At 51.3% G+C, this 72089-nt stretch overlaps 1 protein-coding gene across 1 annotated transcript; it reads right to left on the reverse strand.

Moving 5' to 3' along the window:
• Nucleotides 1–24181: 24181 nt before the first annotated feature.
• On the reverse strand, nt 24182–49513 carry INHA (inhibin subunit alpha). The gene is made up of 2 exons (XM_086958436.1): nt 49201–49513; nt 24182–26571 (listed from the first exon to the last, which is right to left on the reverse strand). The coding sequence occupies exons 1-2, from the start codon at nt 49481–49483 to the stop codon at nt 25817–25819; spliced, it is 1038 nt and encodes a 345-aa protein (XP_086814562.1). The 5' UTR covers nt 49484–49513; the 3' UTR covers nt 24182–25816.
• Between the last annotated feature and the right edge of the window lie 22576 nt (nt 49514–72089).

Raw genomic sequence — 72089 nt, forward strand, 5'->3', positions numbered from 1 at the left:
TTAATAAAATTATTTGTTTCCCTGTGCTTTACTTAGATGTAATAAATGTTATAAAATGTAAAGTGCAACGAGGATCTAACATCATGTTTATTTGTAATATTAGGATATGGCTAAGTGCTTTGCAGTCCTCCTGCATAGAGGCTTGTCCGTGATCTGAGTGGTGTTGCAGAGTTTGGAGTGTTACATTGTGTGTGAGGTCACAGGAGCAGATGTGTGGTGGTGCTTTGCTCCATGTCATGCCTCATTTGTTGTTGACTCGTGTTATACCTGGCACCATTGGCGTGGGTCTCCATTCCATTTTTTGCTGTTGTCTTTTATGTTTGTGCTAGTTCTAGATGCTTTTGGGCACTGTGCCACTGCTGTTCAGTGCCACAGTGCAAGTGCTCCCTATTGTAAATTGATGTGTGGATTAGTGACTCCATGATTGGCTTGATTGTTTACTTGTCAGACCCTAGTTCGGTGCACTTTGTGTGCCCAGGGCTTGTAATCCAATGCTGCTGGTGGGCTTTCAGCACTGATTGAGCCACCCTCCGGAGCAGCCTTGCAAAATGTGTCTAAGGTCTGCCATTGCAGAGCCTGTGGGCAGTCTGGTACTGCCATGTTGACTGGACAAGTGCACCCACTTGCCAGTCCCAAAACCTTCCCTTTTATACATATTAGTCACCCCTAAGGTAGGCCCAAGGGCAGGGTGCATTGTAGGTAAAAGGTAGGACATGCCCTGATGAGTGTGGTATGTCCAAATAGTGAATTACAGCCATTTTTGTTTTTCACTATTGCAAGACTACCTATTCCCCATAGGCCAGAATGGGCAGTTAGATTATTACATTTTATAGTCCTAACTGACTCAGGGAACAAGGCAGAATTTCGAGTTTAGTATGCCTGAACTCAGAATGATGAAAATATATCTTTTAGTGAAGTTGGTTTTAATATTCTGTGTTTGAAAATACCACTTTTAGAAAGTAGGTATTTTCTTGCCTAACTATCCAAGCCTGTCTCTGCTAGGTTGTGTGTTCCTTGTCTGGAGTTTGAGTGACAGGGGCTGGGTGAGTCCAGGAGACAGGGGGAGTCCAGGAGACAGGGTGAGTCAGCACAGGGCTGAATAGAGAGATCTGCATGCAGATGGGCGGGAGATGTTGCACCTAGGACCTGAATAGGGCTTGTCCTTCTCTCCACAATGCTGGCTCCACCTTCTGTGATGTGTCTGATGTCCCTGGCCTACACACTGAAAGGAAAGCAGAAGTCTTGTCAACAAAGTGCTCCAGGACTGACAAGAACTGGTTTGGACTAGGCAAAGGCCTCTCTGCCTTCAGAGAACATAGAGAAAAGTAGTATACATATTGGGACCCAGACCCAAGAACTTTAGATCACTTCTGGGAATCAAGACGAACCTGTGCTGAGGAAAAGAACCAGGAAGCAAAAGGAGGAGACTACCCCTGTGCTGTGTGTTTGGGGGCTGGCCTGCAGTGGTTGCTTCATTGTCAAAGTGAGGAAAAAAGGACTGAGTGGGCTATCTATCAACTTGAAGAAGAATCTCCAAAGGCTTGAACTAGAGCTTGCCTCCTGCCTTAAGTCTCAGGGGTACACGACTTCACCAACCAGCTCCCCCCTGAATTCCCTTATTGGGAATTGAAGTGCCTGCTGTTGTGCTGGGCCTTCTGAGAGACTGCGAGTCGCTGGGAGCTGGAAGCGCGACCCAACAATAAGAAGCGTGTCGCCACCGCCGCAGCCGCTGTCAATGCATCACCAAGGATGTGAACAGCTGTCATCATTGCATCGCCGAAGCGCGGCGCATCGCCAGAAAACGGGAAGCTGCCACAGAGGACATTGTCGCATCACTGGAGAAGCGCATTGCAGGGCCTGTTGCGGCTCCAAAGATCATCGAGTTGCCACACGGACGTCGGGCGTGTACGCATCACACCATCGTTGTCGCATCGCAACTGAGACGCCATTTTGTCGCATCGCACCCGAGAAGTGTATAGCATCGAGGTGCCATCTTGTCGCATTGCACCGGAGAGCAGTAAGAAATCGACGCATCAACTCCCCACACAGTAATAAAGTGAGCATCAACTCTCCTGCGCAGCAGTAAGGTCCAACGCATCCACTCCCCTGCGTGTACGGAACCGACGCATCAACTACCCTGTGACCCTTTTGTTTTCCTTGCGTTACGCATTTAAAGTACATTGAGAGTAAAGTGTCGCATTTACAACCTGAGAGAACTGAGCTATTTTATAACCTTTTAGAGACAATTTTTTAGTACAGTACTGTGGATTTTTGTCATTTGGTCTTGTGTTAAGTCTATATAAAAATACCTATTTTTATATTACAGCCTGTGTGGTGTCCATTTGTAGTTTTGTCACTGTATTACTGGATGTGTTCACAAATGCTTTACACACTGCCTCTGAGATAAGCCTGCCTGCTCGTGCCAAGCTACCAAGGGGGTGAGCAGGGGTTATTTGAGGAGTGTACCCTGACTCGACGCAAGGGTCGTTATTTGTCACAGGTACCTACCTATGCCATCTAGAGACCCCGAAATCTAGCAACTCGAGATCTGTGCTGCATGTACCACTGTTGTTTCTAGGCCTTAGGTGTGTGCCTCCATAGATTTTGTGATGTGCGTCTGGCGCCTGTGTAACATGCTCTAAGGTTATAACCTGTACTGGGCCATGAGTCGCTGTTATATCTTGAGGTAGATATGATGCATTTTCTCCTTTGTCCTCTGATACCTGCTGCTCTGCCCGTGTGTGTGTGTGTGTGTGTGATGTCATAGAGTTAGAATGTTTATGTATGCTTCGGAAATCAGTTGGAGTGAGCGTGATGACATTGAGTTAGAATGTTTTTGTATGCTTTGGAGATCAGTTGGGGTGAGCGTGATGTCATAGAGTTCGAATGTTTATGTATGCTTTGGAGATCAGTTGAGATGAGCGTGATGTCATAGAGTTAGAATGTTTATGTATGCTTGAGAGATCAAATGGGGTGAGCGTGATGTCATTGTGGTAGAATGTTTATGTATGCTTGAGAGATCAGTTGGAATGAGCTGGCTGAGCAGCAGGAGGCTGCTCCTGGTGGGGCATGGATGTTACATCTATCAATCAATCAATCAATCAATCAATCAAATTTGTAGAGCCCGCTACTCACCCGTTAGGGTCTCATGGTGCTGGGAGGAAGGGGAGTCGCTACTGTTCGAACAGCCAGGTCTTGAGTTGTTTCCTGAAGGAGAGATGGTCCTGGGTCAGCCGTAGGAGGGTAGGGGGTGAGTTCCATGTCTTGGGCACCAGGTAGGAGAAGGATCTTCCTCCAGCGGTGGCTTTGCAAATTTGTGGCACGGCAGCGAGAGCGAGGATGGCGGATCGGAGCTGGCGGGTGGGTGTGTAGAATGTGAGGCGGCTGTTGAGATATTTGGAGCCCATGTCGTGTCGAGCCTTGTGTGCGTGGGTGAGGAGTCTGAACGTGATCCTCTTGCTGACGGGGAGCCAGTGCAGGTCTTTCAGATGGACAGAGATGTGGCTGTGACAGGGGATGCGAATAAACAAAGTAGAATCCACTCAGAGTGGCGGTGATCCCTAAAGTGATGGGGAACACACAGCGTTGTTTAAATGCCCATCACACACCAACAGGCCCCTTGGTGTCATGCTTCATCATCGGGGCCTTCGCACCCCTCTACGGGATGCGGCGTGCTACGACTCGCGACTACGCAGGAGCACTAAATAGTGAACTATGTGAGGGGGTGTGTTACTAAGGAGTGAGTGAGGTGAGGTGAAAAAGTGAATAGTTAAAAAATACCTGGCACGTAGGTGAAAAATAATTTTATTAAATCCCCGGCTGGTATTATTAAAAGAAGTGCAAGATGGGGTTGTAGGAATACGTATTAGGGTATTACAACCACTACAAAGGTGTCAACATGTTTCGGAGCGCGAGGGCTCCTTCTTCAGGACAAGGATAAGCACATACCCTCCCCTTACTCACATGTAAATGTAAAAGTGTAAAAAATGTTTACAACAATGTGTAATATACCTAACAGTGTTATATATGTAGGTAGATGTAGTTGCGCCCAATTGGCGTTAGATGAAAACCTGTGGAAAGAAAGCACAATAAACACACTGGTCTACAGTGCACAAACCAAGGGAGAAGAAAAATGCTTCTCTTAGTACAACAAGGTAAACCCAAAATTAAGGGTCAGAGAACCCTGTAAAGAAAAATGAAAAAATACATGTTTTTTTACTACACCAGCTGTTCATTTTGACAGCGCTACCTGACTGCTGGGTATATTAGTCCTATTACAGTGCCCCTGCACCTAATATGCGTGTTTACATCTCCAGTGCCACCGTTTCGCGCATGCTCGTTTGCATTCCCTCTCGCGCATGCGCATTCACCACTGCGGCGAAGGTCACGCTCTTTACTAGTGCCATTGCTTCGCGCATGCGCGGTTGTATCTTCTTCCGCGCATGCGCATTCACTATTGTGGCGCAGACAGAGGTACGCATGCGCGATGTGTAACGCGAGCCGATCGCGCAGCTCCGGATTCCCTGGCATAACAGACTCCGTATTTGGGCACTCCCCGGGCCTCATTATTCAATCTACCTCGACTAATTACCTGTCGGGAGAGTATAAATGAGTTACTGACGCGACCAACGCTCACTTCATCGGAGCCGCGTTGAGGGAAGGCAGGCACCTAGCCATTGCAGTAACCGTGAGTTGGGTCATGACAAAGAGCATTATTCTGGTGCTTTAGGATGTTGGTGCCTATAACAAACTGAATCCCATATATCAATGTCTTTTAGGTTACTTTACTGAGCAGTAAGGAAGGATCCCCCAATAACACGCATAGGCTCATGAGGTTTTGAATTTGAGAACTATAAGTAAGCATTACATTACCTGCTTTTTCTCCCTCTCTCTTTCCATCTGAGTAGAGAGTATTTCAACATTATCAATGTATGTCTGTATGTGCTGTGTTTGTCCATATATATATATATATTTTTATTTTTCTTTACAGGGTTCTCTGACCCCTAATTTTGGGTTTACCTTGTTGTACTAAGAGAAGCATTTTTCTTCTCCCTTGGTTTGTGCACTGTAGACCAGTGTGTTTATTGTGCTTTCTTTCCACAGGTTTTCATCTAACGCCAATTGGGCGCAACTACATCTACCTACATATATAACACTGTTAGGTATATTACACATTGTTGTAAACATTTTTTACACTTTTACATTTACATGTGAGTAAGGGGAGGGTATGTGCTTATCCTTGTCCTGAAGAAGGAGCCCTCGCGCTCCGAAACATGTTGACACCTTTGTAGTGGTTGTAATACCCTAATACGTATTCCTACAACCCCATCTTGCACTTCTTTTAATAATACCAGCCGGGGATTTAATAAAATTATTTTTCACCTACGTGCCAGGTATTTTTTAACTATTCACTTTTTCACCTCACCTCACTCACTCCTTAGTAACACACCCCCTCACATAGTTCACTATTTAGTGCTCCTGCGTAGTCGCGAGTCGTAGCACGCCGCATCCCGTAGAGGGGTGCGAAGGCCCTGATGATGAAGCATGACACCAAGGGGCCTGTTGGTGTGTGAGGGGCATTTAAACAACACTGTGTGTTCCCCATCACTTTAGGGATCACCGCCACTCTGAGTGGATTCTACTTTGTTTATTCGCATGACCAGGGAGACTGAATCCACTGACTCTCTCTCTCCCCCCTTTGTTTGAAACCTTGTGACAGGGGATGTCCAGGATGAGTCGTGCAGGAGCGTTCTGTATGCGCTGGAGTCTTTTCTGGAGTTTGGCTGTGGTTCCAGCGAAGTGGGTGTTCCCGTAGTCCAGTCGGCTGGTGACGAGGGCCTGGGTGAACGTCTTCCTGGAGTCGGTGCGGATCCACCGGAAGATCTTTCAGAGCATGCGCAGGGTGTTGAAACAGGATGACGAGACGGCATTGACTTGCTTGGTCATCATGAGGGATGAGTCCAGGATGAAGCCCAGGTTGCGTGCATGGTCCGTGGACTTGGGGGGCGGTGCCCAGCGCAGAGGGCCACCAGGAGTCATCCCAGGCAGAGGGGGATGGTCCCAGGATGAGGACTTCCGTCTTGTCTGAGTTCAGTTTCAGGCGGCTGAGCTTTATCAATTCCGCGACGTCTTTCATTCCTTCCTGGAGGCTGGCTCTGGCGGTGGCGGGGTCGTTGGTGAGGGAGAGGATCAGCTGGGTGTCATCAGCGTAGGAGATGATGTTAAGGTTGTGTTGGCGTGCGATGGCTGCGAGAGGGCTCATGTAGACGTTGAAGAGGGTGGGGCTAAGTGAGGATCCTTGAGGAATGCCGCAGATGACTTCGGTGGCCGCGGATCGGAAGGGGGAGGCAGACTCTCTGGATTCTTCCGGCGAAGATCGAGATGATCCATTCCAATGCCGTTCCTTGGATTCCGGTGTTGCTTAGGTGCCGTATCAGGGTGCGGTGGCATACGGTGTTGAAGGCTGCTGAGAGGTCCAGGAGGATGAGGGCAGCTGTATCCCCGTTGTCGAGCAGGGACCTGATGTCGTTGGTAGCAGCGATGAGGGTGGTTTCGGTGCTGTGGTTTGCTCGGAAGCCGGACTGCGAGGGGTCAAGGGATCCGTTAGTCTCGAGGAAGGCGGAGAGTTGTTTGTTGACGGTCTTCTCGATGACTTTAGCAGGAAAAGGGATGAGCGAGATGGGGCGGATGTTCTTGAGGTCCGTGGGGTCCGCGGTGGGTTTCTTCAGGAGGCGCTGAGCTCGGCATGTGTCCAGCTCTCCGGGAAGGTGGCGGATACAAAGGAGCTGTTAATGATGTCCCGGAGTTGGGGTGCAATGATGGAGTCGGCTTTGTTGAAGATGTGGTGTGGACAGGGGTCGGTTGGGAAGCCGAAGTGGATGGTGTTCATCATGCGGGTGGTGTCTTCGGTGCTGACTGGGGTCCAGGTGCAGAGGGTGGTGGTGGGGGGCACTGGTTCGGTGGTAGGGTGCGTGGTCTGTTCGCCGAAGCTGTTGTGTATGTCGGCGATCTTGCGGTGAAAGAACGAGGTGAGTGAGTCGCAGAGGTCTTGCGAGGGTGTCATGTCGTTGTTGCAGGCGCTGGGGTTGGAGAGCTCTTTAACAATCCTGAAGAGTTCCTTGCTGTTGTGGGTGTTGTTGTCCAGTCGTTCTTTGAATGTTGTCCTTTTGGTGGTGCAGATCAGCTGGTGGTGTTTGCTGGTGGCGTACTTGAGGGCTGTCATGTTTTCTGCTGACTGGTAGCTGCGCCAGGCTTTCTCGAGGGTGCGGCAGGTTTTCTTGGAGTTTTTGAGGTCGTTGGTGAACTACGAGGTTTTCTTGCTGCCAGGTCTGCTGGGAGTGGTGCAAGGTCATTGGCGCAGTTGGTGAGCCACTGTGTGAGGTTGCGGGCTGCTTCGTTGGGGTCCGTCATGTTGGTGGGAGGGTTCTGGCTGAGGAAGGTGGTGAGTTGGTGGGTGGTGATCTTGCTCCAGCTTCTGCGGGGGAGCCTGTTGCGGGAGGTGTAGGGTTGTGGTTCTCCTGAAGTTGAAGTGGACGCAGCTGTGATCGGTCCAGTGTAGTCTGGTGGAGTGGCTGAAGGAGATCCGCTTGCTGGAGGAGAAGATGGGGTCGAGCGTGTGGCCGGTGTAGTGGGTGGCGGTGTTCACCAGTTGCTTGAGTCCGAGGTTGGTGAGGTTGTCAAGCAGGGCGGCGGTATTGTTGTCATTGTTGTTCTCCAGGTGGAAGTTGAGGTCCCCTAGGAGGATGTAGTCAGAGGAGGTGAGGGCGTGCGGGATGACAAAGTCTGCGATGGCTTCGCTGAATTGTGTGCGTGGTCCCGGGGGTCTGTAGATGAGAGTGCCTCTGAGGGTGGTCTTAGGGTCGATGTGTATCTAGAAGTGAAGGTGCTCGGCGGCGGTGAGGGTGTCGTCGGAGTTGGTTGTGATGCGGTTGGTGTTTCTGTGGACGATGGCGATGCCTCCTCTGGTTTGGTTGATGCGGTCCCTCCGGGTGATCTTGTAGCCATCCGGGATGGCTATGGCGATGTCAGGGGCTGAGGAGGCGTTCATCCAGGTTTCTGTGAGGAAGGCGACGTCTGGTGATGTTGTGTCGTGGAGGTTCCAGAGTTCGACGGCGTGCCTGTGGACGGAGCGGGTGTTGAGCAGGATGCACTTGAGGTGATCGTTGCTGACGCTTGGCTTGGCGGGTGCGGTGCAGGTTCAGAGGCAGGTAAATTTGCAGGCTTGACAGGTGAAGGGTGCGTGGGTGCATTTCGGGGTGGCTCGGTGGCAGGCAGGGTTCCGGCCGGCGTTGAGTGCGTGGAGGGTGAAGGCGTCGTAAGTCCTTTGGGTAGGCTGGCATCGTCGAGGGCCAGGGGTCCTGGCGCTGGGCACGGTCCAGGCGCGGACAGGCGTAGACGGGCTTGCCTTTGCCGTACCTTTGGCACGCCAGCGGCACGCCCGCTGCGCGTGTCTGCTGCGCTTCTGCGCTGCTTCCTCCATAAGAGGCTAAGTGGGAGGGAGGAGCAGCTGGGAGGCGGGAGCGGGGCGGCCAATGGAGGAGGGAAGGGAAGGGATTACAGAAGGAAAAATGGGTGGGGGAGCAGCGGCGGGGAGCGTGGGGCGGGGGCGCTGGGTCAAGGGGCGCAAGGGGAGGTCAAAAACCACAAAAATACAAAATATACAATACAGCGACGGAAACACAATTACAACAGCACAATTACGATCACTACAATACCAGTCCCAGGGTCAGGGGCACACCAGCGGCGGGCTCCAGGCAGCAGAAGGGGTTCACGGAGGCACAGGGGGAGCTGTGCGGTATGTGGGGTGACCAGAGGTCAGGTCACAGCCACTGCTGCGTGGCTTCCTCCATAGGAGGACAAGTGGGAGGGAGGAGCAGCTGGGAGGCGGTAGCGGGCGGCCAATGGGCGAGGGAAGGGATTACAGAAGGAAAAATGGACGGGGGAGCAGCGCCGGGGAGCGTGGGGCGGGGGGATCAAGGGGCGCAAGGGGAAGCCAGAAACCACAAAAATACAAAATATAAAATACAGCAACAGAAACACAATTACAGCAGCACAATTGCGATCTACATCACATCCATAACCTGTAAATAAGACTATTATCTCCTATTAGAACATTGGAATGTGGAGCACTCCATTGAATGTTGTTTTTGTTCACAGCTATTGTGAGCTCGTGGGAATCAGAGAGGCCTTTTTTTTATTTGTTAGAACATTCTGCCCTCTAGTGGTGTTCGAATAGCCTTTTAGCCCTTCGTTGCTATACCGGCCATTAAAGTCTCATTCCCTTTTATTGATTGAACTGCTGTTATATCTTGAGTACTTATCAATGCATCCGCCACCAGTTTGTATCCTGGTGGCAAGAGTATTTAGGTACAGTCGAGGGTGATTAACCCATATGTCTGTCAAATAGTAGAAGCTTGAGGTCCTTTTTGAAGGTGATTAGGCAGGTTGTTAAGCAAAGGGAGGGAGGTAAGGAGTGCCAGATTCTTGTGGCAGTGCCTGAGAATGACTGGCTCGTGTACCATTCTTGACTGAAGGTGGGTGTTCCAGGAGCAGGCATTGGGCATTTCTAGTTCCCCTGTTTGCTCCAGAGAAGTTCCGTTTCTAATTGAGATAGGAGTGTGAAGAGGAGTGCATCGCTCTGTGGGTATGCAGGTGCTTTTGAATTGGGCCGAGCTTCAATCGGAAGCCATTGGAGGGTTAGCACTGCCGGGGAAACATGGTCTGAATTCTTGAGGCCTAACATGAAGCACGCTGCTGCATGTAGTGTTGCTCTCAGTGGGCCAAAATGAACTTTGGGAATGCCTGAAAGAAGGGCAATTCCGCAGTCTAGTCTGAAAGGACAAGAGACTGCACCACTGTCTTGAATTCTTGTTCCAAGATCAGTTGTCTGACGCTCCGCAGCTGCATGAGTTGGTGTCGTGCACTTTTGGGCATGGCTGTGATGTGGCTGTGTAGGTTTAAATGATTGTCAAGGGTGATACCAAGGGATCTAACACTCTGGACTGTGGCAGGCAGCCATCCAGGGAAGGAAAGTTGGCCATCCATTCCTGGACTGGGGTTTTTGCTTTCGGACGTGAGAGCAAGATACATTCTGCTTTAGTTGGGTTGAGTTTTAGATGGTGGTTAGACATCCAATTTTGAATGTTTTGCAGTGTGGTTGAAAGGAGGGCAAGGTCTTCAGCGGAAGAGATTTTTATGTATATTTGAGTGTCGTCAGCGTAGAGGTGGAAGAGAAGCCCTGTGTTTCTGAGAATCACACACAGAAGTTCTAGGTAGACGTTAAAGAGGATTAGGGAGAAGATCAGGGCTTGAGGGACCCCTCGATGTATGCTGACCTGTCTCGAAATCGAGTTACCCATTTTTACAATTTGGGAGTGGTGAGGTAGGTCAGAGGAGAACCAATTAAGGACTGTGCCTCCACATAAATAAATAAAATCCATATTTGTAAAGCACAAGCATATATAACCCCTTACCGTTTCAAGGTGTTGGGGGTTGTTGGGGAGACAAGGGAGCTATTGCCCTGAGTCACATGATGCTGAGCTGAGCTGCCACTGGTGCCGGGGATCGAACCACGAGCCCGGCGCTCTGGAGTCATCTGCTCTGGCCACTGCGCCATACCTCTCCCATGTGGCTATACCTCTCCCATGTGTTGTTCAAGAATGTGACAGAGGTCCAGATGGTTGTCAGTGTCGAATGCAGCAGATAAATCCCGGAGGACCAGGAGGCAGGAGTTCCTGGAGTCGAGGACTGTAAGGGAGTCATCAACCGCCGGTATTCCATCACATGAAGAGGCCGCAGCAGCGCAGCGAAGCTTTGGTGTAAAACACCAGGGGCGCTACAGCAGCCGCTGGTGGGCTGTAAACGTTTGACCACAACTGGTGACAATTTAACAACCCCAGTCCGTCGACAACAATAAGAATGTAGCGCTTCAGCGACTCACTTATGGGTTGCAACGCTATATATTATTTCAATTCATTACAATAAAAATGAAGGTGGTTCAACGAGAGGCTGCAAACGGCGCGCAGTGAGGGGATCCTGGCTCTAGCCAGGGTGTGGGGGCATGGGCGAGGCAGGGGTTAATCACACATACAATGAACAGCTTCACCTGCCAGTTCTGTCAGCGACTGGGACATATTCAAGTGCAATGCAAGGCCCTTTGAGCTGTTGGCCTACATCACCTGAGAGCCGCAGCCAGCCCAGTGGTCCGTCTGATACCCCTCCACCCAGGATCAGTACCTTCTTCCCAGCACCTTCCCCTTGTCAGGCCTCGGAGCGGGGCAGCCCATTCCATAACACACGGGGGAGCTCTTGACACCAGTCCATGGGACCACTGCCTTGGCTTGTTGGAATTTTCTTTTCCATTATGGTTGTGCTAGTGTTTTTCAAACTATATTACATGTCTCATTGCATTGGGAGGGTGGCATGGTTACATTTCTGAGATGAATGCGGGCCGACCGACTAGTCTCCGCAAGGGACCCTCATAAGAGGGCAGACCCCTTAGTGCCACAAGATGGCAAAGCCCAGTGAGTCAGCTGCTCCTTCGGCGAAGGCGCGTCACTTCCGGCCGGGTGGGGGATGGGGGGGGGGGGGGGGGGGGACAGAAGTACATAAGGCTTCCTCCTCCCTCTAGGTGGCCTCTTTGACCTCCTCTCCCTCGATGTTTGGTTGTGCCCAGGAATCGCTTGGAACAAGGTGAGCTCTATGGTACCCCCTTCATGCCTGCTCCCCCCATTATGGGGGTCGGAGCTGGGCCGGGCGGCCTGCATAGCAGCGGGCCGCTGAAGCTGGGGTATGCTGGCAATCAATGTTTCGGTGTTTATTAATTATTATTTGAATGTTTGAAAATACTTGCGGTTCGGGGGTGGTGATCTGGGCACTGTGGAATGTGTTCCCCGTTCGGCTTTTAACACGGGGATGGTTGATTTATTGTGGTCGCTGGCCGTATATGGAAGGTTTGGCCAATGGTTTCAAGCTAGAGTCTATGGCGGTGATCGCAGGTTTGTAACTGGGAGGGTTATTCACAGGCTCATTTTCCTGGTCCTCCCAGCGCGGGCCTTTGTCGGCCTCAGGGAGGGGGGTGAGTTGTTGCTGGTGCGGCGGGCTGGTGGCCCGCCTGTGTTTTCCCTCCCTCCTTGCTGCTGTGTCTCAGAGCCGGGCTGGGGAGGTGATGCGGGCTTCCTCGCCGCTGCACCTCCGTTTGGTGTCTAGTCCGAGTGGCCGAGAGCGTCGGGTTTAGGCACCAGTCTCTAGTGGGCACACTTGCTGCTTAGGCCGGTCCCCCCCCTGCTCCCAGGACACCCTCTAGGCGTGCTCCGCGAAAGACACGCGCGTGGGGGCTTGCTGCGGGTTTAGGCGAGGCCCGAGGAAAATGGCGCCTACTCGGGAGCCATCTTCTCTCCTCGGGTCCGAGCAGACATAGGAGGGTAGGGATGTATTTGTTGTCACTGGTTTACCCGAGCCCGGCGTATCTCTTTAGGCGCGGTGTTCGTCAACTAGCGGTGCTAGGCTCTTTTCTTAGTGTAGCAACTTTAGGGATGTTCGTTCCTAGCGGCGGAGGTGCATCGCGCATGTGGGGAAATGGCGCCCAGGTGCGGCCATCTTGGTTTTCCTGCCCTTCTTTCTCCGGGACAATTCTCCAGGCCATTTTTCCGGCATTGTTAGCTCGTACCTGGATTTGTAGGACCTCCTTTTTTGGAGCTGTCGCGTGTACCTTGTCAAAGAGGCGCATCTCTCATTTTCATGCGCTCATTTTATTCAGAGTGAAGCACCAAGGGTCTTCGTGCAGTTGCCGGGATTGCGGCAGTACGCATGCTCTCCACCGACATCTGGAGGGGCCGCGCACAGTTTAGTGGTGTGTTGTCTCGCTTCTGCCTATTGACGCCTAACTCCACAATAGGAACATTATTGAAACTTGAAGGAGCATGTCACGCGAACAGTCATACAGATGTTATGTTCTTTGGGTAATAGTAACTGTGGTTAGAATACGAATATCATGAGGTAGCAATCAGAGCATAGGAGGAATAGTGACTAGGGTGCCAGCTACACGATATTGTAAGTACATTTCGAGGTAGTTTGTGCATTGCTGCTAGTCACCCAGGCACAAGAACATACGTTACGTAGGCAATGCTGGCACCTGTGCAAGTTTCATTGGTATATATGCGTGTGAGGTAACACTCCGTGTGCCGGGGCTCCTGTCATGCGCTGTCTTAGGGGAATGGGCGCACGAGGCGGCGGATATTCTATCCACCTCGGCTGCCGCTCGTCTCGGGCCTGGTTGCCTGCGGTCACCACACGGGTGGGGCGCTAGGGGCATTGCGGTCAGTCCTATAGGCCCCCGGGCATGGTTTCCCTTGTAGGGGGAGGGGGGTGCCTGTTTCACGGTTTTTCATGTTCTCTGGGAGAGAGTGGCCCTCAGCAGAGTGCGCCTAGGGTGGACAGGCTTATCGGCTCACACCTGCTATGGGGAACTGCATATCGGGGCACGTGGTTCAGTTTAGTGCCTGCAAACTTTCTCAGGCCAGACAGTGCTGTCCTTCTATCACTTTTGTCTTATTAACATTATTTGTAAGGCTATAGGGAAAAATGCTGGACAATGCATAAACGAAATAAATTGTGATATGCTTGGCTAACATGTGTGTACTTACAGGAGGTGATTACCTTATTTACTTCAACGGAGGACTGGCCAAAGGAGAGCCGGACTGGGGATTTAGGACGCCAAAGCTAAAGGAACAAGGCGGACAAAAGACCCAGCGGAAGGGAGGAAAAACCGTTATTGACAAATCTCTTTTATATTACAGGAGTCAACGCAAAACAGCTGGTGCAGCGGAGGACCAACATTGTCCTTCCAGCAGAAAATAGAGTTTTGTAGAAGCAGGTATATGGCTGGGAAGGTGTATAGAGGGTGGCAAAGGGGGGTGGTTGGCCCGCTACGGGGGCGATGGAACCGGCAGAGTGTAAGCCGGGAGGAGCGTCACGATCAAGTGTACCTACTAATGTTAATTATTTCCTTCCTAGCCCACTTTCACCCTTGCTCGCAGAGGTTCATCCGCATCGAGCACATTTTCCGTTAACGTCTCTTTCCTCTCCGTGCTATGTAACTATGTAGGGATTGTGGGCACGCATCCGCTCGGGAGCGTTGGTCGGTCAGAGCAGCCGCTTCATGTAATTTTATCATGTGGCTGATCCTACTTTTTATCCCCAGATCCCGTGAGGGCCAGCAGTAGCGAGAATGGACAGCCAGGGTTCCCCCCCTCTTTTTCCGGAGACTACTCAAGTGGAGGACTTGTTGCCGGGTACCTCCCTGGACGCACAGTGGGCAGACTTCATTGAAATGGCAAAGCTTAAAGGCCTTGCTTGGACACAGAGCGTGATGCATGCCCTTGAGCCAGATGAATCTGGATTTGTGGGCGAGTCGCCTCCTTCGGAACTGCCGAACAGCGCCGATGCCGCCCCTTCCAGACCCAAGTGGATCCGCAAGCCCACTGTTAGGGATTTCCCGCAGGAACCTCTGCCACCACCCCGAAGCAGACCTGTGGCGACCCCCTGGTAGGTCACCTCGCAGGTGTCTGCTACCCTGCCACTGACTCCGGTCTTCACAAGGGACAGCCAGGCTGCCCAAGGTAATATCGCAACTAGAGACGACCTTGCAAAAATGATGGATACTTTGAACGCTTTCATGGGACGTTTCCAAGCAGGGTCTACAGTTGCAGGCCAGTCTCAAGGGGGGGCGACTATCGTTGATAATGTGAGTCCTGCTCCGGCAGCATCTATGGTGGGGTTCGCAGGTCAGCCTAACAGTCAGGGCGGAGCATCTCAGGTAGCGAGCCCGTTAATTGTCAAAGACGTGGGGTCGCAGAGCGCGGTGCCTCCCCCGGTCGCTCCGCCCTTGGTTGCCAGCCCGCCCCTGGCTCCATCAAACAATAGCGCTGGGGTCCTTCCTGCTGTTAGCCCGTTGCCCATGTCCTTGCCCTCCATAGTTCCTGCTGTTTCCACCGCCCTGCTCCTTTCCGGGTGTTGCTCGTTGGCCTGGCAAGTGCCGCAGGCCGCCAAATAGTAGATATGGAAACGGGAGTTCTTAGATATCTTCACGCTTCTTATGTTGGGACAGGAGGGCCTGGACGCTAGGAAGATCGGGGAGAAGGAAGACAACAAAAAGGTCAAAACCAGCCATGGCCTGAAAAGAACATTGCAAACTGGTTAGAAGCATTCTCCATAATAGCGTCCTTTACTATGGAGAAATTCCCCGAACAGGGCCCTGGGCTGGTCCAGTACTCCAGTATTATCCACAATGAGGCAATGAAATGGGGAGGCAATGGTTGGATCAATTATGACAGAGAATTTAGAAGGAAAATGTTGCAATGCCCAGAGATGAACTGGGATCAAAAAGAAGTACAGCTCTGGATGGAGCACATGGGTGCGCGTGGTCAGACATCTGGTGGCGCTCAAGTTAGTCTCCCTGGTGGGCAGTCTTCCCTTGGGGGGGGTCCTTTCAGTTCTGGGGTAGGGGCAAGCAGGCCTTTCGCGGAGGCCATTGAGGGAGTGGACACAGAGGGGGCTTCAAGAGATCCCCCCAAGGACATGCCATCTATTTAACAACGGGTCATGCTCATGGGGTAAGACCTGCAAATTCCTGCATGCGTGTCACACCTGTGGGGGACCCCACCCCGCAACCTCTTGCCACACGAAACAAAGCCCGCAACCAAAAGGGAGAGGGGGGCAGCAAAATTGAGTCGGTCAGCAAGCCTCCAGCGCTGTCTCCCCCTTCCCCGCTTTCCCTTTCCACCCCTGCGCAGCACCTGGGCAGTTTAGGGTGCTCCTTTCCTCCGGCTTTTTCCCCAGTACCCCCCCCCCCCCCCCCCCCCCCTCACTCCAATGCAAGCTCCTGTAGGTGTGTCTCCAGTTATCCTAGACAACATTACACCCTTGCTTAGGCGCTATCCCTTAGGGGCAGACAGCCGTTTGCTTTTGTTTGGTATTCATGAAGGCTTCAAGATCCCTTTTACAGGTGCCCTGGAGAGCAAGAATGCAGACAACCTCAGATCTGCAAAAGAACAGCCAGAAGTGGTGAGGGCGAAAGTGGAGAAGGAGAGAGCTTTGGGCAGAATGGGGGACCATTCCTGCTTCGCCCGCTAGAGAACTTTGTCGTATCTACCCTGGGGGTAGTGCCCAAGAAAGAACCAGGTGCATTCAGACTCATACATTACCTCTCCTACCCAAAAGAGACTTCGTCAACGATGGTTTAGAGGACGGATCATGCTCTGTGTCATATTGTATGCTGGACGTAGCATTGGACCTTGTCAGGCGGGCGGGCAGAGGGGCCTGGTTAGCCAAAGCAGACATCGAATCGGCTTTTCGGTTACTACCAGTCCACCCGAGCAGCTATCACCTACTGGGTTTCAAGCTGGACGGAAAGTTCTACTATGACAAATGCATGCCCATGGGTTGCGCTGTGTCCTGTGCGTATTTCGAAGCTTTCAGTTGTTTTTTGCAATGGGCACTCCAAGACACTTACGGTGTGGAGGGGGTGACACATTTTCTGGATGACTTTTTGTTCATCTGGAGAGACGGGACACAGCTTTGTTCTCAGGCATTGTCAGACTTCGTACTTCTTACGGAACACCTGGGGGTCCCCCTCGCCCCTGGTAAGACAGTGGGGCCAGAGCAAATTTTGACTTTCCTGGGAATAGAGATTGACACTATTGCAGGGGAGTCTAGATTACCAGCAGAGAAAGTGCGCAACCTGGCGAACAAAATTCAAGCTCTAGCTGGATTGGACTGGGCCTCCCTTGAGTGCATTCCAGGCATCTTAGTAATCCTCAACTTTGCTGCTAGAATCATCCCAGCAGGGAGGGTGTTTGCCAGGAGACTCGCTAGGGCCACTGCCAATACTACCAAAAAGCACCACATGGTGAAGCTGAGCAAAGGCATTCAGAATGACCTGGCCATGTGGGCTGAGTTCCTGGTCAATTTTAATGGGGCAGTGATTTGGAGGGCTCCCTGGGCTGGCAGCCCGACCTTGCCCTCTACACTGATTTGTCTGGTAAGCACGGTTTTGGCGCCATCTTGGACAGGGACTGGTACACTCAGAAATGGCCCAAAGCCTGGCTTAAGAAAGGGTTACAGCTAAAATCACTGTCCTAGAGCTATTTCCCATTGTTGTGTCTTTCCACTTATGGCCTGCAATACTGTCAGCCAAAAGGGTCCTGCTTTGGTCGGACAACTTGGCAGTAGTGCAAGCCATAAACTCTCACTCTGCCAGTTGCCCCTTGGTGTTATGCCTCCTGCGCGAGGTGGTGCGTGCTTGCCTGTACAACAATGTCGAATGCAGGACGCGCCACATTCAAGGTACCAAGAACATTGCGGCTGACGCTCTCTCTCGTTTTCAGTGGCAACGGTTTCGAGAAGCTTGGCCGAGAGCGAGAGAGGAAGCCACCACCTTCCCAACACATCTCTGGTGCCTGTTGAAGTGGTAACACGAATGAGGGCCCTGGGGGAGCTGTCCTTGGCACCAAAGACTAACAAGAGATACAGGGCATGTGTGGAAAAAATGTTGTGCCACAGTTGGGGCGTGGGCGGAAATTGGGGCATCCTTAGAGATGAGACTGCAGTCGTTCATCCTGTGGGCTAAAGACAGCAAGAAGAGCCACTCGTGGATAGCGGGCCACCTAGCAGCCATCAGCCACCACGCCAAGCTAAAGGGACAGGCTGACCCTACCAAGACCTTTGTAATTAGGGCAGCGCTAAAAGGGTGGGCTAGAAGTTAACCCAAGGCACCTGACACCAGATCGCCCATTGACTTCCAGACTCTGCAAGGCATGATCAATGGGCTGCCCCAGGCCACCACCTCAGAGTTCGAGGCGGCACTGTTTGCCACCACTTTCAGCTTGGCTTTCTTTGGTGCGTTCAGGATATGCGAGCTGGTGGCTAGATCTAGGAACGACACAACTGGTGTGGCACTGCAGTTACATGATATGTCATTGATAGGCGATGCACTCAAGATCACGCTGCGACAATCTAAAACTGACCAGCGGGGGAGAGGTAAAGTGTTTTGGTTGCAGAGCCTAGGAGTGAAGAAGTTTTGCCCAGTCAGTTTAGTGGTTGCCTATCTTGCTGCACACCCGGCAGTGGACGGGTATCTCCTCATACATGTAGAAGGCACCCCTCTTTCTAAATATCAAGTGGAACACGTCATGCAGGCATGTTTAGTGTTGTCGGGTGTATCTGCCCCGGGCAAGCGCTTTTGCACGCACTCCTTCCGCATAGGCACAGCCAACACAGCACTTTCCGAAGGCTTACATATAGAAGGCATCAAGCAAGTGGGGAGATGGCATTCGAATTGTTACAAGAGGCACATTCGACCATGAGAGCAATATCAATGATTCCGTTCAAGCAACAGAATTTCAGGAGTGTTTTAAAGGGAGTTAAAGGCAGTAATTTTTAAGCCATCATGGCCGCTAGCCATAAAAGTCACTGAGCTGCCATTTCAAGGACCCCAGTCCCGCAGCAGTGTGTTGTGTTATGTATCGATTTACAGTGTGGTTTTAATGTGTGTTTAATAAAAGTAGTTTCATACCCCACTTTTCTTTATTTACCAGGAACAACGATCTGGGTGTTGGGCCACAAGGGTGTCTCCAAGTTGGCTCAGTGGGCCGAAAGCAGGAAGTGGAAACATGAGTTTTTCAAAACTCAATTTGTATGGCGCGGATTCAATGGCTTGCGTTGGAATGGGGTGTTGGGCACATTGCAATAAGATTTACAGAGGAGCCTCCATCCTCCAGACATGCTAGTGTTACACCTTCGAGGGAATGACCTATCAGTACTGGGCAAAAGGTTTCTGCTGAGGGACATGAAGTTGCACATGAGCAAGATGGGTAACTTATTAGGGACCTGTGAGCTGTGGTGGTCAGAGATCACGCCGCGCCTGTTGTGGCATGGGGCACGCTCTGGGCAAGCGTTAGAGGTAGCGCGCAGGAGAGTTAACTGCGCCATGCGTAAATTCTCAGATCGGATGGGTTTTGGCTTTATTAGACATGGGGAACTTCACGACAAATCCACTGGATGCTTCGATGAGGAAGGAGTTCGCCTCTCCAGGGTAGGCATGGATTTGTTCCTGTTAGACCTTCAGGAAGCTTTGGTAGCAGCAGGATGCAAGTAAGGAAGTGAGCTCAGGTGGAGGGCCCTGGCTGCGACGGTCGCCACACCCAGGGCAGTGGCGGAGGTACAGGACGATGCAGAGGCGGAAAGGTTCTCAGGAGTACCCTATTCAGAAGTACAAAGGGTGCTGAGGCCTAATATCCCCGGGAGATCTGTGTGGTGGACCCTGGGGTGCAACGGCGCCCCGTTATCCTATGGACGGTTGGAAACCTGGACAACTGGGGGTCGCTTGAACGCTCCGCCCCTAGTAGGGGGGGTGAGCAAGAGGGTGGACCAATGGCTCACCAGATAGGGGAGGGGCTATCCTCTCACCACAACTGCTAAGCACTGTCTGGCCAAGGCCGTGATGCTACTTGGCCCATCAGGTGGCAAGCTGCGAGGGGCGGCTTGCCTTTGGATCGTCTGTAAGATAACCCACCATGTTTTGGCATAATTTATTCTAATAAACCTGCAGCAACGTTTTCCCATCAACACGTTGTCTTGTCTGTTTATTTATGGGATATACATTGTGTTATGGAGGGCTGGGGTGCGGGCCGATATTGGCACTATGCGGGCTGACCGACTCGTCTCCGCAGGGGTCCCTCATAAGAGGGCGGACCCCTTAGTGCCACAAGATGGCAAAGCCCAGTGAGTCAGCTTCTCCTTCGGCGAAGGCGCGTCACTTCCGGGTGGGGGGGTTGGGGGGGCTGTGGGACAGAAGTACATAAGGCTTCCCCCTCCCTCTAGGCGGCCTCTTTGACCTCCTCTCCCTCGATGTTTCCCTCCCGTCCGATTACCCTGCATCTCAGGAGGCGGGGGTTATGCTTTAATATCTATTATTTGTGTTGCAGGCGGAGTTACAGGACGATCCAGAGGCGGAAAGGTACTCAGGAGTACCCTATTCAGAAGCACAAAGGGTGCTGAGGCCTAATATCCCCAGGAGATCTGTGCGGTGGACCCTGGGGTGCGACGGCGCCCCGTTATCCTATGGGCTGTTGGAAACCTGAACAACCGGGGGTCGCTTGAACGCTCCGCCCCTTGTAGGGGGGGGTTTGAGCAAGAGGGTGGACCAATGGCTCACCGGATAGGAGAGGGGCCATCCTCTCACCACAACGGCTAAGCACCGTCTGGCCAAGGCTGCGATGCTACTTGGCCCATCAGGTGGCAAGCTGCGAGGGGCGGCTTGCCTTTGGATCGTCTGTAAGATAACCCACCATGTTTTGGCATAAGTTATGCTAATAAACACTATGCCACCTGGAGATTGGGGACAGGGTTGCTCGTATGTTCTGTATGTTTCCGGTGGATTTGTACATGTGAGAGAAAAAAAGGCAGGTTACGTTTGATGAAATAAACACATTTCAGTGCTTCTGTTCTTTGTCTATCATTACTTTTAAATTGTGTTCAGTGAGTGGTATTCCATCCATACCTAATTTCTTAAACGTGCATTCAACCCCCCCCCTCCCCCGCCTCCGGATAAATAATTTTCATTAACATTTTAATGAATGTGTGCTGGCCAACAGGTATGTATAGAGAGCCCTCCCGCTCTCCACCTGACCGAGCGGCCACTCCTCTCCGGTTGCCCCTCCCTTGAGCCCTCTGCCGCCACCCTTCAGCCTGCCAGCCTGATCTTGTATTTGAGCGCCCTCAACAGCCTTTATCTTCGGCAACAAGTACCCTCAACTCTGATGATACGGATCACTGGCGTTGCCTGGAGACCCAAGCCAAAGCCTCAGCGTCGCTCGCACGCCTTCACTCTTTGCCACCCTCCCACCAGACCCGCCCACCTCCCCAACCAGCCTGCCCAGCATAAAATGAAGTGCGCTGAGTGGCCACAGAGAGTGTGCCACTGTTGTGCCAAAGATGCACTAAAGGCAAACCCGTCTGCACCCGTCCGTGCCTGGACCGTGCCAGGAGCCAGAACCCCTGGACCTCGCCAGAAACCAGCTACTCCAACACCACGCGCAAATCCCTGAACCATGCAAGACCCAAAACCGTATGCTGCTCCCAAACACCAAGAAATATGGAAGGTCCTTTCATCTGACGTCACTGCGGCGTCACATGCTACACCTCCAAATCCACACTGACAACCATGCAAACCAAGATCCGGCTACACTGCTTGCTAGTCAACACCAGATCCCTCGCAAGCACGCCATGGAAATCTGGAACACCATCACCACCACAAAACCAGACACAGTGTTCATCAACAAAACCTGGCTCAAGCAAACTTCTGCCCCGCACTTAGCCAGCGCAACCTCCAACGGCTACAAAATGATCCACAAAGACCACTCACTCAAACCCGGAGGAGGGATAGCAATCATCCACAGAGACACCATCAGACTCACCACCAGAGGACTCCTCGACCCCCATCATGGAACACCTCAACTTCCAAATGCTTGTGAATCCCAACACAACCTTCAGACACCCTTGCCTACAAACCCACAGGCCCCCGCCCAGCATTCTGCAATGCAAACCCGAAATCATTGCCCCCCCCCTCTGCCCCCCCCCAGATATCAAATCCAATGTTCCTTGGCGACCTCAACGTCAATCTCCATGACCCGACCAACACACAAGCCGCCACCCCTGGAAAACCTTGGCCTAATGCAAATTGGTATGAGCCCCACCCACAGCACCGGGCACACTCTCGACCCCATGTTAACCGCCAGCAACAGAATCAGTTTCAGCCACACCTCAGAAGTCACCTGGTCAGACCACAGCATCATCTATTTCACCATCACAGAAACACTCCAACACACAGCCACACCACACACCCCTTTGCAACCCAGATGGAAAAAAGTCTTGCAAACCCAATGGACAACCGCCCTCAGCACCACAACCCACAACACCACGGACAACATGAACCAGGCTGTCCAATATTTCTCCAACTGGATCAACGCCAGCACCAACAACACCACCCCACCAAACCACTCAACACAAAAAGGTCCAACAAACAAGCCACATGGTTCTCCCCAGAACTCTTGGTACCAAAAAGAGAATGCAAAATAATAGAAAGACGATGGCGCTCCAGCCGAAACCCTACAGACTACACTGCACTTAAGTCTGCTTTCAGGAATTATCACCACTCCCTTAAAGAAGCCAAAAAAACACTCTAGCCACAGGCCTTGCGAACAGCATCAACCAAGCAAAGGAACATTTCAACATCATCAGGAATTTCTCCACCCCAACGGATGTCAAAAACACAACCCCACCCACCCAGGACCTCTGTGACGCCCTCTCAAACTACTTCTGCAAGAAGATACCAGACATCTAAGGCAATTTCGACCCTCAACCCACGGAGATAACTCCACTCATGACCCCCAGCGAAATCCATCACAACCACTTCACCGACTGGAAACCCCTCAACACTGAGACCACCATGACCATCAAGACCTCTATACACTCTGGTGCCCCGACAGACCCCTGCCCGCACCATGCATTCAACCTAAGATGAGAGAAGATCTGCCCTCCACTCACACACATCCTCAACTCTGCCATCAGCTCCGCCACCTTGCCAGAAACCAGGAAACAGCAGAAGTTAGACCCCTACTAAGGACCCCATTGCAGACCCCAATGACCTCAAGAACTACTGCCCCAACTCTCTCCACCCATACCCAGCGAAGATCCTTGAGACAGCCATCAACCAACAGCTCAAAGATCCCCTTGAGAAAACAACCGGCTTGATGCCTTCCAATTAGGATTCCGCTAGAACCACAGCACCTAAGAGCCCTCATGGCCACAACAGAAGACATCAGGACCATCCTCGACCATGGAGAACCAGCTGCTCTTATCCTCCTCTCCCTTTCCGTAGCTTTCAACACTGTATCCCATCACATCCTGGTCAACAGACTATATCACATCGGCATCAGCGGCAAAGCACTCAAACTCATCACGCACTCAAAGAATATGCCTCCCACCGTCCACCTCCGAACCCAAAATCCCCATCTGCGGCATCCCCCCAGGCTCCTTGCGCTGCCCCACCCTCTTCAACATCTGGATGACTCCACTGCCCAGCATTGTCTTCGACCACGGACTCAACATCATCTTACATGCCAACGACACCCAACTCATTCTCTCTCTTACTGATGACACCTCACCACCAGAGCAGACTTCCAGAACGCTATGACCAACGTCACAGACTGGAGGAAGTCCAACTGCCTCACATTGAACACGGACAAGACGGAAGTGCTCATATTTACCCCAGGACAACTCCTGGGGGCCATTGGACCAGCACCAACCCCCACCACCAACGACAGGAACCTGGGCATCATACTGGTCAGCGAGCTCTCCACGAGGCGCCAGGCGAACGCAGTCGCTGCCTCAAGCTTCCACATCCTCCGAATTCTCTGTAAGATCTTCAGCTGGATCCCATCCAGCACCAGGAAAGCAGTAACACAGGCCGACTGGACTACGGAAACTCACTCTATGAAGGAATCACAACCCAACTACTGAAACGAGTCCAGACCCTCCAAAACACGGCAGCCAGACTCATACTGCACCTCCCAAGGCGTACAAGCAGAAGCCCCACCTCAGAGACCTCCACTGGCTCCCAGTCAAGAAGAGATGCAACTTCAAACTACTCACCCACGCCTTCAAGGCCCTCCACAACATTGGACCGGCTGGCAGCCTACATCAACCGCCGACTCACCTTCCACTAGCCCAACAGACAACTCCACTCCACCCTTCTCGCCCTCGCACACGTCCAACGCATCCGTCGAGCCCGCGGAGGGGCCGATCCTTCTCCTACCTCGCTGCCAAGTCCTGGAACGACCTGCCCCCCCCCCCCCCATCCCCGGACCACCACCACCACCACCCTTGCGCCCTTCAGGAGCGCACTCAAGACATGGCTGGTGGAGTGACCGGCCCATCCTCCGCGCCTGGGCACCCCCCAGGGAAGCCGCGCTCCACAAATCCGAAGTGATGGATTCTATCACCAACTCAAAATTATACATTTAGGAAAGTTGGTAAGGAAAAGTTGCAATGGTAAGCAATGTCACATTCTCTTTTACATATTGTCAAAAAATGCAGCAGATATGTGCACTGTTGTGCAACACCATCTAATTGGAATGTTAATTTTTATTTTAAAAAAATGTTAATAAACAACGTTCTAGCGCAGTGCAACAATTGTAAACCATCATAGGTGAGGGATAGGTGAGGTGTAGCTCCGAAGTTGTGCGTTGCTGAGCCTGATATGAAGCATCCTTACCACCGCTCCGAGCAGAGGGGATATTCGGGTGTTATTCCCCCGCACATCCCCCCAGCATCTCACAGCCGAAACCACCTGCAGGTTCCTCTTTCGATTTTTACTTTACGAATGTGAAATCATAACAGGAACTTGGGTGAGTTAAGATCACACCTGTTAAGCATCCGACGTGCAGAAAAGTAGCGTTCGATCACGTGTGACCCCCAGAGCGAAATCAACGCCCCAAACATGAACCATGGGGGGTTTCATCCCTCTGACTTGAGCTGAGGGGGTGAGAGTCTTGTGTGAGTAGTGTTGAGGCGGAAGCATGCTTCTAGAAGCTTCTAGGTGTGAGTGCTTGCAGCAGCCTGTGAGCGGTGAGCGGCCCCGGAGTGTGCAGGGCCTGAGAGGGTGAGTCATCCTTGAAGGGCCGGGGGATGCTGGGGTCAGTCACAATAGGGCCAGGCCTGGGGGTTCACAACACGGAGGAGCAAGACACGGGCACCAGGCTGACGAGGGCCTCAAACGGACAAACAGGGCTCGCGCACTCACAACACACACTCACAGGCACATAGGAAGACAGACACAACCATACTGGCAAGCACAGAGAAACACACACATGCACTGGCAGCTAAACACACACACAGAAACACAAATGCACACATACACGCACACATCGGCAGATTAGGCAGATAGAAAGACAGACACAAACACACAGCCACACACATACACTGCATGTGTACAGGCACAGACACAGGCACACAGACATAGGCACATAGAGACGCAGACACAAACACACAAACAAGCACACAGAATCACAAACATGACCTGACATCTGTACCGACACACAGAGAAACACATGGACACAAACATATACACATACAGACATGCAATGGCATCTGTACACACGCACACCTAGAAACACGCATACACACAGACATACACACAGACACATTCACATACACACAGACATATGCACATACACACAGACCTATGCACATGCACACAGACATATGCACATACACACAGAAACACATGCACACAAACATATACACATACAGACATACATAGGCACACAGAAACACACACACCCATGCAAAGGTATCTGTACACACCCACACCAAGAAACACACATACACACAGACATACACACAGACATATTCACATACACACAGACATATGCACATATACACAGACATATTCACATACACACAGACATATGCACATACACACAGACATATGCACATACACACAGACATGCACATACACACAGACATACACACAGACATATGCACATACACACAGACATGCACATACACACAGACATACACACAGACATATGTACATACACACAGACATGCACATACACACAGACATATGCACATGCACACAGACATATGCACATGCACACAGACATGTGCACATACACAAGCACAGCACTCAATGAGCCATGACCCACATGCATGTATGTCATGCACCTGTCGGTGTGTGATCCGCACCCCCCTGCCCTCAGATGCATGCACAGTCCTCAGTGATGATGTTGGGCACCGTCTCGTACTTGAAGGAGAACCCCCCGTCAGAGGTTGTGCGCACGCGCAGTGAGCGCATGGTGCCCGGCAGCGCCGCGCAGCACAGCTGGAAGCCCAGCTTGTGGATGAGGTTGTTGGAGGTGGAGCAGGTCCCGTGGCAGTAGTGGAAGAGGAAGCTCTTGGGGTGGACGATCCACTTGTCCCACCCTAGCTCCTCGAAGGAGATGTTGATGGAGCCACGGTGGCAGTGGGCGTGGCTCTGGGCATCATCTGAGGGCCGCTGCAGAAGGTTGATGGCTGCAGGAGACCATGGTAAGGAGGACCTGCGCGAGCGGTCCTGGGGCCGGGGCTTGGTGATGGACACGATGAAGGGCATCTTGTCGGCGTCCGAGACACACGGGCATGATGGACACTGCACCGACAGGACGAAGATCTTCTGAGAGACGTGGTGAAGGAAGGGCTTGGTGAAGTGGAAAGCGGTCCACTCGGCTGACACCTGCACCCAGGTGGTGGCGATGCTGGTTTGGCCCTGCCCGGTCAGCACCAGCACCTCAGCTGGCGGTGCCGACATGTTGAGTGGGGGGCCGGGTGGTACCACAGGGCCAGTGAAGAACCAAAGCTGAGCCGAGGTGACCAGTCGGCTGAGGATGTGAGGCGATGGCTGGAAGAGGTAGGTGAAGAGGGTCTCCTGGTCCGCGCTCGAGGGCATCTGCTGAGTGGCGTCACAGGGGACATCTGTGGAGAGAGAGGAGACGGGTGAGTGACAAAGAGTAGAGCTGCCATGCAAACCTCAGCTGCAAGACTCATCCTCGACCTCCCTAGAAGGACCCACATCACACCCACATCACTGCCCACCTCAAGAAGCGTAACTGTCTCCCAATCCAGAAGAGATGCCAGTTCAAGATGTTGACCCACGCCTACAAGGTCCTACAACAACGATGGACCAGCGTATACCAAATGCCTGACCTTCCACCAACCAGTCAGACGCCTTCGATCTGCTTCCCTCGCCCTTGCAGACACCCCTCGGATCCACCGAACCAACAGTGGAGAGCGTTCCTTCTCGCACCTGGCTGCCAAGGCATGGAACAGCCTCCCCCACACCTCAGAACCGCACCTGCACTCCAGACTTTCAGGAAGGAACTCAGAACCTGGCTGTTCGACTGAACATAACACAACGCCACAGCCCAATGGTCCCAGCCCCTCGAGACTCTTGCGTTTGAGTGGCTGTGCTTTATAAATGTTTGATTGATTGATTGATTAGAGGGGGAGACAAAGAACCTTCCCATTCCCAGAACTGGAAACCCCACCTACGGGGCTGAACCAGCCTGTCAGATGAAGGATTTCTGAGTTTATTCCATCTCAAGTCAAATAAACCTGCCAAACCAAATCCATATGAAAGAAAAATGAATCATCGGAACGCCGTCATCTATGGACCATTAACTCTTCTGTTTTGACCCCATAAAGATTTAACCCCCTCTGGCAATAAGCCGCCGGAAAGTCTTTTAAGAGGTTCTTCCCATAAGACTCGAGCTGTGGGCTTTCCATCTTAGAAGGCACCCTGGCCTGGCCGGGGCTGCCACTTCTACATAAACCCCCTGAAGAGGCAAAGGGGCATATTACCAAGAAATAGCGATAATTATCGCTATTGCTTGGATAGAGACAAAAATTTACCGCTGAGCTGCGGCGATTTTTATCGCAGATAAACCTTGCTACTACCAAGGTTTATCGCAAATGCGATAAAAATCTGCAGCAATGCATGAATATCGCTGAAAAGTTTGCGATATTTGTGCTTTACCGAGCTAATGCTCTTAGCCATGTTATCCACCTCCCATTGGATAACATGGCTAAGAACTGCTCAGATTATGAAAAACAACAAGGGCACCCAATCGAGTCAGCACAGGACCTCGGGGAACATATTGATGAGAACAACAGTGGTCCCATGCATAGAGGAATTTCAAGAGCAGAGTAAATATAGACACAATGGAAACTAAATTATGTACTGACTTGCCCAGCCGGGCAAAGGTCCAATTTTTAATTTACACAACAATTGTTTTGGAGAAAATACCTTCAACAATTTCTTAGAGAAGGGCACAAGCCTGTACCCAAACATTTACAAATTGTCATAGTGAGCAGAGTGGACAGAAAGTAGAACAAGATTTTTAGGCAAGAGCTGTTGTATTCTGTGAATATTACAATAACAGAATTTTCATTCACACCATTATTAGCCTTATAGTAATTAATACATATCACAGTATATGGTGTTGTAATTGTCAACGGAGTTTTGATCCCATTTAAAAAGTTACAGGGATCATCATAAGGACTGAATAATGCCTAATTATTACTATCCTTGATAGCCATGATGGGTAGCCTGCGCACAGTTGGTGCCGACCGGTACACAGAGCAATGCAGTTGTGACCCGTAAAGGAACTAGGAAATATACGTTCCGTTTGGAGAGCAGTTATTCCGCACTCGGACGGAGAACAATCGCCCCATTTTCGTTACGACGCGCCAGCAGTTTGCTTGATCGTGTCAGAAGGAGCCTTCACAATGGACATCAGTTACTTCCCTGAGCAGTTCTTAGCCATGTTAGCTCGGTAATGCATGAATTTTACTGACTTTTCAGCGATATTCATGCCTTGCGGTTGATTTTTATCGCATTTGCGATAAACCTTGGTAATACCAAGGTTTATCTGCGATAAAAATCGCCGCAGGTCGGCGATACATTTTTGTCTCTAACCAAGCAATATCGATAATTATCGCTATTGCTTGGTAATATGCCCCTGAATTTTAGGAGCACATTCATTTTTAAAGACAGCAAACATCAAAAAATACTATATTCTATTCAAAATTGAAAAAGTGTGTTTCATTGACCTGTGGAACCAATTCACCTTAGTGAATCAAATTATAGCAGTGTATTCAGAAGTATTTTTTTAAAGTAATGGTTTTCAAACATGAATTTAGAACGTAGATGCTTTCCAAACTCCCCCCCCCCGCCCCCAACAACGTCATTAGTGGTTATATCCAAGCAAAGGATATGGTTTCGTGCAGCTCGCATCCTGAAGTCATGTATCTCGAGCTCCTCTTATATGTGATAATGAAGAAAAAGGAGGCAAATGGAAATTAAACAATTGCCCAGGGTTACATATTTTGGTTAAGTGAAAAAGCCAGCATTCATCCCAGGATTTCTGGTCTCTCATTGCGAAATTGAGGTCAGGCAGTAGATAGACATGCTTCGCTACCCCTAAACCCCCTGCGGGCATCAGTGCGGCCCTTGGTCACACCAAATACCAAACTTTGTGGCACCCGGGAAAATGTTTGTGAATACCCATGATCCAGGGGGAGCTTCTGTAGGATGAAGGCAGGCCGTGGCCGGGTAAGAAGCTGCCTGCAGCCCCCACAGCTTCGCAGAGGTTGCAGGGTGCAGTCAGTGTCTCCAGGCCAGAGAGTATCAGGCTGTTCAACATGGAGCTTCAGGTCAAACCCCCCCACTCAATGATACGAAGCAGAATGTGACCTGACCCTACTGCAAGAACAGATTCACTTGGATTTCATGTGTATCTATAGCTACTACAACTTTGTGTGCTGCATGGGCAATTACTTGTACCCTTTGTCCCACCACGAGTGCCTGTTCTCTTGATTGTTATGTTCCCCTCATGTACACACCCCAAATAAAGTGGAACCTATAATGTGGTCCCAAAGTTTTAGGCTCCACTTTATTTGGGGTCAGGAATCATAAGCAATAGGGAGACACATCCTAGTGCTTATGTCACCAGTACTCTTTTGACTGGTTCACTGTTTGTTCACTATACCTGCACATTTTGTTTACATTTATGTTTTGGTTCGGTATGGTAGAGCTAATGATGAGAACCTGAGCCCACTGGTGAGAACCTGCCAGTGGACTCCCACGGTGTTACTTCCCTGAGGCACTCCATACCTGGGCACATGTTTTTTCACATTAATTTATTTTAGTAGTGTTTGTGATGCACCGCCCGTTAGGGTGTGTACATGAGGGGAACATAACAATCAAGAGAACAGGGACTCGTGGTGGGACAAAGGATACAAGTAATTGCCCATGCAGCACACAAAGTTGTAGTAACTACAGATACACATGAAGTCCAAGTGAATCTGTGCTTGCAGTAGGGTCAGGTCACATTGTGTTTCGCAAAAAGTATTGGGCTCTGAGTTCGCAGGCCCAATACTTTCGGGCCAGGAGACATCACAGATACAAAAGGCCCAGGAGGGGTGTCCGCCACAGGAGACCCCTCTTTGTCACTCGTAAAGGGGGCCAGTGAAGCTCTGGAGCCTCTGCCCTTCCCAATGAAGAGACATTATTGATTTGCCTATAATCTTTCATCCTGTGGATGAACCTGCACAGTGCTTTAAGTGGGATGAAAAAATGTGAGGGGGTCTCTCAAAGGGTCGTGGCCAATGTAATTGAGGGTGTGGCTTAAAACACATAAGCTAAAAATCTTTGCTGCCTGACTTGTATTTTGCTGTTTCTGTCATTGCATCCAGATATATGATCCAAGTAACATCACACCTACAAGTCAGGACTATTGGCTTTGTCAATGGTTGTTACTTGCATAAGATAAATAAGCAACAACTGTGACTTTTATATAATATTGAAAAAGCTTTCACTTCAAACACTGGTGACTCCACGACAATGTTGCTGCTCCTGAGTTTCAAAAACAGAAGGGAAATCCAGAGAGAAAATGACTCTTTAAAGGATTTCCCTTACCCAACAAGGCTCACCTGGCATGACGTAATGAGAAGTGAGCAGTGTGAGCAGCACACATCGATGTGTCTGCAGTCGCTGCAGGCCAGAAAAAAGGGACCGCCTTGTCCAGGGCACAAGGCAGAGCCCGATAGTGACCTGTTTCAAGGCCCCCTTTAAAAAACTGGACATGCTCAGCACCGGTGAGACCCAGCCCACTTAAAGCCCTGAACCTGCACCAAATGTGTCTGTTACTTGAGCTCCTTGGCTTTTATCAGGCCTTTCATGCAGATTCATGCAGGATACAGAAGTTATTGGGGTGCTCAGGGCCGGACTGGGAAGCGAAACTGGCCCTGGCAAACTGCTCGGCTGGCCCCCAGAAGGGGGAGAGGGAGGTGCGGCACAGCTGTTAGATAGTTCAGAAGAGCTTGAGCCTGATCAGGTTGAGTTTCTTGGGACAGGGGGACCTTCCAGGGCAGATCTGAGATAGGCACAGTTTGGACTGCCCTTCTCTTGAACCCCTCAGTCAGCAAGCTGCTGCCTAGGTTCCAGGGAATGCTAGTGGAACCCATAGAGTCTATTGGGAAGAGGGGCTCCTGTATTCAGAGACTAGAGACCCCAAGCCTGGTGCTTCCAGGAGGTTGGTCATACCTTTGGCATTCAGGGGCTTCCTTCTTACCTTGGCCCATGATATTCCCCTTGCAGGACATCTTGGCCAGAACAAGACTTGGGACAGGCTTGTCCCTCACAAGTCAGAAGACTCAAAGGAGTTTTGTCGCTCCTGTGTCACCTGCCAAGCCAGTGGCAAATCAGGTGGCACCACAAAGGCCCCCCCCTAAACCGCTACCTGTGGTGGGGGTTCCCTTTGAACGTGTTGGGATTGACATTGTTGGACCAATGGAGCCCCAAACAGCATCTGGGCACAGTTTTATTTTGATGGTAGTGGATCATGCCACCAGATACCCAGAAGCCACCACACTTAGGACCACAACAGCAACTGTTGTGGCAAGAGTCCTTTTGGGAGTTTTCTCGAGAGTGGGCTCCCTTAAGGAGGTTGTATCAGACAGAGGTGCAAACTTCATGTCTAGTTACCTGACTGCAATGTGGAAGGAGTGTGGAGTGAACTACAAGTTCACCACACCCTATCATCCACAATGCAATGGTCTAGTTCAGAGATTCAACAAGAACTTAAAGGGCATGATTAAGGGTGTCCTTGAAAAGCTCAGGCGGAGATGGGATATCCTACTGCCCTGCCTTTTGTTTGCTTATAGAGAGGTCCCACAAAAGGGGTTGGCAACAGCCCTTTTGAACTTTTGTTTGGGCACCCTGTAAGAGGACCCCTGTGTCTGGTAAAGGAAGGGGAGGAGTTACCTCTCAAACTTCTCAAGCAAGACATAGTGGACTATGTACTTGGTCTCTGCTCCAGGATGGCAGAGTACATGGAAAAGGCATCCAAAAACCTCGAGGATAACCAGGAACTACAGAAAGCCTGGCATGACCAAAAGGCTGTGCTGGCTGTTTACCAGCCAGGGCAGAACGTGAAGGTGTTGGAGCCAGTGGCCCCAGCAGCCCTCCAAGACAAGTGGAGTAGACCCCAAACTATTGTTGAACAGAAGGGAGAGGTGACCTATTTGGTTGACCTTGGAAATCCCAGGAGCCTCCACAGGGTGCTTCATGTCAACAGATTGAAACCATATGTTGACAGGCCAGACATGGGCTTGCTCATGGCCACAGATGAGGGACAGGAGGAAGAGAGTGACCCTCTCCCAGACCTGCTCTCTCAGAACCCTGACGATGGGTCAGTTGATGGTGTAGCCTTGGCAGGCAGCCTCACTGACCAACAGCAAAAGGACTGCAGACAAGTTCTGCAGAACTTTAGACATATGTTTTCACTGACTCCAAGTCAGACTACCTGGTGCACTCATGAAGTGGACACTGGGGACAGTCTGCCTGTTAAAAGTAAGATTTACAGGCAGCCTGATCATGTCAGGGACTGTATCAGGATAAAGGTCCAAAAGATGTTGGAATTGGGAGTCATTGAGCCCTCAGAGAGCCCTTGGGTCAGTCCAGTAGTCCTGGTGCCAAAACCTCACACCCAGGATGGTAAGAGAGAGATGAGGTTTTGCGTGGATTACAGAGGCCTCAATGCTGTCACTAGGACAGATGCCCACTCAATACCAAGGGCAGATGAACTCATTGACAGATTGGCATCTGCCAAGTTGTTGAGTACATTTGACCTGACAGCTGGCTACTGGCAGATCAGACTAACTGATAATGCAAAACCAAAGACAGCATTCTTAACCCCAGGAGGGCATTATCAATTTGTGGTGATGCCATTTGGTCTGAAGAATGCCCCTGCCACTTTCCAAAGGTTGGTGAACCAAGTCCTCCCAGGTCTGGATGACTACTGTGCAGCTTATCTTGATGATATTGCTCTCTTTAGCTCCACCTGGGAAGATCACCTGATCCCCCTGAGGAATGTTTTGGAGGCCCTGCAAAAGGCAGGCCTAACTATCAAGGCTACCATGTGCCAGATAGGGCAGAGTCAAGTTGTGTACCTGGGCCACCTTGTAGGTGGAGGCCAGGTTCAACCATTGCACAGCAAAATCCAGACCATAATAGACAGGATTGCTCCGACCACCTGGACACAGGTCAGAGCTTTCTTGGGCCTGACCGGGTACTACAGGAAATTTGTCAAGGGGTACGGTTCCATTGTGACACCCCTTAATGACTTAACTTCCAAGAAAATGCCAAAGAAAGTTCAGTGGACAGTCAGCTGTCAAAAGGCATTTGATGACCTGAAGCAGGCCATGTGCACTTCTCCTATTCTGCAAAGTCAAGACTACTCCAAAGAATTCATTGTTCAAACAGATGCTTCTGGGTTGGGGGTGGGAGCTGTGCTTTCACAATTGAATAAAGATGGTCAAGACCAGCCAGTAGCTTTTTTAACAGAAGGCTGACCCTAGAGAGAAACATTGGTCAGCTATTGAGAGGGAGGCCTTTGCTGTGGTTTGTGCCCTGAAGAAGCTGAGGCCATACTTGATTGGTACTCGCTTCGAGGTTCAGACAGACCATAAGCCCCTCTTGTGGCTAAATCAGATGAAGGGTGATAATCCCAAACTGCTTAGGTGGTCCATTTCCCTACAGGGGATGGTCTTTACAGTGGAACATAGACCTGGGAGTAACCATGCCAATCCAGATGGACTCTCCATATATTTCCACTTAGAAAATGAAGACTCAACTGGTCAAGGTTAGTTTAATGTCCCTGCGTTTGGGGGGAGAGGGGGGGTTGAGTAGGAGAGTAGGGTCTGCTTCCTATGGTCACCCCCACTTTTTGCTGTGATTCTCTGGTTTTTCGACTTTAGACTGGCTATGACCCTGCTAATCAGGACCAAAGCCTAGCTGTTCTCTCTCTAAATTGATACCATGTACTTTAGGTACATACCAGATTGGGTATTGAGTCACCTTTGTGAGCCCCTGTATAGTGTACCATAGGTACCCAGGGCATAGGTGCATCCAAGGCCTACCAGGGGCTGCAGCATGTATTATGCCACCCCTGGCTGGCCCTCCAAACGGACACCACAGGTCTGTTCACACAGCCTGGGTAAGGTGGTGTAATCACCCCTTACTTAGATATAGTATACCTATATCTACCTTATATATAGACACATATACACCTATAAGCCACTCCTATGGTCGACAATCCTGGAGGCAGAGTGCTTGGTTTTATGTGAAAGGGTGCCCTATCATGAGCTGAGCCCCTCTGCAGCTTTCGGAACATCTCCTTATAGCTGTTCTATGATATAGCCATACCATATACTCTTAGGTGCATTATAATCCTCGCAGTTAATGCTAACTTTGATTTGGCTTTATCAAAACATGTTGTGTAAGGTGTCAAACACTTTGGAATACTACCCCCACCAGTCCTGGCGGCGGGGGTAGCATTCCACCCTTCTAGAGGGAAAAGACATGTATGTTCCTGCTTTACCTGGTTAAAGTTAAACAGAACCTCAGCATCACAAAATGGATGCTGCTGCCACAGACACGAGTCTGACCTCCTGCTGCTGGACGAAACTCCGGCAGGGGAGGCCTGGACAATTGGATTCCTGTCTGGGGAGGTGCCAGCACCTCCCCAGACAGCCTGTAGTGTATTGGAACAGGGAGAGCTGCATTGCCAAATGCTTTTCCAGACACTGCCTGGGGCACACAAGGTGCTCCATGCATAGCCCAGTTCAAACCAGTTTCTGGGGCACTCCAGCCCCGCTCTGGCATGAAACTGGACAAAGGGAAAGGGGTGTAGCCACCCCCTTCTCAGGTCCACCCATAGGAGGGACCTATACATAGTCCAGCCTCTAAACGTAGTATAAGTATGGGAACCTAGTCCCTAGGACTGTAGATTACCCGGGACGAACCTTTGAAAGACATATTCTGGACCTTCGACATTCCATTTCGACTGGAAGACAGAAGACATCTCCCTTGCAGTCAAGGAGTGACCACCCTGTGCAAACAGGCACCATCATCAACTTTGCCGGTCTTCCTTTTCAAGGCTCCCGTCGGATCCCGAAGGATCTGCGACACAGGACACACTCCCAGACATCTCTGACTGTGCTCAACGATCCCAGCAAAGCTGAGACCCATGGCAGACACGAGAGACGTGGGACCGGAACTCCTGGACATCCTGCATTTTGCTAACTGCATCGACTCCCGAGGTAACTCGCAGTTGTGCATTAGGGTACGAGTAGCCCCATTCCCGAGCACCATTTGCACCAAAGCTCAGCCCTCCACACTCCACAAGTGTCCCGTGGGGCCCGCTCTTGCATTTCAGCTCAACGCGTGTTCCCGGTTCATAGTGTGTTGGCTAGTGAGCCCCCTGAAGACTATCTTTTAAATCTAACTTGCTTTCCTGGTTGCTCCAGGCTTGCTCCAGCTTTCCTACAAAGGAGAAGCCCCTCAGACCTTGCTGGTCTGCACCGAAGCCAATCTTCATCTCCCGCGTGGATTGCGTTTGCCATGGCTTGTTGGATCCAATCCAGATACCGAAACTGCAGTCAACTAGATCCTGCATGGGACAGCTTGAATCCAGCTCCTGGTCATCGTTGACACCTCCTGGACCTCGTGGCTGCAGAGACAAGGTTCACATCTTCACCTGAGATAAACGCGACATCGCCTGGTTCCTTCCTGGTCACTGATTAGTGACCCAGACTCTGTCCCTTCTGCTTTCAGGTTCTTCAGATCTTCGATCCACCCTTGGATCCACCCGGACACTTTTCCTCTGGTCGCCTGCCGCACTTCTTTGCAGATCTCCATAGAAAACGACGAAACCCGACACCAAAAGGCACCTATGCACCCGGCTTCCCTGGGTGAGGTCACACAAGTACTCAGGTTCTCCCGTGGGTCTTGACTCTCGAAGTGTCCTAGTCTAAAGGGGTTTTGTCGTAGACCTTTCGGAAGTGCCCTTAAACAGTAACTTTGTAACTTTTTCGTTTCCCATAGAAAGTCAATGGTAACTCGCGGCTGTGTTTAGACACTGCACGCGTCTCCCGTGGGCCTCCTACTTCCTAACAGTTGGCTGCTTAGTGTAGCCCAGCGATTCCCTAGGCCCTAGGCTTACTTTCTATTTCATACAAGGTTCTTATACCACTATTTTAGTATATGGTTTGTGAGGCCCCAAGGGCAAAACGTATACTGTGCAACTTATCGTATGCGAATTGAGTAACTTGAAATTTACTTTTACCTCTGACCTCATAAAGAGTGCAGAGGGGTTGTGTTTAGAAAAAATACACATATCTTTGATATATACCTTGTGTGGTGTCCTTTCATTTGGTATTCAAGGGATTATAATTTGTAAAACAACTTGCTTAACATCGCCTACGAAGTCTTAGCCTAAGACTGCTCTCCACAGCTACCACTAGGATAGCTTTCTATAAGGTTGACTTTACAACCACCATCAATAAGGGTCGATTAGACTGGTGCAAGGTGCCCACTAGAACTAGTGGACATCATATGCCAGGTGCTAACTTCTCACACTCCTTAGAACATATATCATGGCTGGTTGTATATATGTCCACTCCTGTAAGTTACTCCCAGCCACGCCTGGTGAACTCCTTTGAACATATATCATGGCAGGTCGTATATATATCTTTCACAAGGAAGGAATATCTCTGTCTGAGATAAAATGAATTTAAACAGTTGAAACTATGTTGAAAAAGAAAGAGAAAAGCGGAGAAAATATTGATTCACTTGATTCAACTAAGAATGTGGCTGTGCAACCTGATGGAATCAGACAGAGAGATTCCTTCCTTGTGAAAGACATTTTGAAACAGCGCACCGAGACGAAGCGCATAGCAGGTGTATGCACGCTGAAGAAAGCTAACAGACTAACGAATAAGATGAAATACAGATGACCAAGTGTGCATCTCTTTCCCCAAACTGATTGGTCGTATATATGTCCACGCCTGGGAGTCACTCCCTGCCACACATGGGTGGACTCCTCAGAACATATTTCATGGCTGGTTGTATATATGTTCACGCCTGTGAGTCACTCCTTGCCACACCTAAGTGCACTCCTCAGAACATATATCCTGGCTGGTTGTATGTATGTCCACTCCTGCAGATCACTCCCTGACATGCCCGGATAGCCTCCTCAGAACATATGACATGGCTAGTTGTATATATGTCCACGCCTGCGAGTCACTCCCAGCCACACATGGGTGGACTCCTCAGAACATATTTCATGGCGGTTGTATATATGTTCACGCCTGTGAATCACTCCTTGCCACACATGGGTGGACTCCTCAGAACATATTTCATGGCTGGTTGTATATATGGTCACGCCTGTGAGTAACTCCCTGCCATGCCCGGGTGGACTCCTCAGAACATATATCATGGCTGGTTGTATATATGTTCACGCCTGTGAGTCACTCCTTGCCACACATGGGTGGACTCCTCAGAACATATTTCATGGCTGGTTGTATATATGTTCACACCTGTGAGTCACTCCTTGCCACACCAGGGTGCATTCCTCAGAACATATATCCTGGCTGGTTGTATATATAGGTCCTCGCCTGTGAGTCACTCCCTGCCATGCCCGGGTGGACTCCTCAGAACATATAACACGGCTAATTGTATATATGTCCATGCCTATGAGTCACTCCCTGCCACTCCCAGGTGGCCTCCTCAGAACACATATTAAGGGTGGTTGTATATATGTCCATGCCTGTGAGTCACTCCCTGCCACTCCCGGGTGGCCTCTTCAGAACATATATTAAGGGTGGTTGTATATATGTCCTTGCCTGTGAGTCACTCCCTGCCACTCCCGGGTGGCCTCCTCAGAACATATATTAAGGGTGGTTGTATATATGTCCATGCCTGTGAGTCACTCCCTGCCACTCCTGGGTGGCCTCCTCAGAACATATATTAAGGGTGGTTGTATATATGTCCATGCCTGTGAGTCACTCCCTGCCACTCCCGGGTGGGCTCCTCAGAACATATATTAAGGGTGGTTGTATATATGTCCATGCCTGTGAGTCACTCCCTGCCACTCCCGGGTGGCCTCCTCAGAACATATATCAAGGCTGGTTGTATATATGTCCATGCCTGTGAGTCACTCCCTGCCACTCCCGGGTGGTCTCCTCTAAACATATATTAAGGGTGGTTGTATATATGTCCATGGCTGGGAGTCACTCCCTGCCACTCCCAAGTGGCCTCCTCTGAACATATATTAAGGGTGGTTGTATATATGTCCATGGCTGTGAGTCACTCCCTGCCACTCCCGGGTGGCCTCCTCAGAACATATATTAAGGGTGGTTGTATATATGTCCATGCCTGTGAGTCACTCCCTGCCACTCCCGGGTGCCCTCCTCTGAACATATATTAAGGGTGGGTGTATATATGTCCATGGCTGTAAGTCACTCCCTGCCACTCCCGGGTGGCCTCCTCAGAACATATATCATGGCTGGTTGTATATATGTCCATGCCTGTGAGTCACTCCCTGTCACTCCTGGGTGCCCTCCTCTGAACATATGTTAAGGGTGGTTGTATATATGTCCATGGCTGTGAGTCACTTCCTTTCCACTCCTGGGTGGCCTCCTCAGAACATATATTAAGGGTGGTTGTATATGTCCATGGCTGTGAGTCACTCCCTGCCACTCCCGGGTGGCCTCCTCAGAACATATATTAAGGGTGATTGTATATATGTCCATGGCTGTGAGTCACTCCCTGCCACTCCCGGGTGGCCTCCTCAGAACATATATTAAGGGTGGTTGTATATATGTCCATGGCTGTGAGTCACTCCCTGCCACTCCCGGGTGGCCTCCTCAGAACATATATTAAGGGTGGTTGTATATATGTCCATGGCTGTGAGTCACTCCCTGCCACTCCCGGGTGGCCACCTCAGAACATATATTAAGGGTGGTTGTATATATGTCCATGGCTGTAAGTCACTCCCTGCCACTCCCGGGTGGCCTCCTCAGAACATATATCATGGCTGGTTGTATATATGTCCATGCCTGTGAGTCACTCCGTGCCATTCCCGGGTGGCCTCCTCAGAACATATATCATGGCTGGTTGTATATATGTCCATGCCTGTGAGTCACTTCCTGTCACTCCCAGGTGGCCTCCTCTGAACATATATTAAGGGTGGTTGTATATATGTCCATGCCTGTGAGTCACTCCCTGCCACTCCCGGGTGGCCTCCTCTGAACATATATTAAGGGTTGTTGTATATATGTCCATGCCTGTGAGTCACTCCCTGCCACTCCCGGGTGGCCTCCTCTGAACATATATTAAGGGTGGTTGTATATATGTCCATGGCTGTGAGTCACTCCCTGCCACTCCCGGGTGGCCTCCTCAGAACATATATTAAGGGTGGTAGTATATATGTCCAAGGCTGTGAGTCACTCCCTGCCACTCCCGGGTGGCCTCCTCAGAACATATATCATGGCTGGTTGTATATATGTCCATGCCTGTGAGTCACTCCCTGCCACTCCTGGGTGGCCTCCTCTGAACATATATAAGGGTGGCTGTATATATGTCCATGCCTGTGAGTCACTCCCTGCCACTCCCGGGTGGCCTCCTCTGAACATATAATAAGGGTGGTTGTATATATGTCCATGGCTGTGAGTCACTCCCTGCCACTCCCGGGTGGCCTCCTCAGAACATATATTAAGGGTGGTTGTACATATGTCCATGGCTGTGAGTCACTCCCTGCCACTCCCGGGTGGCCTCCTGAGAACATATATTAAGGGTGGTTGTATATATGTCCATGCCTGTGAGTCACTCCCTGCCACTCCTGGGTGGCCTCCTCAGAACATATGTTAAGGGTGGTTGCAAATATGTCCATGGCTGTGAGTCACTCCCTGCCACTCCCGGGTGGCCTCCTCAGAACATATATTAAGGGTGGTTGTATATATGTCCATGCCTGTGAGTCACTTTCTGCCACTCCTGGGTGGCCTCCTCAGAACATATGTTAAGGGTGGTTGCAAATATGTCCATGGCTGTGAGTCACTCCCTGCCACTCCCGGGTGGCCTCCTCAGAACATATGTTAAGGGTGGTTGCAAATATGTCCATGGCTGTCAGTCACTCCCGGCCACTCCCGGGTGGCCTCCTCAGAACATATGTTAAGGGTGGTTGTATATATGTCCATGCCTGTGAGTCAATCCCTGCCACTCCCGGGTGGCCTCCTCAGAACATATGTTAAGGGTGGTTGTATATATGTCCATGCCTGTGAGTCACTCCCTGCCACTCCCGGGTGGCCTCCTCAGAACATATATTAAGGGTTGTTGTATATATGTCCATGCCTGTGAGTCACTCCCTGCCACTCCCGGGTGGCCTCCTGAGAACATATATTAAGGGTTGTTGTATATATGTCCATGCCTGTGAGTCACTCCCTGCCACTCCTGGGTGGCCTCCTCAGAACATATATTAAGGGTGGTTGTATATATGTCCATGCCTGTGAGTCACTCCCTGCCACTCCCGGGTGGCCTCCTCAGAACATATATTAAGGGTTGTTGTATATATGTCCATGCCTGTGAGTCACTCCCTGCCACTCCCGGGTGGCCTCCTCAGAACATATACTAAGGGTGGTTGTATATATGTTTATGGCTGTGAGTCACTCCCTGCCACTTCGGGTGGCCTCCTCAGAACATATATTAAGGGTGGTTGTATATATGTCCATGGCTGTGAGTCACTCCCTGCCACTCCCGGGTGGCCTCCTCTGAACATATATTAAGGGTGGTTGTATATATGTACATGGCTGTGAGTCACTCTCTGCCACTCCCGGGTGGCCTCCTCAGAACATATATTAAGGGTGGTAGTATATATGTCCATGGCTGTGAGTCTCTCCCTGCCACTCCCGGGTGGCCTCCTCAGAACATATATCATGGCTGGTTGTATATATGTCCATGCCTGTGAGTCACTCCCTGCCACTCCTGGGTGGCCTCCTCTGAACATATATAAGGGTGGCTGTATATATGTCCATGCCTGTGAGTCACTCCCTGCCACTTCCGGGTGGCCTCCTCTGAACATATAATAAGGGTGGTTGTATATATGTCTATGGCTGTGAGTCACTCCCTGCCACTCCCGGGTGGCCTCCTCAGAACATATATTAAGGGTGGTTGTACATATGTCCATGGCTGTGAGTCACTCCCTGCCACTCCCGGGTGGCCTCCTCAGAACATATATTAAGGGTGGTTGTATATATGTCCATGCCTGTGAGTCACTCCCTGCCACTCCTGGGTGGCCTCCTCAGAACATATGTTAAGGGTGGTTGCAAATATGTCCATGGCTGTGAGTCACTCCCTGCCACTCCCGGGTGGCCTCCTCAGAACATATATTAAGGGTGGTTGTATATATGTCCATGCCTGTGAGTCACTCCCTGCCACTCCTGGGTGGCCTCCTCAGAACATATGTTAAGGGTGGTTGCAAATATGTCCATGGCTGTGAGTCACTCCCTGCCACTCCCGGGTGGCCTCCTCAGAACATATATTAAGGGTGGTTGCAAATATGTCCATGGCTGTGAGTCACTCCCTGCCACTCCCGGGTGGCCTCCTCAGAACATATGTTAAGGGTGGTTGTATATATGTCCATGCCTGTGAGTCAAACCCTGCTACTCCTGGGTGGCCTCCTCAGAACATATATTAAGGGTGGTTGTATATATGTCCATGCCTGTGAGTCACTCCCTGCCACTCCCGGGTGGCCTCCTCAGAACATATGTTAAGGGTGGTTGTATATATGTCCATGCCTGTGAGTCACTCCCTGCCACTCCCGGGTGGCCTCCTCAGAACATATATTAAGGGTTGTTGTATATATGTCCATGCATGTGAGTCACTCCCTGCCACTCCCGGGTGGCCTCCTGAGAACATATATTAAGGGTTGTTGTATATATGTCCATGCCTGTGAGTCACTCCCTGCCACTCCTGGGTGGCCTCCTCAGAACATATATTAAGGGTGGTTGTATATATGTCCATGCCTGTGAGTCACTCCCTGCCACTCCCGGGTGGCCTCCTCAGAACATATATTAAGGGTTGTTGTATATATGTCCATGCCTGTGAGTCACTCCCTGCCACTCCCGGATGGCCTCCTCAGAACATATACTAAGGGTGGTTGTATATATGTTTATGGCTGTGAGTCACTCCCTGCCACTTCGGGTGGCCTCCTCAGAACATATATTAAGGGTGGTTGTATATATGTCCATGGCTGTGAGTCACTCCCTGCCACTCCCGGGTGGCCTCCTCAGAACATATATTAAGGGCGATTGTATATATGTCCATGGCTGTGAGTCACTCCCTGCCACTCCCGGGTGGCCTCCTCAGAACATATATTAAGGGCGGTTGTATATATGTCCATGGCTGTGAGTCACTCCCTGCCACTCCCGGGTGGCCTCCTCAGAACATATATTAAGGGTGGTTGTATATATGTCCATGGCTGTGAGTCACTCCCTGCCACTCCCGGGTGGCCTCCTCAGAACATATATTAAGGGTTGTTGTATATATGTCCATGCCTGTGAGTCACTCCCTGCCACTCCCGGGTGGCCTCCTCAGAACATATATCATGGCTGGTTGTATATATGTCCATGCCTGTGAGTCACTCCCTGCCACTCCCGGGTGGTCTCCTCAGAACATATATTAAGGGTGATTGTATATATGTCCATGGCTGTGAGTCACTCCCTGCCACTCCCGGGTGGCCTCCTCAGAACTTATATTAAGGGTGGTTGTATATATGTCCATGGCTGTGAGTCACTCCCTGCCATTCCCGAGTGGCCTCCTCAGAACATATATTAAGGGTGGTTGTATATATGTCCATGCTTGTGAGTCACTCACTGCCACTCCCGGGTGGCCTCCTCAGAACATATATCATGGCTGGTTGTATATATGTTCACACATGTGAGTCACTCCCTGCCACAACCGTGTGTACTCCTCAGAACATTTATTATGGATGGTTTTATGTATGGCCACTCGTGAAAGTTACCCCATAGCACTCCTGGGTGGGCTCCTTCAAAGTTATATCATGGCTGGTTGTAAGCTGGACGCGGATTCCTAATTCAGTTTTAACAAATTTTAGCTGGTAATTGATTTTAGTTGTCATTGAGGATAATTTGATTCATATCGCAAAGACCAATTTTTAAAATCATTGTTTCGATGTATTGTATAAACTTCATGTGATTGTGATGTGTGTATATCTTTTATGAACTTATTGGTCGAAGTAAAGATTTCAAACAGTATATATGTCCACTCCTGTATGTCACTCCCATCCACACGTGGGTGAACTCCTTTGAACATATATCATGTCTGATTGTATATGTGTCCACTCCTGCAAGTCACTCCCTGCCACGCCAGGGTGGACTCCTCAGAACATATATCATGGCTGGTTGTATATATGTCCACTCCTACAGGTCGCTCCAAGCCACGCACGGGTGACCTCCTCAGCATGTATATCATGGCTGGTTGTATGTATGTCCACACATGTGAGTCACTCCCTGCCAGTCCTGGGGGGACTCCTCAGAACATATATCATGGCAGTTTGTTTGTATGTTCACTCCTGCAGGTAACTCCCTACCACGCCTGGATGGCCTCCTCAGAACATATATCATGGGGATGTATATTGTTACTATGCATGCTTTTACAACGCATGCCTTTACCACGCAACTTTTACAACGCAAGTCGTTACAACGACTTGCGTGGGGGGGCGCTGGATAGTGAATAGTTTAATTTACTATTCCAACTCCAGTCCCCGTGGATAGTAGGGAAGGTTTTGGATAGTAAATTAAACCATTCCCTATCCTACAGCGCCCCCAGCGCAAGTCGTTGTAACGACTTGCGTTGTACAAGTTGCGTGGTAAAGGTAGTGCGTGGTAAAAGTTGCGTTGTAAACGCTGTTCCCCATATCTTGGCTGCTTGTATGTATGTCCACACCTGTGAGTCACTCCCTGCCACTCATGGGTGGACTCCTCCGACCCTTTCCATGGCAGGGCACAGGGCGCCCACGCCCACGGGCCCGTCCTCTGCTGCTCTGGTTCCAGCACATGGACCGTAGTTGAAGCGCCTAGGAGCAGCGTCCTTCACCTCTGGGCACATCCTATGTCCATATTCAATGTGGCTTAAACTGTGTGACAGAGACCCTATGAGGGGTGTCGACACGTACAGCTGAGAGTCTGTGCCCCCTCTGCTCCTGCACACGTGAGCAGGCACAGCCTTGCTTGGAGTAGGCTGGAGAGGTCCGCGCCACCCACACACAGACCCCAACACACCGCCCGCAGAGGTGGCACACTCCACACTACCCACCCATTTACTGGCCTCCCACAATTAAAAGTCCTTCTCACGTCACCCACACTGGGGTAACCTGCAGATGCCAGAGCCGCCCGCTGCACCGCGGGACTGAAAATGCCCCTCAACCAGTGCTTTACATGGGCCGGTGCTCACCGGTGCTGAGTGCCAGCACTTGTTAGTTTAATCCCTCCGAGTCCGCACTGCTCTAAACCAAGGAGAGTACTGGCACTCATGTGAGAAGTGCCGGTACTGTCCCTCCCAAAATAAAAAAGTGCTGGTACTCTGTCCAGGACAGTCCCGGCCCATTTAAAGCATTGCCTACTAGGCCCTTTGGCTGCGAGTGCTGGTGAGCACGAGGCTGTCAGTGGTCTGACAGCCAGGGCCCTTCTGTACCCTGAGTGGAGCCCCATCTGGACTATTCCGCGTGGGCTCATTTGCATGTGCAGTGTTCACCATCACCGGTGTTTGACAGAGCAGGGTCCGTTCAGGCCCTGTGCTGTCAATCACATTTACACTATGGTGTGCCTTCGTGCAAACACAAGCATGGAGGCGCCTAGGGACCGCCGCAATTAACAAAGCCAGGGAAGGTACGGAGCTCAAAATGGCTTCAATCCCACCTGAGTCTGTTTTGTGTATTTCTCTTGGTTTCTGTGTCCCTGCCTGTGTTTTAAGAGAGAAACGTGATAGAAAGAGCGAGAGAATCCAGACACTCTCAGGAGGCGCTTTAAAGAAAATGGGTGGCCCTTTGTGTGCACGTCTGCCTGGCGACAAAGGTTCACACATAACGTAAAACGAAGGGCTGGTGCGTAAGTGAGAGAAAAAATGGATGGGCGAGTGAGAGGGGTGATGTATAGATGGATAGATGAATGAATGAAAGAACGGATGAGTAAAAGAATAGATGAATGAGTGAAAGAGAGGATAAAGAGATGGATGAGTGAAAGGGTGGATAAAGAGGTGGATGAGTGAAAGAGAGGATGAAGAGATGGATGAGTGAAAGGGTTGATGGATGAGCGAAGGGGTGGATAAAGAGATGAATGAGTGAAAGGGTGGATAAAGAGATGAATGAGTGAAAGGGTGGATAAAGAGATGGATGAGTGAAAGGGTGGATAAAGAGGTGGATGAGTGAAAGAGAGGATGAAGAGATGGATGAGTGAAAGGGTTGATGGATGAGCGAAGGGGTGGATAAAGAGATGAATGAGTGAAAGGGTGGATAAAGAGATGGATGAGTGAAAGGGTGGATAAAGAGATGGATGAGTGAAAGGGTGGATAAAGAGGTGGATGAGTGAAAGAGAGGATGAAGAGATGGATGAGTGAAAGGGTTGATGGATGAGCGAAGGGGTGGATAAAGAGATGAATGAGTGAAAGGGTGGATAAAGAGATGAATGAGTGAAAGGGTGGATAAAGAGATGGATGAGTGAAAGGGTGGATAAAGAGATGAATGAGTGAAAGGGTGGATAAAGAGATGGATGAGTGAAAGGGTGGATAAAGAGATGGATGAGTGAAAGGGTGGATAAAGAGATGGATGAGTGAAAGGGTGGATAAAGAGGTGGATGAGTGAAAGAGAGGATGAAGAGATGGATGAGTGAAAGGGTTGATGGATGAGCGAAGGGGTGGATAAAGAGATGAATGAGTGAAAGGGTGGATAAAGAGATGAATGAGTGAAAGGGTGGATAAAGAGATGGATGAGTGAAAGGGTGGATAAAGAGATGAATGAGTGAAAGGGTGGATAAAGAGATGGATGAGTGAAAGGGTGGATAAAGAGATGAATGAGTGAAAGGGTGGATAAAGAGATGGATGAGTGAAAGGGTGGATAAAGAGATGAATGAGTGAAAGGGTGGATAAAGAGATGAATGAGTGAAAGGGTGGATAAAGAGATGGATGAGTGAAAGGGTGGATAAATAGGTGGATGAGTGAAAGAGAGGATGAAGAGATGGATGAGTGAAAGGGTTGATGGATGAGCGAAGGGGTGGATAAAGAGATGAATGAGTGAAAGGGTGGATAAAGAGATGGATGAGTGAAAGGGTGGATAAAGAGATGGATGAGTGAAAGGGTGGATAAAGAGGTGGATGAGTGAAAGAGAGGATGAAGAGATGGATGAGTGAAAGGGTTGATGGATGAGCGAAGGGGTGGATAAAGAGATGAATGAGTGAAAGGGTGGATAAAGAGATGAATGAGTGAAAGGGTGGATAAAGAGATGGATGAGTGAAAGGGTGGATAAAGAGGTGGATGAGTGAAAGAGAGGATGAAGAGATGGATGAGTGAAAGGGTTGATGGATGAGCGAAGGGGTGGATAAAGAGATGAATGAGTGAAAGGGTGGATAAAGAGATGGATGAGTGAAAGGGTGGATAAAGAGATGGATGAGTGAAAGGGTGGATAAAGAGGTGGATGAGTGAAAGAGAGGATGAAGAGATGGATGAGTGAAAGGGTTGATGGATGAGCGAAGGGGTGGATAAAGAGATGAATGAGTGAAAGGGTGGATAAAGAGATGAATGAGTGAAAGGGTGGATAAAGAGATGGATGAGTGAAAGGGTGGATAAAGAGATGAATGAGTGAAAGGGTGGATAAAGAGATGGATGAGTGAAAGGGTGGATAAAGAGATGGATGAGTGAAAGGGTGGATAAAGAGGTGGATGAGTGAAAGAGAGGATGAAGAGATGGATGAGTGAAAGGGTTGATGGATGAGCGAAGGGGTGGATAAAGAGATGAATGAGTGAAAGGGTGGATAAAGAGATGAATGAGTGAAAGGGTGGATAAAGAGATGGGTGAGTGAAAGGGTGGATAAAGAGATGGATGAGTGAAAGGGTGGATAAAGAGGTGGATGAGTGAAAGAGAGGATGAAGAGATGGATGAGTGAAAGGGTTGATGGATGAGCAAAGGGGTGGATAAAGAGATGAATGAGTGAAAGGGTGGATAAAGAGATGGATGAGTGAAAGGGTGGATAAAGAGATGGATGAGTGAAAGGGTGGATAAAGAGGTGGATGAGTGAAAGAGAGGATGAAGAGATGGATGAGTGAAAGGGTTGATGGATGAGCGAAGGGGTGGATAAAGAGATGAATAAGTGAAAGGGTGGATAAAGAGATGAATGAGTGAAAGGGTGGATAAAGAGATGGATGAGTGAAAGGGTGGATAAAGAGGTGGATGAGTGAAAGAGAGGATGAAGAGATGGATGAGTGAAAGGGTTGATGGATGAGCGAAGGGGTGGATAAAGAGATGAATGAGTGAAAGGGTGGATAAAGAGATGAATGAGTGAAAGGGTGGATAAAGAGATGAATGAGTGAAAGGGTGGATAAAGAGATGAATGAGTGAAAGGGTGGATAGAGAGGTGGATGAGTGAAAGGGTTGATGGATGAGCGAAAGGGTGGATAGAGAGGTGGGTGAGTGAAAGGATGGACAGATAGGTTTGGAGATGGAATGGTGGGCAGACGGATTGGTGGAAAACTAAATGATGGAATAAAGACAGAATACATGACAAAATGTAAAGGTTAAATGGTGGATTTCAGTAGGTGAATAGCAGGATGAAAGGATGGCTGGACCTCATGGAAGAGACAAGAGGTCTCTTCTGGGGGGGCCAGGCTCACGTGCTTCATTTGCACGGGGCCATAAGAGCTTTGGTTCGAAGTGGGGGTATTTACATTCGACGCCTACTGGCCTGCTGAGCAGTATATGGTATTGTAACAAACAAAAGCAATTAAGTGTCTGGCATTAAGAAGATGCAACTAAACAAGGAAGAGTTAACATATCCTAGCCATTGGCTCTGGTTCTGTGGACCGAGGTAGCCGGCTTTGTTTCTACAAACACATTTCTCGTGTGTTGTGGTGTGTGCTACAACTGAAATAGAAAACATTAAAGGGCAGATCTCCAAGAAACGAACGCAGCGCGGTGCCGCATTTCTCTGCGCCGCGCTGAGTTAGTTTTGAAGCACAGGGATGCAACATATTTACAACAAGATATTTCATCTCTGTGCTTTCTCCTGCGCTGGCGCACAAACTGCAGCCATGCGCCGGCGCGGGCACCCTTGCACCATGGTGCAAGGGTGCAGCACCATGGTGCAAGGGTGCCAGCGTCATGGGGAGATTGATTTTGTGAAGGAAGGGCCCCTTCCTGCACAGAAGCAATCACTGCGGGCATTTTCCTCTTCCAATGCGTGCTGTAGGATGCAGCGCGCATTGACAGGGGGAAAAACGAGGAGAAATCAAAACATTTCTCCTCGTTTCGCTTGGCTACGCCAGCCCTATGGTGGCGCTGCAAACGGACGCAGTTTCAAGGTTACGATTTCTCGTAAATCTGGAAATGCATCAGTGGTCATGGGTGTTGCGTGGGAACACCCACAGCACCCATGTCCCGCCCCTAACACGCAAAGTGCGGCGTGAACTGGGGCGATATTTACAGCACAGGTTAAGTCACGCAGGGTGACTTTACCTGTGCTTGTAAATATCCCTTAGCAGGCAGCGCCACTGGTGCGTCACGCAACGTGATACACCGGCGGCGCACGGGGCTTGTAAATCTGCCCCAAGTCTATAAATACAGGAATAACTGTAGGCCACTCCCAGGGGAGCAGCAGGTGCAGTGGCACCGGGGCCCACTGAGCCCTGATTGGAGTTATATTGCACAGTTCAGACAGCGCTCGGTGGGGACGGGGGGGGCGTCCTTCCTTGCACTAGCACTCCCAGAGGGAGCAGCAGGTGCAGTGGCACCGGGGCCCACTGAGCCCTCATTAGTGCTGTTTGCACAGTTCAGACAGCGCTCAGTGGGGGCGGGGGGCGTCCTTTCTTGCACCAGGGTCACTTCTGCACCCCAGCAGCTGGCATGTTCAACATGGGGGTGCAGGGCGGAGAGATTCTGATCCCCGCACCCCAAGAGCACAGCCCCTCCCCCCCAAGACTCACCTGTGGAGGGGAAGAGGATGACTTGCGAAGAGTCCTCCAGCCTCGGCTCGTCGCCCCCGCTGAGGGGGGCCAGGGGCCCCCGGTCGTGCCTCTTGTGGATGCCATGGGGCAGGGGGCGCTCGCTCTCCCGGTGTTCGGGCACGGGGCCCAGGGCGTCCAGGACATGCCCCCGCACCTTGTCTAGGATCAGCTGCCTGACCCCCGGGGGGGTCCCACAGCTCTGGGCCCAGCTCCAGGGCCCCAGGATGGCCCCCAGGAGCACGGCGAGGGACAGCAGTGCCATGGCTGGTGCGGGCAGTGAGTGATGCTCTGGGCAGTGATACCCGCTCCACGCAGGGGGAGCTGGGGCCCTTATCAGCCCTGGCACTGGACCGTGCCCAAGAGAACACGCCGCCAAGGACAGCGCGCCGCTACTGTCCTATCTGAAGGAATGCAGACATCTGCGGAATGTGTTGTCTACGGGCCTGGAAGAGGTGAGGGGGTAGAGGGGACGCGTGGGTGAGGGGTGAGGGCAGAGGTACCCAGACAGGTGAGTAAGGGTACGAGAGCGCCAGGCGTGTGGGTGAGGGGGTGAGGGCAGAGGTACCCAGACAGGTGAGAGAGGGTCCAAGAGCGCCAGGCGTGTGGGTGAGGGGTGAGGGCAGAGGTACCCAGACAGGTGAGAGAGGGTCCGAGAGCGCCAGGCGTGTGGGTGAGGGGGTGAGGGCAGAGGTGCCCAGACAGGTGAGAGAGGGTCCGAGAGCGCCAGGCGTGTGGGTGAGGGCAGAGGTACCCAGACAGGTGAGAGAGGGTCCAAGAGCGCCAGGCGTGTGGGTGAGGGGTGAGGGCAGAGGTACCCAGACAGGTGAGAGAGGGTCCGAGAGCGCCAGGCGTGTGGGCGAGGGGGTGAGGGCAGAGGTGCCCAGACAGGTGAGAGAGGGTACGAGAGCGCCAGGCGTGTGGGTGAGGGGGTGAGGGCAGAGGTACCCAGACAGGTGAGTAAGGGTACGAGAGCGCCAGGCGTGTGGGTGAGGGGGTGAGGGCAGAGGTGCCCAGACAGGTGAGAGAGGGTCCGAGAGCGCCAGGCGTGTGGGTGAGGGCAGAGGTACCCAGACAGGTGAGAGAGGGTCCAAGAGCGCCAGGCGTGTGGGTGAGGGGTGAGGGCAGAGGTACCCAGACAGGTGAGAGAGGGTCCGAGAGCGCCAGGCGTGTGGGTGAGGGGGTGAGGGCAGAGGTGCCCAGACAGGTGAGAGAGGGCCCGAGAGCGCCAGGCGTGTGGGGGTGAGGAAAGAGATGCCCAGACAGGTGAGAGAGGGTCCGAGACCGCCAGGCGTGTGGGTGAGGGGGTGAGGGCAGAGGTGCCCAGACAGGTGAGTAAGGGTCCGAGAGAGCCAGGCTTGTGGGTGAGGGGGTGAGGGCAGAGGTACCCAGACAGGTGAGAGAGGGTCCGAGAGAGCAAGGCGTGTGGGTGAGGGAGTGAGGGCAGAGGTACCCAGACAGGTGAGAGAGGGTCCGAGAGCGCCAGGCGTGTGGGTGAGGGGGTGAGGGCAGAGGTACCCAGACAGGTGAGAGAGGGTCCGAGAGCGCCAGGCGTGTGGGTGAGGGGGTGAGGGCAGAGGTACCCATACAGGTGAGAGAGGGTCCGAGAGAGCCAGGCTTGTGGGCGAGGGGGTGAGGGCAGAGGTACCCAGACAGGTGAGAGAGGGTCCGAGAGCGCCAGGCGTGTGGGTGAGGGGGTGAGGGCAGAGGTACCCAGACAGGTGAGAGAGGGTCCGAGAGCGCCAGGCGTGTGGGTGAGGGGGTGAGGGCAGAGGTACCCAGACAGGTGAGAGAGGGTCCGAGAGAGCCAGGCGTGTGGGTGAGGGGGTGAGGGCAGAGGTGCCCAGACAGGTGAGAGAGGGTCCGAGAGAACCAGGCGTGTGGGTGAGGGGTGAGGGCAGAGGTGCCCAGACAGGTGAGAGAGGGTCCGAGAGCGCCAGGCGTGTGGGTGAGGGGTGAGGGCAGAGGTACCCAGACAGGTGAGAGAGGGTCCGAGAGAGCCAGGCGTGTGGTGTAGGAGATGGGCAGACGGGGGGAGGGGACTGGGACAGCCAGGGGTGGGTGTTTGAGAGCAGAGATGGGGAAATATTGGGGAACGGGACAGAGGTGAATGTGCACCAGGGTGAGGGGCAGAGGGATGAGACGGCCAGGCACACGGGCGAGGAGGGCAGAGGTGCCAGGGGTGGGTAATGGACCAGAGATGGCCAATCACAGGGCTGAGTGAGAAGAAACGGCATGGGGAGGGGGTAGATGGGCAGGCAGGGGGAGGCAGAGATGGGCAGGCATGGGGAGAGGTAGACAGGCATGGGGTAGGCGGAATGACATGGCCAGTCGTGGGGGAGGGAAGATGGCCAGGCATGGGGGGGAGGGGGTGGCCAGGCATGGGGGGGATGGCCAGGCATGGGAGGGGGAAGGGGGTGGCCAGGCATGGGGGAATGGCCATGGGGGGGGGGGAGTGGCCAGGCATGGGGGGATGGCCAGGCATGGGGGAGAGGGAGGTGGTCAGACATGAGGGGTAAATGGCGGCCAGGCAAGAGGTGTTGTAACAGGATGGCCCGGCATGAGGCTTGAGGGAGAGGTGGCCAGACATGTGGGTGAGAGGGCTAGCAATGCCCGCAAATGGATCCGGCCCACAGAGGGCAGAAGATGGTGCGGGTGGCTTAGCACAGGCAGGAGGGGTGCGGGGGGGGGGGGGGTTGCGGAGGGGGCTTGTGCCAAACAAGCCCAAGCCGAGGGAGGCGGCAGCATGCCATGTCCAGTGGAGGACAGGTGGCACCAGGACAGAGGGCACAGGGGGCAAGCTCCCTAGGAGGACAAGGGGCACCATGAGATGGTGGCAGAGAGGTCGAGGACTATTGAGGGCAGGGGTTTCCAGACATGGGTACCCCTGCCCATGGCAAGTCTGCATGGAGGGAGCGGGGAGCCAGGAGACCGAGGCAGAGATGCCAGGGGCTGTGCAGGCAAGAGGGGGGGGGGGGGGGGGGGGGGAGCACAGTGAAGTAGACAGAAGTGGCAAGAACCCACAGAGGGCAAAAGGAGACAGAAGGGCAACAAACATAGAGAGAGTGGGGTGAGAGGAGACAGAGAAGAGGTGGAAACAGCCCACGCTTCAGGGGAGGGCGCAGGAGTTGAAAGAAGAGGGCAAGAAATATGGCGAGCGCGGGGTGACAAGAGGTCCGGAAGAGATGGCAGCGCCTACGGTTCGGGGGGCGATGGGGCGGAGAGCACGAGGACGGTGGAAGGCAGGGGGCGCCTGGAGGCGGGACCAAGAGGGCGAGGACCCTCGCAGGCCATGGCTCTTAGGAGAGGGGGGAGTGAACTCGAGGGTCAGACACAGCCCGGCTTGAGCCGCCCAGCAGACTTGGCACACAGAGGCACGAATAGTGTGTAAAAGGCCGGTGCAACGTCACTGGCCCCAGCTGGCCAACTTTGCTACCAGCGGCTTATATCACTTCCAAAACAGCCCTAAAGGATATGTATCAAACACCCTCTGCCCTCCACCCGTCTCGTGTAATCCTTATGTAACGTAACTGCTTCTTTTGTAAAGCGCTCTGACACCTTCGGGTAATGTTTGCGCTATATAAAATCGCATTAAATAACTAAATAAATAAATACATAAGTACACACCCTTTAGGGCCAGCATCCCGTGAGTCCCGCCCCTCCTCGTAGCCATGACCCAGCGCCCTTCCCAGCATCCCAACCCTTCTGGACTAACCCTGAGGGCCACGCGCTTGGACCACGTAACACGGTGCAAGAGCGACGCAAACCAGTTTGAAAGTCACTCAAACCCCTTCGCGTGGCTCCAAAAGTATGCATTAACGTTACGCCGCGGTTTGCTGTGCGTTGGGTGTCTCTGCCCTGGGTATGCGTTGCATGGGCGCTGCGTGAGTTCTCCCGCACAACTCCCATGGTTTTTGACACTAACCCAGATTTAGAAGATCTTGTAAACCTGAGGATGCAACAAAAAGATCTGCCTCCCCAGGGGAGGCGCAACCAGGAGAAAGATCTCAATTCCTCAGAGTTTCTTCCTCACTCTCTGTGGCTGCGTTCTGTGGCATTCACAGGAAGAGGGAGCGGCCTCTCAGGACTACCCCGTGCTGCACAGAGACAACCCCGCAGCACAGGCACCTTTGCTTCTGGGTGCAAGGGTGCATGCATTGGAGCTAGGCTCCCAAAACGGTGCCAATGCAGGGGACAATGACAGGAATGCACAGTATTGATTAAATACAGGGAATCCCGGCCCTTTAACTGTGACCCGGGCAGCGCAGCAAGGCGTTGCTGTGCGGCCATGCACCACTAAGGTCACAAATATGGCTGTTAATCTACACCCAGACAGTTCTCGTTGCCGACCCTTGACCTACCATCCTGCAGCACTATACTGCTTCCACCGTTCTCTCCCTTGCATACTGCTTCCACCGTTCTCTCCCTTACCTACTGCTTCCACCGTTCTATCCCTTACCTACTGCTTCCACCGTTCTATCCCTTCCCTACTGCTTCCACAGTTCTATCCCTTACCTACTGCTTCCACCGTTCTAGCCCTTACCTACTGCTTCCACCGTTCTATCCCTTCCCTACTGCTTCCACCGTTCTATCCCTTACATACTGCTTCCACCGTTCTATCCCTTACATACTGCTTCCACCGTTCTCTCCCTTACCTACTGCTTCCACCGTTCTCTCCCTTACCTGCTGCTTCCACTGTTCTCTCCCTTACCTGCTGCTTCCACCGTTCTATCCCTTGCATACTGCTTCCACCGTTCTCTCCCTTACCTGCTGCTTCCACCGTTCTATCCCTTACCTACTGCTTCCACCGTTCTCTCCCTTACCTGCTGCTTCCACCGTTCTATCCCTTACATACTGCTTCCACCGTTCTATCCCTTACATACTGCTTCCACCGTTCTCTCCCTTACCTACTGCTTCCACCGTTCTCTCCCTTACCTGCTGCTTCCACTGTTCTCTCCCTTACCTGCTGCTTCCACCGTTCTATCCCTTGCATACTGCTTCCACCGTTCTCTCCCTTACCTGCTGCTTCCACCGTTCTATCCCTTACCTACTGCTTCCACCGTTCTCTCCCTTACCTGCTGCTTCCACCGTTCTAGCTCTTACCTACTGCTTCCACCGTTCTATCCCTTACATACTGCTTCCACCGTTCTAGCTCTTACCTACTGCTTCCACCGTTCTATCCCTTCCCTACTGCTTCCACCGTTCTATCCCTTACATACTGCTTCCACCGTTCTATCCCTTACCTGCTGCTTCCACCGTTCTATCCCTTACATACTGCTTCCACCGTTCTCTCCCTTACCTACTGCTTCCACCGTTCTCTCCCTTACCTGCTGCTTCCACTGTTCTCTCCCTTACCTGCTGCTTCCACCGTTCTATCCCTTGCATACTGCTTCCACCGTTCTCTCCCTTACCTGCTGCTTCCACCGTTCTAGCCCTTACCTGCTGCTTCCACCGTTCTATCCCTTACCTACTGCTTCCACCGTTCTCTCCCTTACCTGCTGCTTCCACCGTTTTATCCCTTACATACTGCTTCCACCGTTCTATCCCTTACATACTGCTTCCACCGTTCTCTCCCTTACCTACTGCTTCCACCGTTCTCTCCCTTACCTGCTGCTTCCACTGTTCTCTCCCTTACCTGCTGCTTCCACCGTTCTATCCCTTGCATACTGCTTCCACCGTTCTCTCCCTTACCTGCTGCTTCCACCGTTCTATCCCTTACCTACTGCTTCCACCGTTCTCTCCCTTACCTGCTGCTTCCACCGTTCTATCCCTTACATACTGCTTCCACCGTTCTATCCCTTACATACTGCTTCCACCGTTCTCTCCCTTACCTGCTGCTTCCACCGTTCTATCCCTTACATACTGCTTCCACCGTTCTCTCCCTTACCTGCTGCTTCCACTGTTCTCTCCCTTACCTACTGGTTCCACCGTTCTATCCCTTACATACTGCTTCCACAGTTCTATCCCTTACCTACTGCTTCCACCGTTCCAGCCCTTACCTACTGCTTCCACCGTTCTATCCCTTCCCTACTGCTTCCACCGTTCTCTCCCTTACCTGCTGCTTCCACCGTTCTAGCTCTTACCTACTGCTTCCACCGTTCTATCCCTTCCCTACTGCTTCCACCGTTCTATCCCTTACATACTGCTTCCACCGTTCTATCCCTTACATACTGCTTCCACCGTTCTCTCCCTTACCTACTGCTTCCACCGTTCTCTCCCTTACCTGCTGCTTCCACTGTTCTCTCCCTTACCTGCTGCTTCCACCGTTCTATCCCTTGCATACTGCTTCCACCGTTCTCTCCCTTACCTGCTGCTTCCACCGTTCTATCCCTTACCTACTGCTTCCACCGTTCTCTCCCTTACCTGCTGCTTCCACCGTTCTATCCCTTACATACTGCTTCCACCGTTCTATCCCTTACATACTGCTTCCACCGTTCTCTCCCTTACCTACTGCTTCCACCGTTCTCTCCCTTACCTGCTGCTTCCACTGTTCTCTCCCTTACCTGCTGCTTCCACCGTTCTATCCCTTGCATACTGCTTCCACCGTTCTCTCCCTTACCTGCTGCTTCCACCGTTCTATCCCTTACCTACTGCTTCCACCGTTCTCTCCCTTACCTGCTGCTTCCACCGTTCTAGCTCTTACCTACTGCTTCCACCGTTCTATCCCTTACATACTGCTTCCACCGTTCTAGCTCTTACCTACTGCTTCCACCGTTCTATCCCTTCCCTACTGCTTCCACCGTTCTATCCCTTACATACTGCTTCCACCGTTCTATCCCTTACCTGCTGCTTCCACCGTTCTATCCCTTACATACTGCTTCCACCGTTCTCTCCCTTACCTACTGCTTCCACCGTTCTCTCCCTTACCTGCTGCTTCCACTGTTCTCTCCCTTACCTGCTGCTTCCACCGTTCTATCCCTTGCATACTGCTTCCACCGTTCTCTCCCTTACCTGCTGCTTCCACCGTTCTAGCCCTTACCTGCTGCTTCCACCGTTCTATCCCTTACCTACTGCTTCCACCGTTCTCTCCCTTACCTGCTGCTTCCACCGTTTTATCCCTTACATACTGCTTCCACCGTTCTATCCCTTACATACTGCTTCCACCGTTCTCTCCCTTACCTACTGCTTCCACCGTTCTCTCCCTTACCTGCTGCTTCCACTGTTCTCTCCCTTACCTGCTGCTTCCACCGTTCTATCCCTTGCATACTGCTTCCACCGTTCTCTCCCTTACCTGCTGCTTCCACCGTTCTATCCCTTACCTACTGCTTCCACCGTTCTCTCCCTTACCTGCTGCTTCCACCGTTCTATCCCTTACATACTGCTTCCACCGTTCTATCCCTTACATACTGCTTCCACCGTTCTCTCCCTTACCTGCTGCTTCCACTGTTCTCTCCCTTACCTGCTGCTTCCACCGTTCTATCCCTTACATACTGCTTCCACCGTTCTAGCTCTTACCTACTGCTTCCACCATTCTATCCCTTACATACTGCTTCCACCGTTCTATCCCTTACCTGCTGCTTCCACCGTTCTATCCCTTACCTGCTGCTTCCACCGTTCTAGCTCTTATCTACTGGTTCCACCGTTCTATCCCTTACATACTGCTTCCACCGTTCTAGCTCTTACCTACTGCTTCCACCGTTCTATCCCTTCCCTACTGCTTCCACCGTTCTATCCCTTACATACTGCTTCCACCGTTCTATCCCTTACATACTGCTTCCACCGTTCTCTCCCTTACCTACTGCTTCCACCGTTCTCTCCCTTACCTGCTGCTTCCACTGTTCTCTCCCTTACCTGCTGCTTCCACCGTTCTATCCCTTGCATACTGCTTCCACCGTTCTCTCCCTTACCTGCTGCTTCCACCGTTCTATCCCTTACCTACTGCTTCCACCGTTCTCTCCCTTACCTGCTGCTTCCACCGTTCTATCCCTTACATACTGCTTCCACCGTTCTATCCCTTACATACTGCTTCCACCGTTCTCTCCCTTACCTACTGCTTCCACCGTTCTCTCCCTTACCTGCTGCTTCCACTGTTCTCTCCCTTACCTGCTGCTTCCACTGTTCTATCCCTTGCATACTGCTTCCACCGTTCTCTCCCTTACCTGCTGCTTCCACCGTTCTATCCCTTACCTACTGCTTCCACCGTTCTCTCCCTTACCTGCTGCTTCCACCGTTCTAGCTCTTACCTACTGCTTCCACCGTTCTATCCCTTACATACTGCTTCCACCGTTCTAGCTCTTACCTACTGCTTCCACCGTTCTATCCCTTCCCTACTGCTTCCACCGTTCTATCCCTTACATACTGCTTCCACCGTTCTATCCCTTACCTGCTGCTTCCACCGTTCTATCCCTTACATACTGCTTCCACCGTTCTCTCCCTTACCTACTGCTTCCACCGTTCTCTCCCTTACCTGCTGCTTCCACTGTTCTCTCCCTTACCTGCTGCTTCCACCGTTCTATCCCTTGCATACTGCTTCCACCGTTCTCTCCCTTACCTGCTGCTTCCACCGTTCTAGCCCTTACCTGCTGCTTCCACCGTTCTATCCCTTACCTACTGCTTCCACCGTTCTCTCCCTTACCTGCTGCTTCCACCGTTTTATCCCTTACATACTGCTTCCACCGTTCTATCCCTTACATACTGCTTCCACCGTTCTCTCCCTTACCTACTGCTTCCACCGTTCTCTCCCTTACCTGCTGCTTCCACTGTTCTCTCCCTTACCTGCTGCTTCCACCGTTCTATCCCTTGCATACTGCTTCCACCGTTCTCTCCCTTACCTGCTGCTTCCACCGTTCTATCCCTTACATACTGCTTCCACCGTTCTCTCCCTTACCTACTGCTTCCACCGTTCTCTCCCTTACCTGCTGCTTCCACTGTTCTCTCCCTTACCTGCTGCTTCCACCGTTCTATCCCTTGCATACTGCTTCCACCGTTCTCTCCCTTACCTGCTGCTTCCACCGTTCTAGCCCTTACCTGCTGCTTCCACCGTTCTATCCCTTACCTACTGCTTCCACCGTTCTCTCCCTTACCTGCTGCTTCCACCGTTTTATCCCTTACATACTGCTTCCACCGTTCTATCCCTTACATACTGCTTCCACCGTTCTCTCCCTTACCTACTGCTTCCACCGTTCTCTCCCTTACCTGCTGCTTCCACTGTTCTCTCCCTTACCTGCTGCTTCCACCGTTCTATCCCTTGCATACTGCTTCCACCGTTCTCTCCCTTACCTGCTGCTTCCACCGTTCTATCCCTTACCTACTGCTTCCACCGTTCTCTCCCTTACCTGCTGCTTCCACCGTTCTATCCCTTACATACTGCTTCCACCGTTCTATCCCTTACATACTGCTTCCACCGTTCTCTCCCTTACCTGCTGCTTCCACCGTTCTATCCCTTACATACTGCTTCCACCGTTCTCTCCCTTACCTGCTGCTTCCACTGTTCTCTCCCTTACCTACTGGTTCCACCGTTCTATCCCTTACATACTGCTTCCACAGTTCTATCCCTTACCTACTGCTTCCACCGTTCCAGCCCTTACCTACTGCTTCCACCGTTCTATCCCTTCCCTACTGCTTCCACCGTTCTCTCCCTTACCTGCTGCTTCCACCGTTCTAGCTCTTACCTACTGCTTCCACCGTTCTATCCCTTCCCTACTGCTTCCACCGTTCTATCCCTTACATACTGCTTCCACCGTTCTATCCCTTACATACTGCTTCCACCGTTCTCTCCCTTACCTACTGCTTCCACCGTTCTCTCCCTTACCTGCTGCTTCCACTGTTCTCTCCCTTACCTGCTGCTTCCACCGTTCTATCCCTTGCATACTGCTTCCACCGTTCTCTCCCTTACCTGCTGCTTCCACCGTTCTATCCCTTACCTACTGCTTCCACCGTTCTCTCCCTTACCTGCTGCTTCCACCGTTCTATCCCTTACATACTGCTTCCACCGTTCTATCCCTTACATACTGCTTCCACCGTTCTCTCCCTTACCTACTGCTTCCACCGTTCTCTCCCTTACCTGCTGCTTCCACTGTTCTCTCCCTTACCTGCTGCTTCCACCGTTCTATCCCTTGCATACTGCTTCCACCGTTCTCTCCCTTACCTGCTGCTTCCACCGTTCTATCCCTTACCTACTGCTTCCACCGTTCTCTCCCTTACCTGCTGCTTCCACCGTTCTAGCTCTTACCTACTGCTTCCACCGTTCTATCCCTTACATACTGCTTCCACCGTTCTAGCTCTTACCTACTGCTTCCACCGTTCTATCCCTTCCCTACTGCTTCCACCGTTCTATCCCTTACATACTGCTTCCACCGTTCTATCCCTTACCTGCTGCTTCCACCGTTCTATCCCTTACATACTGCTTCCACCGTTCTCTCCCTTACCTACTGCTTCCACCGTTCTCTCCCTTACCTGCTGCTTCCACTGTTCTCTCCCTTACCTGCTGCTTCCACCGTTCTATCCCTTGCATACTGCTTCCACCGTTCTCTCCCTTACCTGCTGCTTCCACCGTTCTAGCCCTTACCTGCTGCTTCCACCGTTCTATCCCTTACCTACTGCTTCCACCGTTCTCTCCCTTACCTGCTGCTTCCACCGTTTTATCCCTTACATACTGCTTCCACCGTTCTATCCCTTACATACTGCTTCCACCGTTCTCTCCCTTACCTACTGCTTCCACCGTTCTCTCCCTTACCTGCTGCTTCCACTGTTCTCTCCCTTACCTGCTGCTTCCACCGTTCTATCCCTTGCATACTGCTTCCACCGTTCTCTCCCTTACCTGCTGCTTCCACCGTTCTATCCCTTACCTACTGCTTCCACCGTTCTCTCCCTTACCTGCTGCTTCCACCGTTCTATCCCTTACATACTGCTTCCACCGTTCTATCCCTTACATACTGCTTCCACCGTTCTCTCCCTTACCTGCTGCTTCCACTGTTCTCTCCCTTACCTGCTGCTTCCACCGTTCTATCCCTTACATACTGCTTCCACCGTTCTAGCTCTTACCTACTGCTTCCACCATTCTATCCCTTACATACTGCTTCCACCGTTCTATCCCTTACCTGCTGCTTCCACCGTTCTATCCCTTACCTGCTGCTTCCACCGTTCTAGCTCTTATCTACTGGTTCCACCGTTCTATCCCTTACATACTGCTTCCACCGTTCTAGCTCTTACCTACTGCTTCCACCGTTCTATCCCTTCCCTACTGCTTCCACCGTTCTATCCCTTACATACTGCTTCCACCGTTCTATCCCTTACATACTGCTTCCACCGTTCTCTCCCTTACCTACTGCTTCCACCGTTCTCTCCCTTACCTGCTGCTTCCACTGTTCTCTCCCTTACCTGCTGCTTCCACCGTTCTATCCCTTGCATACTGCTTCCACCGTTCTCTCCCTTACCTGCTGCTTCCACCGTTCTATCCCTTACCTACTGCTTCCACCGTTCTCTCCCTTACCTGCTGCTTCCACCGTTCTATCCCTTACATACTGCTTCCACCGTTCTATCCCTTACATACTGCTTCCACCGTTCTCTCCCTTACCTACTGCTTCCACCGTTCTCTCCCTTACCTGCTGCTTCCACTGTTCTCTCCCTTACCTGCTGCTTCCACTGTTCTATCCCTTGCATACTGCTTCCACCGTTCTCTCCCTTACCTGCTGCTTCCACCGTTCTATCCCTTACCTACTGCTTCCACCGTTCTCTCCCTTACCTGCTGCTTCCACCGTTCTAGCTCTTACCTACTGCTTCCACCGTTCTATCCCTTACATACTGCTTCCACCGTTCTAGCTCTTACCTACTGCTTCCACCGTTCTATCCCTTCCCTACTGCTTCCACCGTTCTATCCCTTACATACTGCTTCCACCGTTCTATCCCTTACCTGCTGCTTCCACCGTTCTATCCCTTACATACTGCTTCCACCGTTCTCTCCCTTACCTACTGCTTCCACCGTTCTCTCCCTTACCTGCTGCTTCCACTGTTCTCTCCCTTACCTGCTGCTTCCACCGTTCTATCCCTTGCATACTGCTTCCACCGTTCTCTCCCTTACCTGCTGCTTCCACCGTTCTAGCCCTTACCTGCTGCTTCCACCGTTCTATCCCTTACCTACTGCTTCCACCGTTCTCTCCCTTACCTGCTGCTTCCACCGTTTTATCCCTTACATACTGCTTCCACCGTTCTATCCCTTACATACTGCTTCCACCGTTCTCTCCCTTACCTACTGCTTCCACCGTTCTCTCCCTTACCTGCTGCTTCCACTGTTCTCTCCCTTACCTGCTGCTTCCACCGTTCTATCCCTTGCATACTGCTTCCACCGTTCTCTCCCTTACCTGCTGCTTCCACCGTTCTATCCCTTACCTACTGCTTCCACCGTTCTCTCCCTTACCTGCTGCTTCCACCGTTCTATCCCTTACATACTGCTTCCACCGTTCTATCCCTTACATACTGCTTCCACCGTTCTCTCCCTTACCTGCTGCTTCCACTGTTCTCTCCCTTACCTGCTGCTTCCACCGTTCTATCCCTTACATACTGCTTCCACCGTTCTAGCTCTTACCTACTGCTTCCACCATTCTATCCCTTACATACTGCTTCCACCGTTCTATCCCTTACCTGCTGCTTCCACCGTTCTATCCCTTACCTGCTGCTTCCACCGTTCTAGCTCTTATCTACTGGTTCCACCGTTCTATCCCTTACATACTGCTTCCACCGTTCTCTTCCTTACCTGCTGCTTCCACCGTTCTCTCCCTTACCTGCTGCTTCCACCGTTCTATCCCTTACCTACTGCTTCCACCGTTCTATCCCTTACCTACTGCTTCCACCGTTCTATCCCTTACCTACTGCTTCCACCGTTCTATCCCTTACATACTGCTTCCACCGTTCTATCCCTTACATACTGCTTCCACCGTTCTCTCCATTACCTACTGCTTCCTCCGTTCTCTCCCTTACCTGCTGCTTCCACCGTTCTATCCCTTACCTACTGCTTCCACCGTTCTAGCCCTTACCTGCTGCTTCCACCGTTCTAGCCCTTACCTACTGCTTCCACCGTTCTAGCTCTTACCTACTGCTTCCACCGTTCTATCCCTTACATACTGCTTCCACCGTTCTCTCCATTACCTACTGCTTCCTCCGTTCTCTCCCTTACCTGCTGCTTCCACCGTTCTATCCCTTACCTACTGCTTCCACCATTCTATCCCTTACATACTGCTTCCACCGTTCTATCCCTTACCTGCTGCTTCCACCGTTCTATCCCTTACCTGCTGCTTCCACCGTTCTAGCTCTTATCTACTGGTTCCACCGTTCTATCCCTTACATACTGCTTCCACCGTTCTCTTCCTTACCTGCTGCTTCCACCGTTCTCTCCCTTACCTGCTGCTTCCACCGTTCTATCCCTTACCTACTGCTTCCACCGTTCTATCCCTTACCTACTGCTTCCACCGTTCTATCCCTTACCTACTGCTTCCACCGTTCTATCCCTTACATACTGCTTCCACCGTTCTATCCCTTACATACTGCTTCCACCGTTCTCTCCATTACCTACTGCTTCCTCCGTTCTCTCCCTTACCTGCTGCTTCCACCGTTCTATCCCTTACCTACTGCTTCCACCATTCTAGCCCTTACCTGCTGCTTCCACCGTTCTAGCCCTTACCTACTACTTCCACCGTTCTAGCTCTTACCTACTGCTTCCACCGTTCTAGCTCTTACCTACTGCTTCCACCGTTCTAGCTCTTACCTACTGCTTCCACCGTTCTATCCCTTACATACTGCTTCCACCGTTCTCTTCCTTACCTGCTGCTTCCACTGTTCTCTCCCTTACCTGCTGCTTCCACCGTTCTATCCCTTACCTACTGCTTCCACCGTTCTAGCCCTTACCTGCTGCTTCCACCGTTCTATCCCTTACCTACTGATTCCACCGTTCTAGCTCTTACCTACTGCTTCCACCGTTCTAGCTCTTACCTACTGCTTCCACCATTCTATCCCTTACATACTGCTTCCACCGTTCTCTTCCTTACCTGCTGCTTCCACTGTTCTCTCCCTTACCTGCTGCTTCCACCGTTCTATCCCTTACATACTGCTTCCACCGTTCTAGCTCTTACCTACAGCTTCCACCGTTCTCTCCCTTACCTACTGCTTCCACCGTTCTCTTCCTTACCTGCTGCTTCCACCATTCTATCCCTTACATACTGCTTCCACCGTTCTATCCCTTACCTGCTGCTTCCACCGTTCTCTTCCTTACCTGCTGCTTCCACCGTACTATCCCTTACATACTGCTTCCACCGTTCTATCCCTTACATACTGCTTCCACCGTTCTATCCCTTACATACTGCTTCCACCGTTCTCTCCCTTACCTGCTGCTTCCACCGTTCTATCCCTTACATACTGCTTCCACCGTTCTATCCCTTACCTACTGGTTCCACCGTTCTATCCCTTGCATACTGCTTCCACCGTTCTAGCTCTTACCTACTGCTTCCACCATTCTATCCCTTACATACTGCTTCCACCGTTCTATCCCTTACCTGCTGCTTCCACCGTTCTATCCCTTACATACTGCTTCCACCGTTCTATCCCTTACCTACTAGTTCCACCGTTCTATCCCTTGCATACTGCTTCCACCGTTCTAGCTCTTACCTACTGCTTCCACCGTTCTATCCCTTACATACTGCTTCCACCGTTCTCTCCCTTACCTGCTACTTCCACCGTTCTATCCCTTACATACTGCTTCCACCGTTCTATCCCTTACCTACTGGTTCCACCGTTCTCTCCCTTACCTACTGCTTCCACCGTTCTAGCTCTTACCTACTGCTTCCACCATTCTATCCCTTACATACTGCTTCCACCGTTCTATCCCTTACCTGCTGCTTCCACCGTTCTATCCCTTACCTGCTGCTTCCACCGTTCTAGCTCTTATCTACTGGTTCCACCGTTCTATCCCTTACCTGCTGCTTCCACCGTTCTCTCCCTTACCTGCTGCTTCCACCGTTCTATCCCTTACCTACTGCTTCCACCGTTCTATCCCTTACATACTGCTTCCACCGTTCTATCCCTTACCTACTGCTTCCACCGTTCTATCCCTTACATACTGCTTCCACCGTTCTATCCCTTACCTACTGGTTCCACCGTTCTATCCCTTACACACTGCTTCCACCGTTCTATCCCTTACCTGCTGCTTCCACCGTTCTATCCCTTACCTGCTGCTTCCACCGTTCTAGCTCTTATCTACTGGTTCCACCGTTCTATCCCTTACCTGCTGCTTCCACCGTTCTCTTCCTTACCTGCTGCTTCCACTGTTCTCTCCCTTACCTGCTGCTTCCACCGTTCTATCCCTTACATACTGCTTCCACCGTTCTAGCTCTTACCTACAGCTTCCACCGTTCTCTCCCTTACCTACTGCTTCCACCGTTCTCTTCCTTACCTGCTGCTTCCACCATTCTATCCCTTACATACTGCTTCCACCGTTCTATCCCTTACCTGCTGCTTCCACCGTTCTCTTCCTTACCTGCTGCTTCCACCGTACTATCCCTTACATACTGCTTCCACCGTTCTATCCCTTACATACTGCTTCCACCGTTCTATCCCTTACATACTGCTTCCACCGTTCTATCCCTTACATACTGCTTCCACCGTTCTCTCCCTTACCTGCTGCTTCCAACGTTCTATCCCTTACATACTGCTTCCACCGTTCTAGCTCTTACCTACTGCTTCCACCATTCTATCCCTTACATACTGCTTCCACCGTTCTATCCCTTACCTGCTGCTTCCACCGTTCTATCCCTTACCTGCTGCTTCCACCGTTCTAGCTCTTATCTACTGGTTCCACCGTTCTATCCCTTACCTGCTGCTTCCACCGTTCTCTCCCTTACCTGCTGCTTCCACCGTTCTATCCCTTACCTGCTGCTTCCACCGTTCTATCCCTTACCTACTGCTTCCACCGTTCTAGCTCTTACCTACTGCTTCCACCGTTCTAGCTCTTACCTACTGCTTCCACCGTTCTATCCCTTACATACTGCTTCCACCGTTCTCTTCCTTACCTGCTGCTTCCACTGTTCTCTCCCTTACCTGCTGCTTCCACCGTTCTATCCCTTACATACTGCTTCCACCGTTCTAGCTCTTACCTACTGCTTCCACCATTCTATCCCTTACATACTGCTTCCACCGTTCTATCCCTTACCTGCTGCTTCCACCGTTCTCTTCCTTACCTGCTGCTTCCACCGTACTATCCCTTACATACTGCTTCCACCGTTCTAGCCCTTACCTGCTGCTTCCTCCGTTCTCTCCCTTACCTACTGCTTCCTCCGTTCTCTCCCTTACCTGCTGCTTCCACCGTTCTATCCCTTACCTACTGCTTCCACCGTTCTAGCCCTTACCTGCTGCTTCCACCGTTCTAGCCCTTACCTACTGATTCCACTGTTCTATCCCTTACATACTGCTTCCACCGTTCTAGCTCTTACCTACTGCTTCCACCATTCTATCCCTTACATACTGCTTCCACCGTTCTAGCTCTTACCTACTGCTTCCACCGTTCTCTCCCTTACCTGCTGCTTCCACCGTTCTAGCTCTTACCTACTGCTTCCACCGTTCTCTCCCTTACCTGCTGCTTCCACCGTTCTAGCTCTTACCTACTGCTTCCACCATTCTATCCCTTACATACTGCTTCCACCGTTCTAGCTCTTACCTACTGCTTCCACCGTTCTCTCCCTTACCTACTGCTTCCACCGTTCTAGCCCTTACCTGCTGCTTCCACCGTTCTAGCCCTTACCTACTGCTTCCACCGTTCTATCCCTTACATACTGCTTCCACCGTTCTATCCCTTACCTACTGCTTCCACCGTTCTATCCCTTACATACTGCTTCCACCGTTCTATCCCTTACATACTGCTTCCACCGTTCTCTCCATTACCTACTGCTTACTCCGTTCTCTCCCTTACCTGCTGCTTCCACCGTTCTATCCCTTACCTACTGCTTCCACCGTTCTAGCCCTTACCTGCTGCTTCCACCGTTCTAGCCCTTACCTACTGCTTCCACCGTTCTATCCCTTACATACTGCTTCCACCGTTCTAGCTCTTACCTACTGCTTCCACCATTCTATCCCTTACATACTGCTTCCACCGTTCTCTTCCTTACCTGCTGCTTCCACCGTACTATCCCTTACATACTGCTTCCACCGTTCTAGCCCTTACCTGCTGCTTCCTCCGTTCTCTCCCTTACTGACTGCTTCCTCCGTTCTCTCCCTTACCTGCTGCTTCCACCGTTCTATCCCTTACCTACTGCTTCCACCGTTCTGGCCCTTACCTGCTGCTTCCACCGTTCTAGCCCTTACCTACTGCTTCCACCGTTCTATCCCTTACATACTGCTTCCACCGTTCTAGCTCTTACCTACTGCTTCCACCATTCTATCCCTTACATACTGCTTCCACCGTTCTAGCTCTTACCTACTGCTTCCACAGTTCTCTCCCTTACCTGTTGCTTCCACCGTTCTAGCCCTTACCTACTGCTTCCACCGTTCTATCCCTTACATACTGCTTCCTCCGTTCTAGCTCTTATCTACTGCTTCCACCGTTCTATCCCTTACCTACTGCTTCCACCGTTCTCTCCCTTACCTACTGCTTCCACCGTTCTATCCCTTACATACTGCTTCCACCGTTCTATCCCTTACATACTGCTTCCTCCGTTCTAGCTCTTATCTACTGCTTCCACCGTTCTATCCCTTACCTACTGCTTCCACCGTTCTCTTCCTTACCTGCTGCTTCCACCGTTCTATCCCTTACATACTGCTTCCACCGTTCTCTTCCTTACCTGCTGCTTCCACTGTTCTCTCCCTTACCTGCTGCTTCCACCGTTCTATCCCTTACCTACTGCTTCCACCGTTCTAGCCCTTACCTGCTGCTTCCACCGTTCTATCCCTTACCTACTGCTTCCACCGTTCTAGCCCTTACCTGCTGCTTCCACCGTTCTATCCCTTACCTACTGCTTCCACCGTTCTAGCTCTTACCTACTGCTTCCACCGTTCTAGCTCTTACCTACTGCTTCCACCGTTCTATCCCTTACATACTGCTTCCACCGTTCTCTTCCTTACCTGCTGCTTCCACTGTTCTCTCCCTTACCTGCTGCTTCCACCGTTCTATCCCTTACATACTGCTTCCACCGTTCTAGCTCTTACCTACTGCTTCCACCATTCTATCCCTTACATACTGCTTCCACCGTTCTATCCCTTACCTGCTGCTTCCACCGTTTTCTTCCTTACCTGCTGCTTCCACCGTACTATCCCTTACATACTGCTTCCACCGTTCTAGCCCTTACCTGCTGCTTCCTCCGTTCTCTCCCTTACCTACTGCTTCCTCCGTTCTCTCCCTTACCTGCTGCTTCCACCGTTCTATCCCTTACCTACTGCTTCCACCGTTCTAGCCCTTACCTGCTGCTTCCACCGTTCTAGCCCTTACCTACTGCTTCCACCGTTCTATCCCTTACATACTGCTTCCACCGTTCTAGCTCTTACCTACTGCTTCCACCATTCTATCCCTTACATACTGCTTCCACCGTTCTAGCTCTTACCTACTGCTTCCACCGTTCTCTCCCTTACCTGCTGCTTCCACCGTTCTAGCTCTTACCTACTGCTTCCACCGTTCTCTCCCTTACCTGCTGCTTCCACCGTTCTAGCTCTTACCTACTGCTTCCACCATTCTATCCCTTACATACTGCTTCCACCGTTCTAGCTCTTACCTACTGCTTCCACCGTTCTCTCCCTTACCTACTGCTTCCACCGTTCTAGCCCTTACCTGCTGCTTCCACCGTTCTAGCCCTTACCTACTGCTTCCACCGTTCTATCCCTTACATACTGCTTCCACCTTTCTATCCCTTACCTACTGCTTCCACCGTTCTATCCCTTACATACTGCTTCCACCGTTCTATCCCTTACATACTGCTTCCACCGTTCTCTCCATTACCTACTGCTTCCTCCGTTCTCTCCCTTACCTGCTGCTTCCACCGTTCTATCCCTTACCTACTGCTTCCACCGTTCTAGCCCTTACCTGCTGCTTCCACCGTTCTAGCCCTTACCTACTGCTTCCACCGTTCTATCCCTTACATACTGCTTCCACCGTTCTAGCTCTTACCCACTGCTTCCACCATTCTATCCCTTACATACTGCTTCCACCGTTCTCTTCCTTACCTGCTGCTTCCACCGTACTATCCCTTACATACTGCTTCCACCGTTCTAGCCCTTACCTGCTGCTTCCTCCGTTCTCTCCCTTACCTACTGCTTCCTCTGTTCTCTCCCTTACCTGCTGCTTCCACCGTTCTATCCCTTACCTACTGCTTCCACCGTTCTAGCCCTTACCTGCTGCTTCCACCGTTCTAGCCCTTACCTACTGCTTCCACCGTTCTACATACTGCTTCCACCATTCTAGCTCTTACCTACTGCTTCCACCATTCTATCCCTTACATACTGCTTCCACCGTTCTAGCTCTTACCTACTGCTTCCACCGTTCTCTCCCTTACCTGCTGCTTCCACCGTTCTAGCCCTTACCTACTGCTTCCACCGTTCTATCCCTTACATACTGCTTCCTCCGTTCTAGCTCTTATCTACTGCTTCCACCGTTCTATCCCTTACCTACTGCTTCCACCGTTCTCTCCCTTACCTACTGCTTCCACCGTTCTATCCCTTACATACTGCTTCCACCGTTCTATCCCTTACATACTGCTTCCTCCGTTCTAGCTCTTATCTACGGCTTCCACCGTTCTATCCCTTACCTACTGCTTCCACCGTTCTCTCCCTTACCTACTGCTTCCACCGTTCTATCCCTTACATACTGCTTCCACCGTTCTCTTCCTTACCTGCTGCTTCCACCGTACTATCCCTTACATACTGCTTCCACCGTTCTAGCTCTTACCTACTGCTTCCACCGTTCTTTCCCTTACCTACTGCTTCCACCGTTCTATCCATTACATACTGCTTCCACCGTTCTCTCCATTACCTACTGCTTCCTCCGTTCTCTCCCTTACCTGCTGCTTCCACCGTTCTATCCCTTACCTACTGCTTCCACCGTTCTAGCCCTTACCTGCTGCTTCCACCGTTCTAGCCCTTACCTACTGCTTCCACCGTTCTATCCCTTACATACTGCTTCCACCGTTCTAGCTCTTACCTACTGCTTCCACCATTCTATCCCTTACATACTGCTTCCACCGTTCTCTTCCTTACCTGCTGCTTCCACCGTACTATCCCTTACATACTGCTTCCACCGTTCTAGCCCTTACCTGCTGCTTCCTCCGTTCTCTCCCTTACCTACTGCTTCCTCTGTTCTCTCCCTTACCTGCTGCTTCCACCGTTCTATCCCTTACCTACTGCTTCCACCGTTCTAGCCCTTACCTGCTGCTTCCAGCGTTCTAGCCCTTACCTACTGCTTCCACCGTTCTACATACTGCTTCCACCGTTCTAGCTCTTACCTACTGCTTCCACCATTCTATCCCTTACATACTGCTTCCACCGTTCTAGCTCTTACCTACTGCTTCCACCGTTCTCTCCCTTACCTGCTGCTTCCACCGTTCTAGCCCTTACCTACTGCTTCCACCGTTCTATCCCTTACATACTGCTTCCTCCGTTCTAGCTCTTATCTACTGCTTCCACCGTTCTATCCCTTACCTACTGCTTCCACCGTTCTCTCCCTTACCTACTGCTTCCACCGTTCTATCCCTTACATACTGCTTCCACCGTTCTATCCCTTACATACTGCTTCCTCCGTTCTAGCTCTTATCTACTGCTTCCACCGTTCTATCCCTTACCTACTGCTTCCACCGTTCTCTCCCTTACCTACTGCTTCCACCGTTCTATCCCTTACATACTGCTTCCACCGTTCTCTTCCTTACCTGCTGCTTCCACCGTACTATCCCTTACATACTGCTTCCACCGTTCTAGCTCTTACCTACTGCTTCCACCGTTCTTTCCCTTACCTACTGCTTCCACCGTTCTATCCATTACATACTGCTTCCACCGTTCTCTTCCTTACCTGCTGCTTCCACCGTACTATCCCTTACATACTGCTTCCACCGTTCTAGCCCTTACCTGCTGCTTCCTCCGTTCTCTCCCTTACCTACTGCTTCCTCCGTTCTCTCCCTTACCTACTGGTTCCACCGTTCTATCCCTTACCTACTGCTTCCACCGTTCTAGCTCTTATCTACTGCTTCCACCGTTCTATCCCTTACATACTGCTTACTGCTTCCACCGTTCTCTCCCTTACCTACTGCTTCCACCGTTCTAGTCCTTACCTGCTGCTTCCACCGTTCTAGCCCTTACCTACTGCTTCCACTGTTCTATCCCTTACATACTGCTTCCACCGTTCTATCCCTTACCTACTGCTTCCACCGTTCTATCCATTACATACTGCTTCCACCGTTCTCTTCCTTACCTGCTGCTTCCACCGTACTATCCCTTACATACTGCTTCCACCGTTCTAGCCCTTACCTGCTGCTTCCTCCGTTCTCTCCCTTACCTACTGCTTCCTCCGTTCTCTCCCTTACCTGCTGCTTCCACCGTTCTAGCTCTTATCTACTGCTTTCACCGTTCTATCCCTTACATACTGCTTCCACCGTTCTATCCCTTACATACTGCTTCCACCGTTCTATCCCTTACATACTGCTTCCACCGTTCTATCCCTTACATACTGCTTCCTCCGTTCTAGCTCTTATCTACTGCTTCCACCGTTCTATCCCTTACCTACTGCTTCCACCGTTCTCTCCCTTACCTACTGCTTCCACCGTTCTATCCCTTACATACTGCTTCCACCGTTCTATCCCTTACATACTGCTTCCACCGTTCTATCCCTTACATACTGCTTCCACCGTTCTATCCCTTACATACTGCTTCCTCCGTTCTAGCTCTTACCTGCTGCTTCCACCGTTCTATCCCTTACATACTGCTTCAACCGTTCTATCCCTTACATACTGCTTCCACCGTTCTATCCCTTACATACTGCTTCCACCGTTCTATCCCTTACATACTGCTTCCACCGTTCTATCCCTTACCTACTGCTTCCACCGTTCTAGCTCTTACCTGCTGCTTCCACCGTTCTATCCCTTACATACTGCTTCCACCGTTCTTTCCCTTACCTACTGCTTCCACCGTTCTTTCCCTTACCTACTGCTTCCACTGTTCTATCCCTTACCTACTGCTTCCACCGTTCTCTCCCTTACCTACTGCTTCCACCGTTCTATCCCTTACATACTGCTTCCACCGTTCTAGCTCTTATCTACTGCTTCCACCGTTCTATCCCTTACATACTGCTTCCACCGTTCTATCCCTTACATACTGCTTCCACCGTTCTCTTCCTTACCTGCTGCTTCCACCGTTCTATCCCTTACATACTGCTTCCACCGTTCTAGCCCTTACCTGCTGCTTCCACCGTTCTAGCTCTTATCTACTGCTTCCACCGTTCTATCCCTTACATACTGCTTCCACCGTTCTATCCCTTACATACTGCTTCCACCGTTCTATCCCTTACATACTGCTTCCACCGTTCTATCCCTTACATACTGCTTCCACCGTTCTAGCTCTTATCTACTGCTTCCACCGTTCTATCCCTTACATACTGCTTCCACCGTTCTATCCCTTACATACTGCTTCCACCGTTCTATCCCTTACATACTGCTTCCACCGTTCTATCCCTTACATAATGCTTCCACCGTTTTTTCCCTTACCTACTGCTTCCACCGTTCTATCCCTTACCTACTGCTTCCACCGTTCTCTCCCTTACCTACTGCTTCCACCGTTCTTTCCCTTACCTACTGCTTCCACTGTTCTATCCCTTACCTACTGCTTCCACCGTTCTCTCCCTTACCTACTGCTTCCACCGTTCTATCCCTTACATACTGCTTCCACCGTTCTATCCCTTACATACTGCTTCCACCGTTCTAGCT

Source organism: Lissotriton vulgaris, chromosome 2_1 (genome assembly GCF_964263255.1).
Source record: "Lissotriton vulgaris chromosome 2_1, aLisVul1.2, whole genome shotgun sequence".
NCBI lineage: Eukaryota > Metazoa > Chordata > Amphibia > Caudata > Salamandridae > Lissotriton > Lissotriton vulgaris.

What these genes read in the sequence shown, in the direction of transcription:
- INHA (XM_086958436.1), bottom strand. Translation starts at nt 49,483, where the DNA reads ATGGCACTGCTGTCCCTCGCCGTGCTCCTGGGGGCCATCCTGGGGCCC. An exon ending in CATCCTCTTCCCCTCCACAG is followed by an intron (nt 26,572 to 49,200) that starts GTGAGTCTTGGG and finishes CTCTCTCCACAG; the next exon opens with ATGTCCCCTGTGACGCCACT.